The 70215-nt window shown below is 53.1% G+C and overlaps 1 protein-coding gene across 4 annotated transcripts; it reads left to right on the top strand.

Annotated features, from left to right (window-relative positions):
- The first annotated feature begins 11679 nt into the window (after nucleotides 1-11679).
- Nucleotides 11680-30855, top strand: ASB13 (ankyrin repeat and SOCS box containing 13). 4 transcript variants are annotated; one of them, XR_006819642.1, is made up of 7 exons: nucleotides 11744-11819; nucleotides 17469-17734; nucleotides 18842-18992; nucleotides 21220-21354; nucleotides 27021-27212; nucleotides 28922-30390; nucleotides 30427-30855. XR_006819642.1 is itself a non-coding variant. In XM_046012254.1 (6 exons), the coding sequence occupies exons 1-6, from the start codon at nucleotides 11777-11779 to the stop codon at nucleotides 29047-29049; spliced, it is 837 nt and encodes a 278-aa protein (XP_045868210.1). In that variant the 5' UTR covers nucleotides 11680-11776; the 3' UTR covers nucleotides 29050-30855. The 4 variants fall into 4 exon arrangements, 3 of the variants coding, with proteins under 3 accessions (XP_045868210.1, XP_045868211.1, XP_045868209.1); XM_046012254.1 differs by having other exon boundaries at nucleotides 11680-11819; nucleotides 17547-17734; nucleotides 28922-30855; XM_046012253.1 differs by having other exon boundaries at nucleotides 28922-30855.
- The last annotated feature ends 39360 nt before the right edge of the window (nucleotides 30856-70215 follow it).

Raw genomic sequence — 70215 nt, forward strand, 5'->3', positions numbered from 1 at the left:
TCCCACATCGGGTTCTCTGCTCAGCAGGGAGCCTGCTTCCCCCCGCCTCTCTCTCTCTCTCTCTCTGCCTGCCTCTCTGTCTACTTGTGATCTCTCTCTGTCAAATAAATAAAATAAAAAAAATCTTAAAAAAAAAATCATTCACTACAATTGGGTGACATTTATTCCCAGATGCAAGGTGGCTCAATATTCACAAGTCAATCAACATGCTACATCACATCAATGAGAAGGATAAGAACCACATGAATATATCAATAGATGCAAAAAACACACAATGTCCATTCATGATAAAAACCCTCAACAAGGTGCACCTGGGTGGCTCAGTGGTTTAAAACCTCTGCCTTCGGCCCAGGTCATGGTTGCAGGGTCCTGGGACAGAAACCCACATAGGGCTCTCTGCTCCACGGGGAGCCTGCTTCCCCCCTCTCTCTGCCTGCCTCTCTGCCTACTTGTGATCTCTGTCAAATAAATAAAATCTTTAAACAAAATAAAACAAAAACCCTCAACAAAGTAGGCTTAGAGGGCACATACTTCAACATTAAGCATTAAGGCCGTGTATGAAAACCCACAGCTAACATCATACTCAATGGAGAAAAACTGAGAGCTTTTCCTCTATCAGGTCAAGGATGGCCACTCTTGACACTTTTATTCCCCATAGTATTGGAGGTTCTAGTCACAGCAATCAGACCAAAAAAAAAAAAAAAAGTATAATAATTGGTAAGGAAGGAGTAAAATTTGCACTATTTGCAGATGGCAGGATACTATGCATAGGAATTTTTTAAATGATTATTTATTTATTTGACAGAGAGAGAGAGAGAGAGAGAACACAAGCAGAGGGAGTGGGAGAGGGAGAAGCAGGATTCCCCCTGAACAGAGAACCCTATGCAGGGTTTGATCCCAGGACCCTGGGATCATGACCTGAGCTTAAGGCAGCCACTTAACTGATTGAGCCACCCAGGCACCCCTATGTATAGGAAATTTTAAATACTCCACCAAAAAACTGCTACAACTGGTCAATGAATCCACTGAAGTCTCAGCATACAAAATCAACGTACAGAAATCTGTTGTATTTCTATACACAAATAATGAAGTTGCAGGAAAAAAATTAAGAAAATAATCCAATTAATTATTGCACCCCAAATAATAAAATGCCTAGAAATAAAGTTGACCCAAGAGGTGAAAGACCTGTACTCTGAAAACTATAAAACACTGATGAAAGAAATTGAAGATGACACAAAGAAATGGAAACACGTTCCATGTTCACGGGTTGGGAGAACAGATATTGTTAAAATGACCATTCTACCCAAAGAAATCTACAGATTCAATGTAATATTTATCAAAATACCAATAGCATTTCTCACAGAACTAGAACAAATAATCCAGAAATTTTTATGGAACCACAAAAGACCCTGAATAGCCAAAGCAATTTTGAAAAAGAAAAACAAAGGGAGGTATCACAATTCCAGATTTCAAGACATACTACAAAGTTGTTATAAACCAAACAGTATGGGACTGACACGAAAATAGAAACATGGATCAATAGAATAGAATAGAAGGCCCAGAAATGAGGTAAGACTGTGCAATGGGAAAAAGACAGTCTTTTCAAAAAATGGTGCGGGGAAAAGTGGAGAGCGACATGCAAAAGAATGAATATGGACCACTTTCTTACATCATATACAAACTCAAAGTGGATTAAGTACCTAAATGTGAGACCTGAAACCATAAAAACCCTAGAAGAAATCACAGGCAGTAATTTCTCTGACCTTGGCCATAACAACGTTTTTCTAGATATATCTTCCTTGGCAAGGGAAACAAAAGCAAAACTAACTATTGGGACTATGTCAAATAAAAAGCTTCTGCAGCGGGAGATTGCTAGGAAGATGGTGGAGTAGGAGTACCCTACCTCATCTCATCCCATTGATACAACCAGATAGCACTCACATCAGCTTACATAGTGCAGAAACGATCAAAGACTGCCAGAATGAACTCTACATCCAAAGCTAGAGAGGAGGCCACACAGGAGAAGGTAGGAAATGTGGAGACAGGACTGGAGACCTAAGGGACTGCGGCGGTCCACGGATGGGAGGGAGAAGGGAGAGTGGTGAAGGGCAAGAAAGAGATGATCCTACTCAGGACCATGAACAGGGAAGACAAACCCCCATAACATCTGGCTTTAAGAGCAAGAGGGGCTGAATTTCACAAGTTCTCACAACCAACAGGATTTAAAGCCTGGAATTCTTAAAATCAGTGTGCTCAGCTCTGGGAGGGCTCTGAAGGTATTAGGAAGCAGAGTCCTCACCCTTAAAGAGGGGGCAGGACAAGCAGCCCGAGCAGATACAGTGTAGAACCAGAAGTTGGAAAAACACCAGGGGCAGATGGGAGGGTGAGTCATTTACTCATCACAGAGGTGTCCCAGAGAGAGAGAGATCTCAGAAAGACCTCTCCATGAAGAAGAAAGCTGTCAAATGCCATTTCCCTCCCTTGCCCCCCAGCATAAACACAAGGCCACCTGTGGGAACTAATGCCAAGCCACACTTGCTTACATGATGCTCTCCCCCACTTTGGTAGATCCACCCTTTCCAGTCACATATGCCTCCATCCAGCACAATGGGCCCCTCCCCCAAAAGATTAAGGCAAACCTCAGCAGCACTGTGTCTCCCCACTGGCACCTTTTGCAGGCCCTCAGAAGCTGGTGATTCAGAAGCCTGAAACACACCTTGTTAAAAGTGTAGGATCCACCCACATGCCCTTTGCAGAGCTGCTTAGGCTGGCTGGTACAGCAGCTGTGGCTCCAGGTGTCAATTAGCAAGCAGATCAGATTGCACCTTGTTAAAACACCCCCCCCCCATTCCCCAGAGACCAAACACTGCTCACAAGAGGCAGAAAGAGCCACTTGAGATAACTGAACTGAAAAGAGGCAAGAACACAACAGGGCACATGCAACACACACAGGAGTCACTCGATGAAGTGCCAGTTCCTGGGGAACAAGGGACACAGCACAGCAGGGTGTTTCAGGACCTCTTCTTCATAAGGCCATTACCTGCAAGAGCAGGAGACATACTGACTTTCCTAACAGAAACAGACATAAAGAGACAAAATGAGGAGACAGAAAAATGTATCCAAAACGACAGCAAGAGACCTAAGTGAAATGGATATAAGTAATATGCCTGATAGAGAATTTAAAGTGATGATCAAAATGACTTGAGAAAAGAGTGGTGGACATCAGTGAGACCCTCAACAAAGAGATAAAAAGAACCAATCAGAGATGAAGAACTCAATAAATGAAATTAAAAATACACTTGATGGAATAAGCAGCAGGCTGAATGAAACAGAGGAATGAATTAGTGACCTAGAAGACAGAGAGTAACAGAAAGTAACCAAGCTGAACATATGAGAGGGAAAAAAATTATGCAGATTGAGAACAGTATTAGGGAACTCAGTGACTCCATCGAGCATAATAACATTTGTATTATAGGATCCCAGAAGAAGAGAGAAAAGCTGGCAGAAAATTTATTTGCAAAAGAATAGCTGAAAACTTCCCTAATCTGGGGGAAGAACAGAAATCCAGATCTAGGAGGCAGAGATTGTCCTCCACCCCCACCCAACCATCAACCCAAGGAAGTCCACATCAGGACACAGTAATTAAAATGGCAGATAAAAAGTAGTTATAAAGTTAAAAGTAGTTATAAAGTAAAAAGTAGTTATAAAGAAAACCTTAAAAGCTGCAAGAGAAAAGATGACAGTTACATACAAGGGAAACCCCCACAAGGCTATCAGTGGATTTTTCAGCAGAAACTTTGCAGGCGAGAAGAGGTGGCAAGATGTACCCAAAGTACTGAACGAGAAAAATCTACAGCCAAGAATACTTGATCCAGTGAAGCTACCATTCAGAATAGAAAGAGAGAGAGTTTTTTTTCAGAAAAACAAAAGCTAAAGGAGTTCACGACCACTAAACCAGCCCTCCAAGAAATACTAGAGGGGACTCTGGGTGGAAAGGAAAGATCATAAATGAGAGTATGAAAAATAAGTGTATCTGTGAAAAATCAGTCAAGGGAGTAACAAAATAAAAAGATGCAAAATATGACACCAAATACCTGAAACATGGGGGAGGAGGAGAGGAGTAAAGAATGGGTTCAAATTTAAGTGACCATCAACTTAATGTAGACTGCTATACAGAGAATATTTTACACAAACCTAATGGTAACTACACATTTAAAAACCAGTCATAGATAAACAAAGAATAAAAAGAATTCAAGTATATCATTAAAAAAACCTAGGGGGGTAAAAAAAACGGGAAGCCATAAAAGACAGCAAGAGAGGGATCAGGGAAAAACTACGGAAACAACCACAAAACAAGTAACAAAAAGCAATAAATACATACCCATCAATAATTACTTTGAGGGACACCTGGGTGGCTCAGTGGGTTAAGCCTCTGCCTTTGGCTTGGGTCATGATCTTGGGGTCTTGGAATCGAGGCCCACATCAGGCTACCTGTTCAGTGGGGAGCCTGCTTCCCTCTGCCTGGCTCTCTGCCTATTTGTAACCTCTCTGCCTGGCTCTCTGCCTATTTGTAACCTCTATCTGTTAAGTAAATAAATAAAATCTTAAAAAAAATAATTACTTTGAATGTAAATGGACTAAATGCTCCAAAAGATATAGGGTGACAGAGCAGATTAAAAACAAATAAACAAACAAACAATAAAACCAAGACCCAGGACATCTAGGGAGCTCAGTGCATTGAGTGTCTGGCTCTGGTTTCAACTCAGGTCATGGTCTTGGATTTGTGGGGTTGAGCCCCATATTGGGCTCTGTTCTCAGTGCAGAGTCTGCTGGAGATTGTCTCCCTCTTCCTCCGCTCCTTCCCTGCTTGTGCATGTTATCTCTCTCTAAAATAAATAAATAAAATGTTAAAAAAAAAACAACCTAAAAAAACTCCACAAGACCCATTTATATGCCATCTATAAGAAACTCATTTCAGACCTAAAGACATCTTCAGATTGAAAGTGAGGGGATAGAGATATTTATCATGCAAATGGGTATCAAAAGAAAGTCAAAATAGCAATACTTACATTGAACAAACTAGATTTCAAAACAAAGACTGTAACAAGAGACAAAGATGGACTCTATTTAATAATGAAGGGGACAATCCAATAAGAAGACATAAAACTTGTAAATATTTATGCACCCAACATAGGAGCACCCAAATACATAAAAACGGTTCCTAAGAAACATAAAATAACTAACTGATAGTAATACATTAATAGTAGGGGATTTTAATACCCCATTTACATCAATGGATAGATCATTCAAACAGAAAATCAACAGGATTGAATGACACATTGCACCAGATGGATTTAACAGATACTTTCAAGAACATTCCACCCGAAAACAGAATAAATATTCTTTTCAAGAGCACATGAAACATTGTTTAGATAAAACACATACTAGGTCACAAGTCTCCACAAATTAAAAAAGATTGAAGTCATACCATGCATCTTTTCTGACCATATGCTATAAAACTAGAAATCAACAAGAAAAAAACTGGAAAGACCACAAATACACAGAGGTTAAATAACATGCTACTAAACAACAAATGGGTCAACAAGAAAGCAAAGAATAAATGAAAAATAAAATGAAAACATAGTGATCCAAAATCTTTGGGATGCAGCAACACTGTTTCTAAGAGGAAAGTTTATAGCAATACAGGCCTACCTCACGAAGCAAGAAAATTCTCAAACAATCTAACCTTATGCCTAAAGGAGCTAGAAAAAGAGCAATGAAACCCAAAACCAGCAGAAGGAAATAATAAAGATTACAGCAGAAATAAATGAAATAAAAACTAAGGAAAAAAATAAGAGAACAGATCAATGAAACCAGGAGTTGGTTGTTTGAAAAAAAAAAGAAAAAATCAACAGGATTGATAAACCTAGCTAGACTCATTAAGAAAAAAAGAAAAAGGGCTCAAATAAACAAATCACAAATGAGAGGAGAAATAACAACCAATGTTACAGAAATACAAGGAATTATAAGAAAAAATTATGAAAAATTACATGCCAACAAATTGGACAACCTAGAAGAAATAGATAAATTCCTAAAAATATATAACCTTCCAAAACAGAAATAAGAAGAAACAGAAAATTGGAACAGACCAATTATTAGCAAGGAAATTGAATTAGTAATAAAAAAAACTCCCAACAAACAAATTCCAGGACCAGATAGCTGTACAGGGGAATGCTACTACAAGGATGCCCACTCTTGACACTTTCATTGACCATGGCACTGGAAGTCCTAGCCACAGCGATCAGACAAGAAAAAGAAATAAAAGGTATCCAAAATGATAAGGAAAAAGTAAAATGCTTAATTGACTGAGTCACCTAAGTGTCCCTCAATATACAGAAATCTGTTGCATTTCTGTACACTAAATAATGAAGCAGCAGAAAGAGAAATTAAGAAGCCAATCAATTTACAATTGTACCAAAAATAATAAAACACTGGGGCATCTGGGTGGTTTAGTCAGTTAAGCCTCTGCCTTTGGCTTGGGTTATGATTCCAGGGTCCTAGAATCGAGCCCTGCATTAGGCTTCCTGCTCAGTAGGGGTTTGCTTCTCCCTATCCCTCTGCCCCTCCTCCCTGCTAGTGTTCTCTCTCTCTCTCTCAAATCAATCAATCAATCTTTAAAATAAATAAATAATAAATAAATGCATCTTTAAAAAATAATGAAACACCTAGAAATAAACTTAACCAAACAGGTGAAAAACCTATACTCTGAAAGCTACAAATATTGATGAAGGAAATTGAAGATGACAGGAAAATATGGTAAGATATTCATGCTCGTGGATTGGGCCAACAATATTTTAACGAATATTGTTTAACTGCTACCCAAAGCAATCTACAGATTCAATGCAATCCCTATTAAAACAAACAAACAAAAAAAACCCAGCAGCGTTTTGCACAATTAGATTGTTAGAACAAACAATCACAATTGTTAGAACAAACAATTCTCAAGTTTGTATGGACCCAAAGAGATGTCAAATTGCCAAAGCAATCTTAAAAAAGAAAAAGCAAAGCTCTGAGTTATATCACAATTCCAGACTTCAAGTCATATTACAAAGCTGTAGTCCTCAAAACAGTACGATACAGTATGATACTGGCATAAAAATAAACACGTAGATCAGACGGAACAGAACAAAAAACTCAGAAATTAACTCATAACTGTGTGGTCGACTAATCTTTGACAAAGCAGAAAAGAAGAGGCAGTGGGATAAAGACAGCCTCTTCATCAAATGATGTTGGGAAAACTGGACAGTCATAAGCACAAGAATGAACTCGACTACTTTCTTACATCAGACACAAAAATGAATTCAACATAGATTAAAGACCTAAATGTGAGACATGAAACCATAAAAATCATAGAAGAGAGCACAGGCAGTAATGTCTCTGACAATGGCTGAAGCAACATTTTTCCGGATACGTCTCCCGAGGCAAGAGAACTAAAAGCAAAAATAAACTTTTGGGACCACATGAAAATAAAACGCTTTTGCACAGCTTTTCGTTCAGCAAAACTAAAAGGCAGCCTACAGAATGAGAGAAGATATTTGCAAATGACATATTTGATAAAGGGGAAGTACCCAAAAATCTATGAAGAAAGAATACAACTCAATACCCCCAAAACAATTAAAAAATGGGCAGAAGTATTAAAAAATATTTTTCTCCAAAGACTACATCCAGATGGCCAAGAGATATATGAAAAGGTGTCCAATATCACTCAGCACCAAGGAAATGCAAGTCAAAACTGCAATGAGATACCACCTATCAGAACGGCTAAAAGCAAAAACACAAGAAATAACAATGTTTGTGAGGATGTGGAGAAATAGGAACTCTCGGGCACTGTTGGTGGGAATGCAAGCCGGTGCAGCTACTGTGGAAGACAGTCTGGGGATTCCTTGAAAAGTTAAAAAGTTAAAAATAGAACTACCCGATGGTCCAGCAAACGCACTACTGGATATTTACCCAGAAAATACAAAACCACTAATTCAAAGGGATATAGGCTATGTTTACAGCAGCATTATTTAAAATAGTCAAGTTATGGATGCAGCCCAAGTGTCCATAGATAGACGAATTGATAAAGATGTGCTGTATCTGCACGATGGGATATTATTCAGCCAAAAAACAAATGAAATCTTGCCATTTGCGACAACATGGGTGGGGCTAGATAGTGCAGTGCTAAGTGATATAAGCCAGAGAAAGGCAAATATATGATTTCACTCATCTGTGGTATTTAAGAAACAAAGCAAATGAACAAAGGAAAAAAAAAGACAAATCAAGAAACAGACTCTTAACTGTAGAGAGCAGATGGTTACGTGAGAGGAGGTGGGTGGGGGGATGGGTGAAATAAGGGAAGAGGATTAAGGGTATGTTTATCTTGATGAGCACTGAGTACTGTGTAGACCTGCTGAATCACTATATTCTACACATGAAACCAGTATAACACAGTATGTTAACTATACTGGAATTGAAGAAAAAAACCTAGATGCATAAATCAATGGGACAGAATAGCATGCCCAGAAATAAGCCTGTGCATGTATGGCCAATTAATTTGCCACTAACAAGCCAAGAACATACCATGAGGAACAGATAGTCTCTCCAACAAATGGTGCTGGGGAAACTGGACAACTCTTATAAAATACACAAAAATCAACTCATAAATGGATTAAAGACTTGAACGTAAGATCTGAAACCACAAAACTGCAAGAAGAAAATATAGGCTGTAAATTCCTTGTCACTGAGCTTGGTGATTTTTTTTTTTTTTTTGATTTGACACCAAAAGCGAAGGTAACAAAAACAGAAATAAATAATTGGAACGACTCCAAAACGAAAAACTTCTGCACTGCAAGGGAAACCATCGGCAAAACAAAAAGGCAGTGTTTTGGATGAGAATAAAATATTTGTAGATCATAGATCTGATGAGGGTTAATATCCAAAATATATAAAGAACTCCTACTATTCAATAGCAAACAAACAAGTGATGAAAGCGGCTGAGGACCTGAATAATCCTTTTTCCAAAGATGGCATACAGATGGCCAATACGTGCATGGAAAGGTGCTCGACATCATTAATCATCAGAGAAATGCAAATCAAAACCACAATGAAATTGCACTTCACGCCTGTTAGAATAGCTATTATCAAAGACAAGAAGTAACAAGTGTTGGTGAGGATGTGGAAAAAGGGAATCCTTGTTCACTATTGGATCAGCTGCTCTGCAAAAGAGTAGGAAGGTTCCTCAAAGCATAAAAAACAGAACTGCTATATGATCCAACAATTCCACTTCTGGGTATTTATGTGAAGAACACGAAAACGGTAACTCAATGTGGTGTTTTCTTCCAATATAAGGCTGCTCCATCTACATGGGTAACCTGGGTAGACCCCTTGGTCTTCTTAGCTAGATCTTCTGGAGAACTCGCTGTAGCACCTGCTTGTTGCTTCCCTGGGGCACCTTTATGCTTGGGAAGTGGCTTCTTTCCTTAAACCTCTGCCGGTTTTTCTTCTGCAGCGTCCTCACCCATCAGCCTTCGTGGAACTGCAGAGTCGGGGGCATGCTCTGGAGGACATTTGGGCTTCTAGGAGTGGTGTGGCTGGTTTGCTCTTCCATTAAGATCTCTACAGTCTCATGATCAACGTAAGGCTGTTTGCTTTCTTATCATTTGTGTGTTTGCTGGACTAGCACGTTCAGTTTTCTTCAAGAACTTTGCCTCTGCATTCACACTTGGCTAATTGTTTTGTACAAGAGGCCTAGCCTTCAGTCCGTCTAGGTTTTTGTTTTTAATTTTGTTCAAGAGAGCGAGACAGCATAACCGCAAGCAGACTGGAGGGGCAGAGGGAGAGGGAGAAGAAAACTCTCTGCCAAGCAGGGAGCCAGATGTTGGGCTCGATCCCAGGACCCTGAGATAATGACCTGAGCCAAAGGCAGACCTTAACCAACTGAGTGACCCAGGCGCCCCAGCTTTTGATTTAAAGCGAGATGTGGGTGACTCTTCCTTTCACTTGTACACACAGATGCCATTGTAGGGTTATTGATTGGCCTGATTTCAACATTGTTGCATCTCAGGGAAGAGAGAGGCCTGAGGACAGGGAGAGTGATGGGAATGGCTGGTGCGTGGAGCGCTCAGAGCACACGCAATGTTTATCAAGTAAGTTTGAGGTCTTATGTGGGTAACATCGAAGACTATTGATCACAGATCACCATAAATAATGGAAAAATTTTGAAAAACTGCAAAAATTACCAAAAAGTGACACCAAGACACACAATGAGCAAATGCTGTTGGAAAAATGGCACAGGTAGACTTGCTCAACACACAAACCTTCAATTTGTTAAAAAAAAAAAAATCTGCAAAGTACAGTCAAGTGAAATGCAATAAAAGGAAATTAACGCAAAAGTAAATTACTAGTTAGTGATATTTTCAGAACAACTTTATTTCAACTTGGACAAAAATTAAGTTACATCCTATAGATTAAAACAAATTCCAGACTTAAAGACTTAACAGCAGAACAGAACAAAATGATTACATACATATTCTGGCTCTTGGTGGGGAAATACATTCTGACCGTTGGAGAAAGAAGGAACACTCTTTGAGTATATATTTCTGAATATATATGAAAAGCTAAAACTTTTCTGCAATATTGCAATCAAGCAACAGAATGGAGAAAAATTTATAAAATAAGCTAATTAGGAAATATCTGCTAATATATTTAAGAAATACATACGTGTCTATGTAGAGACATACAGTATAAATGTAGTGGTTTATAAATATATATGGTATATACAAATATACAGTCTGTACGAAGATCTAGATGATGCTTTAGTCAAGGAAGAAAAATCAAAGAAAATACGAACTATGATTCAAGGCATTGTTATAGAAAAAAATAACATCCCACAGCAACTAGATTTTAAAAATGTACATTGAATACAGAATGCAAGAAACTCACAAGAAAAATGCAGGAGCGTAATTTTGTTGAACAAGTGGCAGTGAGTGTGCAAACACTCTGCAAACAGGCTTGAAGTGTCCTTTCCAGGTCTGGGGCTGGAAAAGGGGCTTTGGTCAGACAAGCTTCAAACTCCCTTTCCATGCAAAGCCCGCGGTCTGGACGGGAGGAAAAGGTTCTAGTCGTCCAGGGGAGAGAGAACCCTTCTGCTCTCCACGGGTCTTCGTGTATTTCCGCACCGGGAACGTCCCGATATTGTTACTTTCCAGCCCAAACTAACGTCTCCGTGTAGGCTCCGTCCAGGTCGGGGGGGGGGGGGGGGGGAGAGGGATCTCGTGCCGAGGCGACAAGGAACCTGGACGAAGTCAGACCTACCGAACCGTGCAACTCGCTTTGCACAAGCAAAGCAAAGCGCACCTCACTACGCAGCCGTCCACCCGGCCTTACGCGGAAACCCGTGCTTCCGTCCCGCCGCGGCCCGGGGAAGGCGCGTCTGCTCTGTCCTCGCCCCCCGAAGGGCGCGGGTGGAAAGTGCGGGGCCGGTCTTCCCGGACCAAGCGCAGAGCCGCTCCGCAGCGCCGCCCAGCCAGCAGCGTGAGGAACCGCTGGGAGCCCCGCCGCGCGCGCTCTGCGCAGGGTTCCGCGCTCCGGGCGGAACTACAACTCCCGCTGCCCCTCGGGCGGCCGAGCCGCGCCCCCATCGGCCCGCCCAGCCCGCGGAGCTCCGCCCAGGTCGCGGGCGCCCGAGGCGCCGGGAGCGCGGGCGCGCGGCGGCGGCGGCGAGCGGGCAGGCGGCATGGAGGCCCGCGGGCCGGATGGCTGCTTCCTGGGCGACGTGGGTAGGTGCGGGCGCGGGTGCGGGGAGCGCGGGCGCGGATCGGGCCCGGAAGCAGGGGCCGCGGGGCTGCTCCGGCGCGGGACAGGTGCGTCCCAGGACGCGCGTCCGGCGGTCGTGACGCGCGCTGCCTCCGGGGCGCCGGCGGGGCGGTTTGGTGGGCCGGGGCTGGAGCGCCGCCGTTACCTTTCCCGAGCCGCCTCGGGGATCCCCGAGCATCTCCGACGCGCTCTGCGTCCCGCTCCTCGTCCCCGGCCGGCGCGTCGCAGAGCCAGTCCTGGTCGTGACGCGTCAGTCGTGGGACTTCCCGACTGCAGACCCACCGGCGCGTCGCGCAACTTGGGGAAGACGCGGGGAGGGGGTGGGCACAGTCATGGCCAAGCTCAGAGCACCCGGGAGGTACCCGGTGTGAGAAGGTCGTGGCGCCCTGTCATTAGCATCCTACAGGTACACCTAGTTGTCATAGAAGGCATCTGCCCAGGGAGGAGGAGATGCCCTTGCGACAGGTCACCCTGTGTTTAAAAAAAAAAAAAAAAAGAGAGAGAAAGAAAAGAAAAGAAAAAGAAAAAAAAACCCAACTATCTCGGTTCTTTCCCTAATCTCGCTTACCATTCGGGCTACGGAAAAATAAAATGAATTTGAGGGCAAAGGGACATTCCCTGGGGGAAGCAAACATCTTTGCCAGTGAAGTGATTCTACAGCAGATGAAATGTGCCCAGAACGCACTTTGAAAACCTGGAAGGCCCCCCCACCCCAATTGTCTAAAGTACCTTTACCTTAGTAAAAACAGCACTGCCAATAAACGTGGGAAGTCATAAGAGTCAGTTTCGGGTGTGAGGAGTTACAGTCCTAGCTAGGCAGGTGTTTGGTCTTGCAAAACAGCCACCTTCAACCAGATCAAAGGCATTTAATAAGCATCTGGTTTGACCCGGCATTCCACCCCAGGCAGGCACAAGACTTTGACCCCACCAGCGTGATCTGTGTTTGGTTCAGTTAAATAAGCAATGAACAGCTAACCAGGGCAGCCCAAACTAGCTGGCATATTTTTGTCTATGTAGAGTGCTCAATAACAGAGCATTTACTTGTGAGTGCTTTTGTTTTGATTTTGTGTAGTTTAAGAAATCTTGAAGGAAAAGCATCCTCCAGCAATGGATTTACGGCTTCCGAGGTTCATGGATAATTTTGACTGCCACTGTTTTATTTCCCCTAAAGAATACGCCCTGCCACTTTCATTCTCAACGCTAATGAGTCACAGCTGAATGGCTTGGAGCTGGGGACCTGCTCCCTCAGCAGAAGCAGAGGCCACTGTCGGAACCGGAACCCATTTTAACACTCTGATCTGAAACTCTGGACGCATAGTATACTTCCAAGCATTACATTTTCCATTTTTTAATAGAACACCTCACAGAGGTAAAGACTGTACTTATTGAGGCCATATTGTAAGGCTCTGCAGAGAATTTAGGGCAAGTCATCTCCTAAGTGAATCCAGTATTCATAACTTTGCAAACATAATATAGGATGTTATGGACCCAACGTAAGTGTCCATTTGCAAAGTGGAAAAAGTGATCCTATATTCAGGATCTATACTCAAGAGCTCTACTCGAGAGGCTGCCAGAAGACGACGAAAGGGTTCCTTAAGGATTTGGGGGCTCTAAGCCAGATGAACCAATTTTCTCAGTCAACCTTGGCTAGGAACTCCACACACAGCTCACTACTGTCTGGGGTAATCAGAAGGTCTGATGGAGAGAGAGTTTCTGGGGCCACTGCAAGAGCCCGGGTCTGCTAGGTTATGCGCCAGCATTCGTCACCTGTCCTGGGGGAGCTGCAGTCGGTCCTTATGTCTGATGATTTAAAGGTACAACTGAGTTCACACAAGGAGAAAGAAGCAAGGCTGAAGTTAAACCCAGGAGGATTTCTTCTGGGTTCCTTGTTTTATGCTCAAAGGCTCACACCCATCCCATCAAATACATTCATCTCTAATCAATTTGTAGGGTTACTTGAGTGCTTCCCTGACCCCCCCCCCTGCCACCCCCAGCAGTAAGTCTCAAGACTGGACTTAAAATACTCCATAAACCGTGTTGTAAACATACACTTTCTCACCTAGGCTTTGTCCTTCCATTTATAGAGCATGGGAAGAGTCGATTTAGCAGAATTCCTAAGGGCTTAGGATTTTTGAAATGTTCAGTGACCACTGGCTTCAACTGAAAGTCTCCAGGTTCATTAACCCCTCACAAGAGAGCCCGTCTGTCCCCTGCAGCCATGCTTTGACTTCGCCTCTCTAGCTATGAAAGTCCTAGATGGCATCTTCGTCCCGTAGCAGGCCGTTTCATCTGCATTGATAGTGTTCGCTGTAGCCACCCTGGCTCGTTGTCTTAGCTAGATCTTCTGGAACATGCCGCTTCACTTGGCATTTTTATGATTTGGAGGCGACTTCTTTCCTTTAACCTCCCAAACCAGCCTTCTAGCTTCTGTCTTCCTTTTACAGCTTCCTCGTCTCTCACCTTTCTTGGAACTGAAGAGAGGTAGGGCCTAGCCCTAGATTGGGTTTTGGCTCAAGGTGTTGGTGTGGCTGGTTTGATCTTCTGTTCAAACCACCTAAACTTTCTCCGTATCAGCAGTAAGGCTGTTTCATTGTCTTCTCATTCGTGTGTTCACTGGAGTAGCTCTTTCCATTTTCTTCAAGAACTTTTGCTTTGCATCCACAACTTGGCTGTTTGGTACAAGAGACTGAGCTTTCAGCCTGTCTCAGCCTTCCACATGCCCCCGTTCCTGAGCTTAATCATTTCTAGTTGTTTTTAAAAACGTTTTTTGGAAGATTTATTTTAGAGAGAATGCCAGCGCATGTGTGCGAGTTGGGGAGAAGGGAGGAGAGAGAATCCCAAGCGGCCTCCCTACGGGGTGCAAAGCCCAGTGTGGGCTCCGTCTCATGACCCTGAGACCATGCGTGACCTGAGCTGAAATTAAGAGTCAGGAGTTTAACTGCCTGAGCCACCCAGGGGCCCCTCATTTCTAGCTTTTGATTTAAAGTGAGAGACATGGGACCCTTCCTTTCACCTGAACACAGAGAGGCTGGCGTGGGGTTATTAGTTGGTCTTAATTTCACCGTGTGGTCTTAGGGAATAGGGAGGCCTGACAAGAGGGGGACGGGGGAACAGTTGGCTGGGGAAGTCAGGACACCCACATTTGTCGATTAAGCTCCCCGTCTCCTATGAGCATGGATTGGGGCATCCCCAGGCAGGTAAGTAACACCAAAGGTCACGGATCACAGGTCACTACAACAAAGGTGATCAAGTGTGAAATACTTCAGCATTGACCAAAGTGTGACAGGCACAAAGTGAGGTAAAAATCGTTGGAAAAATGCAACACGGGATTGCCACAGGCCTTCAATGTGTAAAAAAAATTAAAAAACAAAAAAACCGACTTACCTGCGAAGTGCAAGAAACCGAAGGCCCCCTCGCCTTCCTGAGCTGCAGCCCCGTCCTGCTGCGAGACTGGGGGCCCCACCCTGCTTTCCTCTTTGTGGGGTTGCAACCCCTCACCCTGCCCACGGGTTTGGCTTCCTCCAGACCGACTTTACGGTGGCAGCCACTTTTGACTAGCCCCCAAGACAGGCGTGCCGGTGACTGGTCATTACTACAGGGGAAGCAGACATCCTGGGGTCCCTTCTTGAGGCAGTGGAGAGAAAGTCCCACAAGCTTGGCTTGTCTATTTTGTGACTACCGAATCTTCTGAGTTTTAGCTCTCCCTTTGCCCACGCCCCGCCCCCCCCATATGATCGAGTCCCCATTTCACGGGGTCACAGGCTCTTTGGCTAGTGGGCGAGACAGGGAGACTCAGTGGGGGTGGGATATTACTAACAGACAGCATCTTCTGAGCACTTTGTGCCAGGCCACACATTACGTGCTTTTTCTTACTTTAATTCACTTAGGTTTCATGAACCACCAATGAATAAACTTATCATCAGCCCAGTTTGTAGGTGAAGAAACACTGGGGCGGGGTGGCGCGAGGTCCTGCAGAAGCTGATAACGGGCGAAGCCGAGTGTCAGGTGTAGCAGAGCCCTTAGCCCCGGTCCTGTCCTGCCCTGCCCCTCCCGCGGAGGCATGCGCCGAAGCATGGTAGTGGTGCGGCCATCTGGGTAGACCGTCGTCGACACACAGCTGATCAAGTTGTCCCTCTGCAAAGGAGAGCATCCCACCCCACTTGGGATGGTGCTCTGGGAAGGCGTGGGAACCGATGAGTTGATTAGAAGGTGTTCTAGGAAGGGGAGCCCTCTTACACTGTTGGTGGGAATGCAAGTCGGTGCAGCCGCTTTGGAGAACAGTGTGGAGATTCCTCAAGAAATTAAAACTAGAGCTTCCCTATGACGTAGCAACTGCACTACAGTGCAAAGATACAGTTGTAGTGAAAAGAAGGGCCATCTGTACCCCAATGTTCACAGCAGCAATGGCCACAGTCACCAAACTGTGGAACTGTGGAAAGAGCCAAGATGCCTTTCAACAGACGAATGGATAAGGAAGATGTGGTCCATATACACGATGGAGTATTATGCCTCCATCAGGAAGGATGAATACCCAACTTTTGTAGCAACATGGACGGGACTGGAGGTGATTAACTGAGTGAAATAAATCAAGCAGAGGAAGTCAATTATCATAAGATTTCATTTACTTGTGGAGCATAAGGAATAACACGGAGGACATGAGGAGGTGGAGAGGAGAAGGGAGTTGGGGGAAATTGGAGAGGGAGATGAACCGTGAGACTGTGGACTCTGAGAAACAAACAGGGTTTTGGAGGGCAGTGGGGTGGGGGGTTGGGAGAGTCTGGTGGTGGGTACTAAGGAGGGCACGGATTGCATGGAGCACTGGGTGTGGTGCATAAACAATGACTCTTGGAACACTGAAAAAAATAAATAAAAAAAAGCTGTTCTAGGGAATGTAGTAATAAGATGTGTGGTGTGAGGCGAGGGAACTGCCATCATGACGAGGTCCATGACGTGATCTCGTCTTTTGAAGTGGTGTGACGGTAAGGATAGGTTGGTATTAACCCAGCATGGTCATTTAGCACTTTTTTTTTAAAGCTGAATGTCTGGAAGACGCCACTGTACCCTGGGTTATGGACACTGAGGAAACACAGCTATAGTGGGTGCTTTCAGGGAGTTCACGGTCTCGGCTAGTTAGTGCTTTTTTGTCTGCACTTGGCCCAGATGGGAACCCTCATTCGCACATAGTAGGGAGCCCAGTGGGCAGCAGGGCACGAGGCTCCCCGTGACCCCGGACTCACCACGTTCAAGGCTCCGGCGCTCCGTCCCACCGCTCGTGCAGGCTCTGTGCTCAGGAGGCATCCGGATGGCTCCGGCACCACTGTGTTCGGGTCCAGGCCGCATGGAGGTGAAGAAGGGAGAGGGTCTTCTGGAAGCCCTTGGGAGAGAGGGGAGTTTTGAAGCTGTGAAACCATTGCCAGGCTCCCCCTCCCTTCCTGGGAGCTACAGTTGGGTCAGCTGTGCAGCAGGGACTCGGTTCCTGGGATTGGCTTAGATCACTCATGGGGTGAGTCAGACACTCAACTGGCAGAGCCGCCCCGGCGCCCATCCCCCGGGGAATCTGTGGGTGTTTGGACCGACTCCGTGATCACACGTGGTGTCTTGGGTCTCGCCAGGGTCTTTGGGGTTCCGTGGGGTTCTCTGGACCTGGAGGCGGCGGCACGGCCCCAGCGCTCGTGTGCTCTCCTGGGCAGGTTTCTGGGTGGAGCGCACCCCCGTGCACGAGGCGGCCCAGCGCGGCGAGACCCTCCAGCTGCAGCGACTGATCGAGAGCGGCGCGTGTGTCAACCAGGTCACGGTGGACTCCATCACGCCCCTGCACGCCGCCAGTCTGCAGGGCCAGGCGCAGTGTGTGCAACTGCTACTGGCTGCCGGGGCCCAGGTGAGGGGCCCCGTGGGACAGAGCCCCAAGATGGGAGGGACGGCACCTGCTCCCCAGAACCTAGGGAGGGAGGGGAAAGAAGTACAAGGCCCGGGATTTGCCTTGTGCTGTGCAAATGCACGGAACGGAGAGAAACCCCTGGACGGGAAGGAGGAAGCCCGCAGGGGCCTTCTCTAGGTCAGCGGCACGCTGAGGACCAGTGTGGTCATGGCTCGGCTATCAGGAGCATACCGGTGGCCAGAGAGAGGCAGTCTAGGCAGGGAGAGGCAGGGGGCAGGAGCAGGCCTGCACATCACACAGGCCCGGGAGCTGCTGCTTGGGTCCCGGAGCAAGGTTGCGGTCTCAGATGACCGAGTGGGTTGCTGCTCTCGACGGAAGGTACGGGTGGGCTGGCCCAGAACGCAAGGCTCGGGTTTCCCCCGGTGTAAACACTCCTGCCAGGCGCACCAGGAGCCCACAGCCTGTTGTGTCTGGCGGAGCATCTGGCTGTGGGGCGCTGGTAGGGGCCAGCCCGACACCCACAGCCTGCACCTGCTTGAGCCCGGGCCCCAGTGTGCGTCCTGAGCCACACCGGTCCCACCGACCCACCAGGTCCCCAGAGTCTAGCCTCGGACGGTGGCCCCCGAGGAACCGGCATGCAGTGTAGCGTGTCCCCGAATAACAGTGGAGTTCTAGACAGACCCTGCCGGCTGACAGAGTCGCCGTCTTCCATCCCGGTGGTGGTCCGGCCGGAGGGGCTGCCTGAAGCAGCTTCTGGCACCCTGAGCAGAAGTTCAGACTCACTCTCCTCCCGTGTCCCTAGCTTGCAGTCTGGGGGCCGGGGGGCAGGTGGCAGGAGGGAAGCAGAGTTGAGCCTGTCCCCAGAGAAGAGCCCCGAGGAGGACGCCTCTCACACTTGGCAGGCTGACGGGCACTCCCGACCCCCGTTCCTTTGTCCTTGAACGCCCTTGCCTGGCGCAGTACCTTAGCACACACTCGGACACTGGTGCTCCCAGCAAGGGCCTTTGCAAAGATGAATGTGCATCGGGGGGAGAGCGGGTCCCGTGGGCTTCCCCTCTGCCCTGAAGCCCGCCCTGACGCTCCCCGCTCCTTTCTCCCTCCCACCAGGTGGATGCCCGCAACATCGACGGCAGCACGCCCCTGTGCGATGCCTGCGCCTCAGGCAGCATCGAGTGTGTGAAGCTCCTGCTCGCCCACGGGGCCAAGGTCAACCCGCCCCTGTACACGGCATCCCCGCTGCACGAGGCCTGCATGAGCGGTGAGTCCACGCAAGCAAGCAGCGTAGACGGGAAGCCGCAGGCTGGCTAAGGAGCGCGCCCAGACCGCCTCTGGCTCCTGGTTGGGGTTGCCCGGCCGTCAGCACCTCCGAGTTTCCTCCTGAAGATGGTTTTCATCCCGGAGCGGGGGGCTGTGGTTTCTAGGACGGTTCTGTTTCTCAGGGGTGCCCTCCAGTGCCTTTCAGATGTTAACACTGCAAGTCCCTCCCCCTGCTCTGCCTCCTCGGTCTCCCCAGCAGCCCTGTGGCTCCCTGTTCAGATGGGGAGAGGAGACCCAACATATGCCGGGGGACAGCTGCTGGCGGGGGGAGGGGGTGCACCCTGAGGCTCGGAACAGGTGGGATTTCATCTGCTTTGCAAGAATGGATAGGTTTCAATGGAGGGTAAGAGGAAGGCCACTCCGTGCACAGAGAAGGTGACTTGTCCAGGCTTAGTGGCCCGAAGTTCCCAGTGGAGGGTCCACAGAGAAGACTGGAAATTTTAGGGCAACACGGGCGGGTGGGAAATCGTTAAAGGACAGACTGCGGAGTTTGGATTCTACTCTTCTGAGCGAAGGTTGCAAGCTCCTGGCCGGTATTTGGATTGGCAGGCACCGCGCTGGTCTTGGTTACAGGGTGTGGGGTGCGGGGCTGTGGGGGGTGGGGCCGTGGGGTGCGGGGCCGTGGGGGTGGTGCATGTTCTTCCACGGCTCCTCATGGAGCCACTGTCCTCTGCGGCCTCCCACCCCGCTTCCCAGTGAGGCCAGCTTCTGTCACCCGGACCTAGTGCCGAGACCGTGCCCCTGCCGTCCAGGTCAAAGGAACATCGGACAGTGTCCTTTATTGGACGCTTTATGAACCCTGCGACACTACGTGTGATCGTGTCGTTGGTCCAGACATTCCTCAAAGTCCTTGGGGATCCCCGTGGCCAGAGGGTGGAAGCCAGAGTCTTCAGCATGGCCTGCAAGGGGTTGGTGGCCTGGGTCTCAGGAGCTCTCCCAGCCCTGTCCCACCACTGGCCCACACCACCCCGTCCCCCTGTCCCCCCTGGAGCTGCGCAGTGCCCCCTGCCATTTCACACCTGCGTCTCTCTGCACGTGGCCTGAAATCCCCACTTTGCAGAATGACGGCTGGGACAGGAGCTGTCTCCTGCTTCGGTGTTACCTACCCACTGTCATATGCGCTCTCCAGGGCTCTCTCTGGGCTGATACGTGTCTGGATTGTCTCTGGTTGTTGTGTCCTTCCACGTGCAGGGCAATAAGGACACCTTTATAAATTTATGTCCCGCTCTTGGGCAGATGGGGGAGGGGGGAGCTGGTCTTGTATCTGCTTAATAGCCTTAAGCTCAGAATGATCCTTCTGCTAAAGTAGCGTAGTTTGGGGCGGCGCATCTGCTGCTCTTGGGTAGAGGCCTGAAGGGGTGGGGGTGTCCTCACGTGAGAGTGGAACCGGGAGTGCAAAGCCCTGGGAGCCCAAAGGGGACGGATTCACTTAGAAGGCTTGGGAGAAGGATCGGCAGGGTTTATAGTACGAGGGAGAGCAGGGCACAGGGTCAGAGCCGACTCAGGAGCGATGCCGATAATGAGACAGACCCGCCAGGCACGGGGGCTCCTAGGAGGGGAGGGAGAGGACTGTGCCACGGTCAGGACACCCCCAAGAGCATGGCCGGCAGAGGGCTGGACCTGCCAACGAAGGAAGCAGGAGTCAGTGAAGAGGGAGGATGCAGCCTGGGGCAGAATGGACCTCCACGCAAACCAAGTTGGAGATGCTGAGGAAGAGGCAGGAGGAGCCCTGGCGGGGACAAGGGCAGGGGACCTACGAGGTGGGGAGGCTTAGGGAGGTTCATCCAGGAGCCGTGGCCTCTGTCTGCCAGCCGCTTAGGAAGCTCATGCCCTGGAGGCGGCCCAGAGGTGGGGAGCTTTTTCCTAGCTGCTGTGGAGCCGAGTCCTGCGGTTCAGGGTGGTACCCCAGACCTTCCCCGAAGAGGGTCCGCTGTGCCCTCCCCCTGGTCCGATAAACCCTCGGTAAACCCTGCAGGCCCCGAAGGGACCTTCTTTGGGTCCCTGGGGCACACGGGATTGTGAATGGTGTTTGGTTGAGTCGCAGCCCTGGTGCCCGCGTCCTCCCCCTGCAGCCAGGCTCGGGGCTCACCTGTCCAGCTGCGGCTCCCTCGGGCGGATGGCAAGTGCACATTCATTCATGGTTCCCGTCCTTTCCCGTGCGTTTGAAGGAAGTTCTGAGTGCGTGAGGCTGCTTATTGACGTCGGGGCTAACCTGGAGGCGCATGACTGCCATTTCGGGACCCCTCTTCATGTGGCCTGTGCCCGGGAGCATCTGGACTGCGTCAAAATGCTGCTTAACGCAGGTAGGCTGGCCTTTCTCCCTGCGCTGCTGGGGGTGAGTGTGTCCTGATTCTCCCTGCGCTTCTCGGGGCAGGTGTGCTGGTGTTCATACCCGCATGGCTGAGTGCAGGTGTGTCCTGTTTCTCCCTGCACCGCTGGGACGGGCGTGCTGGTGTTTATACCTGCGTGACTTGATGCAGGTGTTTTGGTTACCTGCACCGTGTGCCGGCCATGAGCGGGGCAGTGGAATCAGACAGACCAGCTGGGAAAGTGGCTTTCCCACCCATACAGCTGAGACCATGGGTCTCGTGTCTGTATCTATAAAGCTGGAAAGAATAAAGCCCGTTTTGCGAGGTTGCTGGAAGGACTTGTACTCACGTTTCCGCAGGATCTGCTGCTCCATAAAGGCCAGTCGTTATTTGAGTGGGCACGGGGGCTGGGCACGGGGGCCGGGCACGGGGGCCAGCCGCGGTGCCTGCCTGATGAGTTTGCATCTAAATCAGAAAGAGGAGGGGGGCTTTGTGGGAAAGGAGCCGCAGCACATTTGGAATCTGGGTCCTTGTTCAGGCTCAGAATGGGGGTTTCTCCAGGCAAAAAAACAAACAAAATAAAGCACAGTCCGGCCCAGGGAAGGTTGGATTCAGGACCTGTTTACCGCGGGAGCTTTTAAGATGTAGCCAAAGCGGGTGCTGGCAGGGAGTTTTCGTTAGGAGCCCAATGTAAGTATTCTGTTGGAAAATTTTAGCTCAGCCATTCTGGGTGCAACTTAGGATAAAAAACAAAACTGGTCAGAAATAGAACGATGACATGCTCTCTCCGGATGACAGTCATTTGAGCGTAAGTTGTATGTGCTTTTCTGTTTGGAAGTCTGGTTCGCTTTCATGAGCCACTTTCACGTGTTTTTAGTGAAAAAGATTCACTTTGTGTCAGGTTAGCCATTGGGGTGGTTTTCCTTCTTACACAACGATAAACCGTCTGGAGGAGGAGGAGTCTGAGGCCTTCCAGCCAATCACTCTGCTTTGCGGTCATCCGAGGGTTATTAGCTGCCCTCACTGCTGAGCGGGAATGGCCATTTACCGTCAACTGCTGTCCCCAGAGCGCCCGCTGTGCATGTGCTCAGGACACCTGGTGCCCTTTCTTTAGTTCCTTTAGTGGTGGCCGGAGGGGAGAGCATCGAGTCAGGGTCCTGAACCCCAGCACCCCTCCATCAATTCGGACTTTATGGATCCAATTACTCTCGTAAGCAGCCACGCGCAGGGGGCCGAAGGGGAGTCTTGGTCCAGGAGACTGAAAGGATCAGAAGGAGGCAGGTGTCAGGGTTGGCTGCGTCCTCAGGCTGGCATGTCTCTGAATCTTGCAGGTCTGCTGTGCACTCTGCTGGCCTGATCCTATGCCTGGCGTCCCTAATGGGCTGAAAATGACAGCGTCAGGCTCGGGCTCAAATCCTCTTTTCTTCCCGAGGCTTCGGGTAGTTTTCTCATAAAACTGAGAAACAGCTTCTCCAGCTGCCTCCAACACATTTCCCCTTAAACCCCAGGAGCCCACATTGGGTCCTGGTTCTGAACCTAATCTAGTCCCTTTATCCAGGCTAGGCACATGCTGATGGGCTCAGGCCCAGGTAATCTGAACCAATTCCTGGGGGTGGGGAGAGAGGGATTAACCAATCAGGGCCCATTCTCGGATCGGGGATTGAGGCCAGGCTGTCCTCCTGCCCTAGCAGCCGCCCTCCCAGCCAGTTCCAAGGTGTGGGCTCCGTGGGGCGGGCTGGTCAGTCCGGGAAGGCAGCCGGGGGCTTTCCATACACCTGGGGCGTGGAGTGAGGGACAGAATGGAGTCGCCTGGGGAAGGCTCCCCCACACAGCAGTGATGACCGCCACCACCAGGCCGGCAGCCCTGGACTTGACTGTCGCTGTCCTGTAGATGGTCGCCTTTGACAGCTCCTCCTTCCTAGAGCAGAGGGAGCGTTTTCAGCCGCGGGAAACGTCACACCGGGAAGGAGAGAGAAGAGGGCAGCGTGTGGGCTCTGACGAAAGTAGTGATTCTTCACGTGGTGGGGTGGGTCGCAGAGCCCTTGGAAAATCCCTGGGAAGCCTCAGACCCGGGGTGGGCACGGAGACGGCGGGGTGGGCGGGGTGGGCACGGAGGCAGCAGGTCAGGTGCGGAGCGCAGAGGAGCGGGGGACGGAGGAGTGGGATGGTGCTGTGCGCGCCTTCTCTGCGGTGGTGCCCGGTGGTCCCGCTTCCCGGCGCCTGTGGCCGGCCCTGGTCTGCGCGTGCATAAGGCTCTACTCTGAGTCCGCTTTGGTCCGGTCATGCTTTGAAATCAGACTTGACCCCTTTTCCCCTGAAGATTGAGGTTGAGAATTTTTAATGCCCCGATGCCTTTAGTTGTTTTGCTTCGCTTTCTCTCCCCTCCTCCCCGCTTTCTCCGTCCCTTCCCTCCCTCCTGCACTCCCTCCCTCTCTCTCCCTCCTCCTCCCTCTCCCGTTCTCTCCTTCTATTTCCCCTGCCACCTCCATCTCTTTCTTCCTCTCCACTCCGGTCCCTCTTTCTCCCTCCACCCTAGTTTAAGGCACATCGTCATCAGTCCCCACAAAACCACCTTCCCCCCCTTCTTTGTTTCCTCTGTCCCTGTCCCCAGCCCCCATTTTAATGTGCGGCGCTTCCTTTCTCTGTGTTTTGTAAGCTACACCGGGAGGGTTGAGTCGTGCATTTGTAACTGACAGACGCGCTGTGCTCCAGACTCTGCCTTCATCGCTGTGTGTGCTGCGTGTGCCCAGCTCTGTGGTCCGCCCAGCGGCAGCGCCTGCCAGTGTCCCCTCCTGATCTCCCTTCTGTGCCACCCTCAGTCCAAAGGAGCCCAGAGCGGTAAAAACAGCCTGTTTGGTACCTTGGGATGCCACCTTATGGAAAGAATCACTGTGCCCTGGTTTTGTATCCTGAGAAGCAAGGGGGGTGTGAGTCGGAGAGCTGTTCCCATCGCTAGTTTTCTCCTTGACCGCCTGTGGCCCCGTCTTTCTGGCTAAATAGAGACAGTCTCTTTCCATCCCACTTGGCAAGATCATTGCCACAATTAATGACCTGAGACAGCTCCTGCACTTCACAGTCTGTACACTTTACAGTTTATTTTTCGTCATCAGTTTGCGTTGAGCATTCATACTCCTCTTTGCTTTATGACTGCAACTGTAGAATTCTTTATTCTTCCAGGCGGCTATTGGAAGAGCACCCCCCGGCATGTAGGGGTTTCATGGGAGGGTGGTTCTTTTTTCTTATTATTTTTTTATTAACATATATTATTAGCCCCGGGGTACAGGTGTGTGAATCGCCAGGTTTACACACTTCACAGCACTCACCATAGCACATACCTTCCCCAGGGTCCATAACCAGCCACCCTCTCCCAACCTCCCCCTCCCGGCAATCCTCAGTTTGTTTTGTGAGATTAAGAGTTTCTTATGGTGTGTCTCCCTCCCAATCCCATCTCGTTTCATTTATTCTTCTCCTATCCCCCTAACCCCCCATGTTGCATCTCCACGTCCTCATGTCAGGGAGATCATATGATAGTTGTCTTTCTCCGATTGACTTATTTCACTAAGCATGGTACGCTCTAGTTCCATCCACGTCGTCGCAAATGGCAAGATTTCATTTCTTTTGATGGTTGCATAGTATTCCATTGTGTATATATACCACATCTTCTTTATCCATTCATCTGTTGATGGACATCTAGGTTCTTTCCATAGTTTGACTATCGTGGATATTGCTGCTATAAACATTCGGGTACACGTGCCCCTTCGGATCACTATGTTTGTATCTTTAGGGTAAATACCCAGTAGTGCAATTGCTGGGTCATAGGGTAGTTCTATTTTCAACATTTTGAGGAACCTCCATGCTGTTTTCCAGAGTGGTTGCACCAGCTTGCATTCCCACCAACAGTGCAGGAGGGCTACCGGGGGATGGTTCTTCAGTGACTGCCTTTCAGCATTATTTTTGCAGTGCGCATCTCTGCATTTAAGTACGTAGCTAATGTAGCCTTCTTCCTTAGGGATTTTTTTGCCCTGACCTGACTTGGGAGTTTTGGCTTCGGGCAGGGCAGAGAACTTTTCTGGGCTTGTGTTATCTTGTTGGGGTGCTTGCTGTGTTCTTAGGATCAGGCAGTGATGGCTGTTATGGACGCAATTTTTAGGTTCTACTAGGGGATTAGAACTGTTCTAAGTCATGGGTTCCTGGGTGGCTCAGTGGGTTAAGCCGCTGCCTTCAGCTCAGGTCATGATCTCAGGATCCTGGGATCGAGTCCCACATGGGGCTCTCTGCTTAGTGGAGAGCCTGCTTCCCTTCCTCTCTCTCTGCCTGCCTCTCTTGTGATCTCTCTGTCAAATAAATAAATAAAATCTTTAAAAAAAATAAATAAATAAACCCTTTTAAGTGAGAAACCAGAATTTCCAAATATTTTTGAGCAGTGGGACAGGAAATCTAATAGTCTTATACCCCTTGTTTCTTCCAAATTTATCATCACATGGAGATATGTTGGTGATCTGATCTCCTTCCTCTAACCCCACATTGCTGATATTTTATGACTGTGGATTGGAATCTCTTTTGGGCGGGGATGACTTCACTAATGCTGGGCTATTTGCTTGGCTTCTTTAAGATACTTTTCTCCTATCCCCTTTGTCTTATAACTTCCTTATCCATTAGGAGCAGACTTTAAAGAAGTTGGTTAAAAAAACAAATCCTGAGGGTCCAGGAGATCCCCTTGCATAGAATTGGTGATGGCCATATCCTATGAATGATGTTTTACACAGATCCTATTTTTATAAAAATCTTTATTTTTTGATGCATCTAAAATATTATAATTAGCTAGTACTTGTTCGCTTCTTTCTGAATGTCTACTGTTTTTTAAAAATTTTATATATTTGAAAGAGAGAAAGAGAGAGCATAGATGGGGAAAAGGGCAGAGGCACAGGGAGAAGCAGGCTCCCCACTGAGCAAAGACCCTCAGTCCCCAGACCCCGAGATCATGACCTGAGGCAGAGGCGGACACTTAACCGTCTGAGCCCCCCGGGCGCCCCTCTGGATGTCTGCCACTATCCTGAGAGCAGATGACTGGCAGAGTTCACGAGACACCTCATCTCTCACCTGGGCTGTGGAAGGTGTTTGGGGAACATGACCTGTATTTCCTTCGAGCTTCTCTTTTGTGAAAGAATATTTACGAGGAAGTATTCCTTCCTTCCTGCAGCACAACTTTCCAGAGCCTCTGTCCTGCACCTGCCGTGCATGTGCTCACGCGAGCAGGAACAGTGTGCACGGGAGCGGGAACAGCAGGAGAGTTTCTGGAGCTTCCCCCGAGCTCTCCGAGCCTCGATCCATGGGCACAGCCTGTATGGGGTCTTAGAACTGCCGGTTAACTCACAGGGAAGTTTTCTCTTTTCTTTTTCTTCTTTCTGGTTCCATTCCCAGTTCTCTTACTTTCCTACAGCTGTTGGTCTGTAGCTCTCTTACCATAAAAAAAAAGTAATTACTGCTTTGGGATCTTGAAAAAGATCCTGGAAAGGCCGCAGGAGAATCTGTCTTGACTTTGTTTCCCGGCTGCGGCATTGCTTTTGGACACTGTACGGAGCGAGAAAGTACCCCCTGACCTTTCTGCTGGCTTCGCGGCCTCTCCTTGGTGATAATTGTTCTCCACTCTGGACCGGCAGGGGCCAATGTGAACGCAGCGAAGCTTCACGAGACCGCCCTGCACCACGCAGCCAAGGTGAAGAACGTTGACCTCATCGAGATGCTCGTTGAGTTTGGAGGCAACATCTATGCGCGGGACAACCGGGGGAAGAAGCCGTCCGACTACACGTGGAGCAGCAGCGCACCTGCCAAGTGCCTGGAATTCTACGAAAGTGAGGCCGCGCCGTCCCTGTCGTGTGAACATGGTTGGTTGGGTTAGCACGGCACGGGGTAGCCTGCAGGATGCTCCGACGGTCTGTCTAGTCACGTCCGAGCAAGCCAGCCGTCCTGGGCCCCTGTGAGCCACCCCCACCCTCCAGGAGACAACAACAAAGGATCTGGCTGAGGACCAGACGTCTTTGGGTGCAGATTTTTTTTTTAAAGATTTTATTCATTTATTTGAGAAAGAGAGAGAGTGCCTAAGGGGGGGGTGCGGGGGCGTGGCAGACAGAGAAGGGGAGCCTGAAGTGGGGCTCGATCCCAGGCCCCTGGGAACATGACCTGAGCCAAAGGCAGACGCTTAACCGACTGAGCCACCCAGGCGCCCCTGGGTACAGATTTTTTTTTTTTTTTTTTTTTAAGATTTTATTTATTCATTTGACAGAGAGATCACAAGTAGGCAGAGAGGCAGGCAGAGAGAGAGAGGAGGAAGCAGGCTCCTTGCGGAGCAGAGAGCCCGATGTGGGACTCGATCCCAGGACCCTGAGATCATGACCTGAGCCGAAGGCAACGGCTTAATCCACTGAGCCACCCAGGCGCCCCGATTTTTTTTTTTTTTAAAGATTTTATTTATTTATTTGACAGACAGAGATCACAAGTAGGCAGAGAGGCAGGCAGAGAGAGAGAGAGAGAAGCAGGCTCTCCGCTGAGCAGAGAGCCCGATGCGGGGCTCGATCCCAGGACCCTGGGATCATGACCTGAGCCGAAGGCAGAGGCTTAACCCACTGAGCCACCCAGGCGCCCTGTGGGTACAGATTTTCAAATGATTTTATACTGCTTACGTCCACAGGAGGCTTACAGACACCTCTCAGTTGGGGGAAAAAACCCCATTTACTCACATGTTTGCTGGCCCCACTCAACCAAAATCCGTCTGAACTTAGAGGCAGATGCCATACAAATGTGTCGAACACGTCCTGGAGGGTATTTCTTTTCCTGCTCCAGATAACTGGGGGGATGAAGTAACAGGGGAAATTGAATTTCTCCAGGATTTCTTTTTTTTTCTTTTTCCTCTCAAAGAATTTTTTATTTCATAAATCTTCATCAGTCGAGAATACTGTGTTTGGCGAATTTGTATTTTTCTCAAGCCTACCTTCCCTCGTTGGCCAGCCCCGGTATGCTCACCCTCCCGAGTCATGGCTACAGGCTTCTCCTTTCGTCCCAAGGTCCTGACCCTCAGCCTGCGAGCCAAGCTGTGTCTGTCAGAGCCGTTCTGGGGTGTGTGCGTGTTGTCCCGGAGTCCCTCTCTGCCCCCGACTCGGGCGGTGAGAGCAGGGCCTGTGACCTGGGACCTGCCCGGCGCTGGCCCTCACCCTGTCCCTCATCTGTCTGGAAGTTTGAGAAATGAGCCTGCTAGCCACAGAGCAGTCCTTTGCTGATGAATCTGTGTGCCAAGTTATAACATTACAGAAAAGGGGTAAAGAAAAGCCTCCCCAGAACCCCACAGAATGAAATCCCAGTGGACGCCACCCAAATTCCATTTCCTGATCTTCCTTCTGGGGTCCCTGGTGTCCCTCCTGGTAGCCTTCCCGGAAGGCTCGCAGGCCCCATCCTAGCCCAAGGGGAGGGGAAGCGTTTCCAGGTCTGCCCTGGCGTTTCCTGAGGTGGAGGACGGTGTGCTCCTTCCTTCCGCTGACCGCGCGGGATTCCTGTTCCTCTCTTCCAGAAACACCTCTGACCCTGTCGCAGCTCTGCCGGGTGAGCCTGAGGAGGGCCACTGGCGTCCGAGGACTGGAGAAGATCACCAAGTTGAACATCCCTCCCCGGCTCATCGATTACCTTTCCTACAACTGAGCCACAGGCCTGGGAGGCAGGAGCAGGCTGGCAGGGGGGGCCAGGGGTGAGGGTCCCCCAGATGCCGGCCTTGCCGAGCCTAGTGGCTGGGCCACAAGGACTGGCCTTGTCTGCAGCCGCCCGACTGCTGGAGCCGGAACAGCGTTCCCCGCGTCCTGGCCGGCTGCCCTGTTCTGTCTCCTCTGCACGCTCACGGAGGACACTTCCAAGGCCCTGGGAAGGCCCGGCCTCAGCTTCTGCAGGGAGCATGGCCCTGTGCTGGCTCGCCTGGAATCCTGCTCTCTCCTCAGTCCCAGCCATCTGGTGTCCTCCTTTCGCTGACCTTCCTCAGGGGGACTCTCAGGAAGGACTCTCCTGGGAGCACAGGAGAAGGCCACGTGGAGCTGAGGGTCCAGGGCCCTGCCGCCCCGGAGCCCGGGGCACCTTCGGCACTAGCGCGGTCCTGGGTGTCCGAAGGGAGGAAGGACCCTGTGCTGCAGGGGATCGGGTCCTGACCATGTGGCTGGGGACAGCTGCTTTGATGACATCCTGCTACTTGGACGCTTTTTTCTGGCGCCGTGGTTGGCACTCTCGAGGCCCACCTGTGCCCAGGCAGACCCGACACGCAGGGGGCTTTGCAGGGGTCTTGGTTGGGGAAGCCTTGGGCAGATGACTCCCTGCACAGTGTTCTCAGGAACTCTCCATGCCTCAGCTCTGAAGAAGTTTATGTTGGGGATACAATCTTGTATTAGAGCAGACACGGGCTGCCGCACTGAGGTTTTGTGAACGGGTCTGCAGAACCCCAGAGTGAACGAGTGTCCGCGCGTATTCCGGGAGAAGCTTCCAACGTGAAGGACCGATGGGACCCCCTCCAGGGAGGACTGCTCCTCCGTTTCCGCAGTTGCCGAATGGATTCTCTCCTTACCCTGAAGTGTGCTCACTCCCCGGAGGTCTGATATTGGTAGGACAGGGAGATTGCCGGCTCCTGGGATGACCAGCCACGGACGTGCGCCTCGTAGATACTTACGGGACGTCTGTGCCGCTGGGAACTGTCTGAGCGCTGAGCTGCGTCGGAATCAGACTCTCCCCGAGGCAGGGGAAGAAATCGTTTTCCGGTTTGTTCCCGTAGTAACAGACACAAACTCTATGCTCTCGGCAGTGAGACGAACCCTTCCGTACTACAGTCACCTGGCCCCTGTATCAGATTCTTTCTCCTGATTTAAAAACACAAAAACGAGGCAGTTCAACTAGAGGACGTTTGCATAATTCGTTCAGGTGTATTTGGTTTCTGGGGACACGGGAAGGCACCCCTGGGGAACGCGGCTGGGAGTCGTGCCCGAAGCCGCCGGTGTGAAGCCACCGGTGTCCCGGAAGCCGCCGGTGTCCCGGAAGCCGCAGGTGTCTCGAGCTGCTCCCAGGGGAGTGTGTGGGGCAGAATGAGGCTGCACTGGGGAAGCTGGTGTGGGCGCGTCTCGTCTCCTCGCGGTTCCTTGGTGGGGCCCCCGATCTGGGGAGGATTTCCCGGTGGCGGCCAGTGGGCATTTTCTGGCTTGAAGATGACATGGACGCATTGTCACGGTGGTGCCTCACTGAGTGCTGAGAATGAGTCGCTCCCCTTCTAGTGCCGTGTGAGATCCGAGTTCCGGGCGGATGGGTGTTTTGCACGTATTGACAACAACAATGACAAAATCACTGGGTTCTGCCCATCCGTCTGTGTAGCAGAAACTGGCCTCTAGCCATGAACGCTGATGTGCTTTCTCCCGTGGACTAGAGTGCAGAGTCCATCCCCACACTCACTGCTCAATAAAAATTGTTTCATAGAGTCCATCCTGACGTTCACACAGCCCTTTTATTGGAAGCAGATGCACTGATGGGGCCCTGGCCCTCTCCCAGATTCCTGTTTTCCTGCCTCTCTGTGTCCTGGTGCTGATGTCAGTGACTAAGACTTTAGGGCCTCCTGTAGCTTTTCCCCATCAGCCTTACCGAGCTGTAGCCGACGTGGATCCCACCTGCAGCCTGACTAGGGGGTGACCGTAGATGCGTTTCTCCGCTCCTCTGAGCCCGGATCTTCCCAGCCACGGTGCAGGGAGGAAAGGTCAGAATCTGATCATTTAAAGGACATTAATAATCAAGTCCTGAATTGTACGAATGAGAACATGAGGCCCTGATAGCCTGTGTTTTGTGAGTCTGAAGTTAGGTGATGAACAGAGGCCTTGAAAAGCACAAAGTGCCCCCCACACATCACAGTTAGGTGGACATGTGTGTACTGTGGCTTTATTGGGGTTCGTAGAGCTTATAGCTGTGTCGGTGATTCTCTTCTGACTTTGGGACAGTCCCACTCATTTCAGGAGAAACAGATCAGAAGACCTCTCTGTTCGCCTTTTAGAACTTGACGTGCGGCCGACAAATCAGGAGACTTGTGGCACAGACAACAACGGACTGGTCATGAAAATACAGAAAGATCTAGAAATCGTAAGAGAAAGATTAGGGCGCCTGGGTGGCTCAGTTGGTTAAGAGTCTGCCTTTGGATCAGGTCCTGAAACCAGGGTCCTGGGATCGAGTCCTGCATCGGGATCCCTGTTCAGTGGGGAGTCTGCTTCTCCCTCTGCCCCTCCCCCTGCTCTTGCTCTCTCTCTCTGACAATAAAATCTTTTTTTTTTTAAAAGATTTTATTTATTTATTTGACAGAGATCACAAGTAGATAGAGAGGCAGGCAGAGAGAGAGAGAGAGGGAAGCAGGCTCCCTGCTGAGCAGAGAGCCCGATGCGGGACTCGATCCCAGGATCCTGAGATCATGACCTGAGCCGAAGGCAGCGGCTTAATCCACTGAGCCACCCAGGCGCCCTCTGACAATAAAATCTTAAAAAAAAAAAAAAAAGAAGATTGATAACCTGACAGAAGAAAGAAAACAGGCAAAGGCTCTGGACAAGAAATTTTATAAAAGAGAAACCTCAACTGTCCCCTGATGGGAAAGAGTAGTTAGTAATGATCAGGGAAATGCAAATTAGGGACTTCAATTCAACAAAAAGATAGCAGTATGTAGTGTCATCTTGATGAAAATTGACAGGTTTGAGAGTTATGTTGTTGGGTCTTATGGGCATATAGGGCAGGGGCTGCTCATGGGGGTACAGACTGAGAGGTGTGTTTTGGAAGGCAGGAAACGATGTCTGGGGCCATTAGAAGTACATACCACATGTACCCAGAATTTCTCCTTTTATAAACTTACTTTAAAGAAACTCAGGCATATCACAAGGAGACTCCGTGTGGAGGTTAGTGCCACAGTGCTGGTAACCATGAAAGGCCCCATTAGTCGGGATAAATTGGAGAGTATAGTCACAGACAGCCTGTCCTCTAATAAGCTTAAGGTGGATTTGAGCCCTATGCTTTCACAGTAATTGATCTAAAACTTCTAATGGCAGACAGAAAAAAAAGTTGCCAGCCTTTATGTATGTATGATACAACTCCATCTGTACCGACTGGAATACAGAACAGCCTGAGTGTCTAGGGGTGCCGAGTGTATAGGAAATGCACAGAATTATGGAACCGCGGTGGTGCTCAGGTCGCCTCCGGGCCAGGAAGTGGGTGTGTGACTCCCAGGGAATCACCAAGGAAACTTCAACTCTGTGCTATTTTGTGTCCTGAAACAAAGTTACGAAGCAAATACAGAAGGCGACTATTTCAGGTTGGGCGGTCAATGGACACATGGGTCTGTGCTGTCTGTGTGTGGGAGTTTACTGTTTTCGGAGTAACAATTGAAGGCACAGAGGAGGAACAAAGGCAGAAATGTCTTTTAAAAAAAGAGGAAGGGATCCCTGAAGCTGTTATAACATGAGTCTCTTTCAGAATATCTTTCGGCCTCTCACTGGCTAGGAGCACCTGTTTGGGTGATGAGACCTTGTCTTTTGCAGCAGGACCTGACACCGTATTCCCACCATCCTTGTTTTTCGGGCTGAGGAAACAGGTCGCAGCTACTTTCTGAGGGTAGATTCTGAAAGCCCTGAGTGCGCCTTGTGGCCTCCAGGACGCCCCTGCCTCTTGTCCAAAGGGCAGTATTGGCTAAAACCCCTTTCCTGCTTAGCCTCACCTGCTCTGGGATGGCCCATCCTCTGGGTGATTGTGAACCTTCTAGATGTGGCTCTGTGCAAAGTTCCAGCCTCAAACCCTACCCTCTGGAGACATGGGAGCCTGAGGAACCAGTTCAGTAGGAAGACCGCTCGTCCGGCTCCGGGGTGCTGCCCACCCCCACAGGCCAGAGGGGAAGAAGGGGTCTCCTAGCACCCTTCACTCTCCTGCCCCTCTGGGTCCTTTCCCATCGCCAGGGAAGGAAGTGGAGTCTCCTCCTTCCCTCCTTCCCTTCCTGATGCTTGTGAGCCCAGAGATGCTCGCGTGGTACCCATCTGTACTTGGATGAGTGTGCAAAGCTGTGAAGTTGTCTGGGACCAAAAGAATGCCTTGGCACATCCGTCCCCTCCCCGGGTTGCTTTGTTAGAGCTGGTCGTGCTTTCTTTCCAGGGGGCAACCACCCTGACTTGTGAGCGGTTGAGTTCTTTATTCAAGAAAACCCGCTTCAAACCGGCTCTGCACGCAGCTCGGCCGCGGCTCTTGGGAGCGGCTGTGCTGTCTCGCACACATCAGAGGGCTCGCGAGGGTGCGAGCAGGCTGGCTGCGTGCCCGCCCTCTGGGCAGCTCTGGCTTTTACGGTTCTCCCTGTAACAGCCTGGAAAGTACTTCCAGACCCTGGAGTCTTTGCTTTTTCCTCTTCTCAGTGTTGGTACCACATGGCATTGGCAGCTGAGCCCCAGGCGTATTGGCGTGAAAGTCTTGTGATCTCTGCCACTCTGAACGAAAATATGTCTTAAGTTGTCCAATGTAAACGAGGTGCCTCCTACAAGCCCAGTGCCTCACAACCACAAGAGAAGGGAGAGAAGACTCATGATCAGTCTCCCGCCACCGCCCCCACACACTTACTTCTTTATATAAAAGTTTTTCTTTCCAGCAGCTGGTCTCCAGGTGTGCGGTTCTTGTGAAGCTTGCAACTGAACTCGGAGCCAGGAGGTACAGTTAGTTCAGGTCACTGCTTTCTGTGCGACCAATAAAGAAAACTCCCATTGCTGCTTCTTGTTACTCCAAATCCTGAGACTCGTTCTGCGGTGTTAAAGACAGAGCATTAGATGGGACAAGAGGCAGGAGCCTTTACTCAAGCCTTGGTCCACTTTCCACACCCACCCACCCACCCACCTGCCTTCCCATCCTCCCTCCATCCATCCGGTTCTTCACTCCCTCTCTCCCCTCTTCCCCCCTGCATCCAGCCATTCCTCCTTCCTTCTCCCTCCAACCATCCCTTTGTCCCTATCCATCCATCTATCCATCCATCCAGCCAGCCAGCCAGCCAGCCAGCCAACCATACTACCAACCCCCCCCTTCCATGCATCCAGCCTTCCCTTCCTCTCTCCATCCACCCTTCCCTACTTCCCCCCATGCATGTACCATCCCTCTGTCCACTCAGCCATCCCTTCCTCCTTCCCTCCACGCGTCCGTCCATCCCTCCTTCCCTCCCTCTATCCATACACTCATCCTTTTTTCTTTTATTTTTATTTGTATATTTATTTTAAAAGTTATTCTATTTTAAGTTCTCTGCTGGTCACTAAGGATTTTAAAAGAGCCATGAGAACAAACCTCAGTCCGGAAGGATTTCAAAGACCATTTCTCAGGGTACAGACTTGGGAGCAAGTGCTGAGTCTAGAAATGTAGCGGTTAGGGCATGAGCCTGAAACAGGACAGAAGAACCAGCTCTGCTCTTGGCAGGCGGGAGAAGAGAGACGCCCCCGGATGCGGGTCTCAGGTCTTGGGTTAATAAATGCAATTGCATTCCTTTTTATATTCCTGGTTCTGTGTAGCTTACAAAGCTTTATTTTTTTTTTTTTAAAGATTTTATTTGAGAGAGAGAGAGAGCATGAGTGGGGGATGGGACAGAGGGAGAGGGAGAAGCAGGCTCCCCACTGAGCAGGGAGCCTGATGTGGGGCTCGATCCCAGGACCCTAAGATCGTAACCTGAGCCGAAGGCAGAGGCTTCAACGGAGACCCCAGGTGCTACAAAGCTTTATTAAATGTCCATTATTGGCACTAGTTTTCTAGAGTGAAGGATTCATTTGGTTTGTGCCTTTTCTCCCAAGCACAGAAACCAGAGAATGAAGTTCAGTCCTGTGGAATTTTACGAGTAGAGAGTTTACAGTAATCCTTTCTTGTGTTTATGGTTTCCAAGACATGGATGAGACTTTTCTACAAGGCCAGGCACCCAGGGAGCAGGGGGACTTTGCCATGAACCTGTGGGAATGTACGCTTTGTAGAACATGTGTGGGTCATTTAAAAAAAAAACTGAAATAAACGGAGCCATGAAAGAGAACCTCACAAGCTACTTTCAATGTGTCTGATCTTTAGTTGTTGTTGTTTTTTATTTTCTCATCTTTTGGGGTGGGGGTCAGAGAGGTTCCTTTTTTCTTTTAAAAAAGTATAAAATTTTAGGGCACCTGGGTGGCTCAGTGGGTTAAGCCGCTGCCTTCGGCTCAGGTCATGATCTCAGGGTCCTGGGATCGAGTCCCGCATCGGGCTGTCTGCTCAGCAGCGAGCCTGCTTCCCTCTCTCTCTCTCTGCCTGCCTCTCTGTCTACTTGTGATTTCTCTCTGTCAAATAAATAAATAAAATCTTTAAAAAAAAAGTATAAAATTTTATTCAAGACACATAGCAAATATACGCTTCAGTCCCATCTTCTAGACAACTGGAAGTGGAATAAGCAGGGTAGCTCCGGGGGGGATGAAGACTGAGGCATGACGGAAGGGAAGGAAGAGACTGGACGAGCAGGTGGTGGGAGGCTGGGCCATGCTGGGTGATGCCAAGTTTCTCAGCGGCCCTTTGCAGCCTCATCTGAGGGGACGCCAGCCAGAGCTCCGTAGGAATGGGGGCTTCCCACTCAGGCAGGCTGACATTCAGGTACAGCTTTGGATAAAGACAGCACTGGCCAGAGCAATCCTCTCTGAACGCCTGGATGACATCAAACGCCGATGCCCACGTCTGCCTCTCCCTGCCCCGGCTCTTCCGCCAAGTGGTGACTCCTGCGACCTGGAAGCTGCACCCGAAGCTCACTGGAGGCCGTGACCTAGTCCGTGGGTGGACCCCGTCCCTGCAATGGGGCAGCAGAATGGCAAAGGCTCAATAACACCAAATGCCATCTCTGAGTACGAGGAAACCGTGACCCAAGAGGGGAGGCTTAGGTTCCTATTTTGAACACAAAGATCCCAAGTCGGCAGTATTCCTTTTCATTCTAGAAACATTTAATTGATCTAATTGCTTATGATGGTCAGGACGTTCTGTGGGACTCTGCCGGGGTCACAGAGGAATACAGCCCAGAGTACGGCAGCCAGTTGCAAGCACAGGGCTCTGCTTGGGGCTGCTCGGAAGAATCTTGGGAATGAGCAGCCACGTCCCCTTTGGGAGCGTGACGGAGTCCAGAGCGTGGATGGTCAGGAAACACGACTGGGTCTACCCAAGACGGAGCGCAACGAGATACGATTGCAGGGTGAGGTCGCTGGCTCACACCGATGTGAGAAACAGCCGGAAGAGGTGGGAGGAAGGCACTCTGGGGGACTTGGAAGGGTTCGAGAAGTTTGCACATGGGTGGTTTTCCTTGTCCTCATAGAAAGTGCACTTCCTGAACTACTGTGCATCACCGGAGAGGGCAGTTTGAGCCGACAATGGGGGAAAGAATAAGAGAGATTTAAAAAAAATAGTACGTTTCTCAAGCTATCCGGCAAAAGTCGGATGAGAAGCAACAAGGTAGGGGTTAGAGATGCTGGAAATCCGGCCCAGCAGCTGAATCACGATCTGGAGTAACATTCCAGGGGACTGGAGAGACAGGGGTTCTGCGAGGGAGGTGAGGGTTACGCTGACCAGGCCAAAGGATGCCCCGGTAGCAGGCAGAACATGATTTCTGGTGCCTCTGTGAGGAGCCTTCACAGGACACGAGCGTGTGGGTTGTGGGACCGAGTCAAGCGGGCGGCCCTCCGCAGGGCAGGCGCGGTCCCCTCCGCTGTGGGCCTGCGTGACCAGAGAGCTGGAGGGAGACAGAGGCCGCTCTGTCCACCTGAGCTAGGACATCCCTTTCCTCCTGCTCTCGGACCAGACGACCCCACAGCTCACTCCCTTCTCAGGCTCCACAGTCATGGGATTATGGAACTCTTACAACGAACCCTTCCCTCGATCTTTCTCGCTCTCCGTCCTGTGAGTTCTGTCCCCGGAGAACGCTGGCCGCCACGAGAGTGCTCTGCAGACCTCTCCGTCCGCACTCAACACGGCGAGGCCTGTCCGACGCGATCCCGAGACCAGCACTTGGCAACAGCGCGGTGAAGACCTGGCATGTAGGTAGGTCTTGCCTTTGGTAGGTTAAGTCTGTCACCTACAAAGCGTTGCTTTTTGTCCGGCGTAACGCAGGAAAGCAGCGAGGTTGGGAAGGGCTCAGCGTCCGAGGGAGCTGCCGCAGCCGATCCAGCCGCGATCTCCCAGCGAGGCTCTGGAGGCCATTATGCAGCCCGGAGCCTTCCGTTCCCGCAGCCTGCAGACCCGCAGCACGGTCAGGCCCCTGGAGGCTCCTTACGGCCACAGAGCCCTGCTTCCCCCCGAGTCCCTGCCTCGCTGCCCTGGGCTGGGGTGGGAGGAGGGAAGCCCGGGGCTGCTCTAGCTGCCAGGACGGGGAGAAGCCGGGCCTTGAGACAGCTGCCCTCCCTCCTCACTAGACTCTCACTTTAGCTTCCAGCCTCGGGGCACGGAAGCGTCCTCGGAGCCAGCACTTGAGGGAGACCCGGGGACCCTGCTCCATGCCTTCTGCGGGAGGCCCTGGGGTCCCCGGGACGTGCCCTGCGGCCTGGGCTACGAGGATGGCGCCGCCGTCTTCCTCGCCGCAGGGTGCTCACACGACCAGCTGCAGCCGAGCACATGGCGGCCACAGGCGACAGCGTGTCACCTCCGGTCAGGTGCAAACGTCCTCTTCGGCTGTTCTGGCCGCTGGAGGAAATCCCGCCACGTCAGATCCATCTCTGTCTCGGCCATGAATAAGCACTCGCCACTGGGGGAGGGCAGTTTCCCCGTGTGTTTCTTCTATTTCCAAGCCAATCAAAGCCCTTGGTAACGTTTGGCCCTCGGGCAGCTTCCCGAGGTAGAGAGGAGATGCCGCCTTCTTTCCATATGGAAACACTGCGAATAAAGATGTAGCCTGTGGGGGGCGGGGCGTCCCTGTCCAGCAGAAGGTCACCTTGAGGCAAGGCCTCTCCGTGTGTCTCCTGCTCACATTGGGAGTCGACCACTCGGCTTACCCTATTTCCGCAGGAGGCCCTTTTGCCCAGTCTGGGACATCTGGTCCCCCGGGGACATCAGAATGCTCGTCTGGGCTTGTGATGTGTTCTGAGGGGAGCACGGGGCATGGCAGGAGCCTGCGGTCAGGATTGGTTCTTACAGCGCTTAGGAAGCTGCGGCCAGAGCAGGGGCCCATCCCCGGCCCCGCGCAGCCAGGACCTCAAACACGGCTTCCGCGGCATCCCCTCTGAGGCCGGAGATGGTGGCTGTTCCCATCCTCTGTCGGTCGGTCGGTCTGTGCGTTACTTAGTAGACGTTACTGAATGCGCAGTACGTGACTCTGAGCCGGGCATCGGGAAGGGGAACGCGAAGTCTTAGCTCCTCTCTAGGACCTTCCCACTTAGGAGGGCTGAGAAGCCACAGAAGCAGAACCAACATCCATGTCCGTGGAAGCCGGAGCAGAGCGAACGCCTCCCAAGAGGGAGAAAGTGCTCGAGAGCTCTTAAAAGAAAAAGAAACAAAAAGTAGATACCTGGAGAAGCTTCACGAAGGAGGGAACTTGGAATTTTGAAAATTGGATAAAATGCAAGTAGGGAGAGGGAGCGTGAGCGAATCGAACAGGCAGACGGAGGTGGGGGACGGGAAAGCTTAGGTTTTTAGGATGATTTAGGATGTATTTGCCTGCGAGGGGACCCCCAGAATCACAGAGGAATGTGTTCTCTCAGTGATCAGGGACTTACCTGCGGGCAGGCTCCAGGATGGGTCATCAAGCCCCGCTGGAGCCCATCCCAACCTGTCTCCGGGCATAGGAGCGCTGTGAGATCCCCACAAGACAACGTCCAGAGGAAGCACTGATGTCATCTCTTTTCTGTTGTTCTCTTGCTGGGGGCGGAGGGGGGGGGATTCCTAAATCTCCACAGACGACGTCCCTTCTCTCTCTACAGCCCGACACCCTGCTCCCTGCCCCACTCAGCAGACACAGGGTAGATTCGAACTCGAGTCCCGTCCTGAGCCAATCGCTGACAAGCAGCCACTGAGACTTGTTCAGACTAATCCTGGCAGGGGGTAGTGGGAGGGTGTCGGGGGTCCACAGGGACTGGGGCACAGAGGAAAGACCACCCGCTGTGACACTGTGCACCTGACCAGCAAACAAAACGGAGAAGGCGGCCAGGCTGTGCATGCCAGGGTAAGGAGGCCAGGAGACGGGGAGTGATAGGAACAGAAACACGCATGCGTGTTCCGGAGGGCACGGGATCTGTGAGAGGTTCTTTAGGGAGCCGGCCGGGGGTGGGGTGGGAGGAAAGTGAGGAGGGTCGTGCCTGCCAATGCAGAGGACCATCTCCTGGAACGAGGGACTAACTGGATTCAGTCGGGGGTGGTAGGCCTTCTGAACCCAAGCCTGAGCTCCTGGGAACATGGGAATTGCCCTATAAAATAAAATAACATAGCGGCGCCTGGCTGGCTCAGTGGGTTAAAGCCTCTGTCTTCGGCTCATGATCCCAGAGTCCTGGGATCGAGCCCTGCATTGGGCTCTCTGCTCGGCAGGGAGCCTGCTTCCCCTGCCCTGCCTGACTCTCGGCCTGCTTGTGATCATGCTCTCTGTCAAATAATTAAATAAAATCTTAAAAAAATAGTCATATAAAGGGACGGAGGGTGGGGCTGGTTGACCAGCAGTGCCCACCTCTTCCCCGCGCCCCCCCCCCCCACTCAGGGCAGGACCCTGGTTCCCGCTCTGCAAATAGGTGCCAGTCGCCTGACCGGGGTGCTCTGAGGTCGTGCATCTGACCTTGCCGGTCAGCGCGAGGAGGCAGAGGCCGTGAAACAGCTGAGTTGAAAGTGGACAGATGACTCACAGACTTCAGGGCTGGAGGAAATGAGGGCTGGGGAGCCTGGATGCTGGCCCTGTGCTAACTGGTTCGCCCTCTCCCCAGACTGCAACACTAACAGAGCTGAGATTCCCGGGTTAAGTTTCCATTCTCCCCACGGGGGCTCCGGATGGCTTGTCCCTGCCGGCATTCAGCAGCTGGACGCGTCTTTGTTCTCTGACTACCGCCAAACTGGGGACTTGCTCTCTACTTCTATGTGACCCAAATAAGCACAGGAAGAGAGTCCTGTAAGCTTTACTTGGGGACGTCGGCCCCTGAGAGTGACCCCATGGTTTCTGCGTGTTCCTAGCAGCAAGCTCAGCCTGGGTCTTCGTTCTCTCCGGTGGAAACTTTGCTGTCCGGTCTTGTCAGCCCTGTGGCTGGGGGCGGCTCCGTGTGGAGGGAATGGGACCCTCCTCTTGAAAGCTCGAGTTCCACTTTGAACCTCCTCTGAGGCTCCATTCTTCAGTCTCTGTACGAGTCAGGAGAGCCAGCGGCTGTAACAAATAGCGCCAAATCCCAGGGGCATAACAAGGTACAGTTTCTGTTTCCCCCACGGCACGGAGGAAATGTCCACGTGGCTCCTAGTGGCCATTAGGACCCAGGGTTCACGACCACGTGGGGCCTTGGGATTCTCCTCTGAATCTCTTCGCACAGGTAAGGGAAGAAAAAGACACGTGGTGCTCCCTGCCTCAGCCTGGAGGGGACACCCATCGCGGCCACTGACAGTCTGTTGGGGAGAACAGGTTCCACCCAGTCGGAGTGATGCTGAGAAGGTAACATTGCTGCATGGGGGGAAGGTGAAGGCGCAGATACCGGGGAACAGCTAGGCTGAGCGCCACCGGCCCCGCAGACAGAAAACCATGTGTATTGAAGCATGACAAATGCAACCTCCTCCTAGAATTCCCCTCCATGGTGAGGGGCCAGAATTCAACTCATGGGCCATAGTTTGCCAACCCCTAGTGTCAAAGCTTACATAGGCCAGAGCCAAAGTTTTTACAATTTTCTTGACGTTTTCCACATGTGGAGCTGCCACAGCTCCAGCCATCATGTCCTCGTTCCAGGCAGGAAGAAGAAGGAAGGATCAGGGGCGAAGACTGTCTGCCGGCTAAGTAAGCCTTGTTTCTGGGAGGCCCCGGCCAGCAGCTTCTGTCTCACAGGCCTCCCCGCTTCTGCAGAGAAGGCTGGACAAACGGTGGTTTCTTCTCCCCGCTCAGTTCGGGCTCAGTGTCATCCCAAACAACGTACGTTTTCTGTTATTAAGGAAGAAAGGAAGAATAGGTAATGACCTATTACCACCACTATTGTCACCACTCGAAGGTTCCCTCTTCCCAAAGCATTTTAGGACCAGGCAGGAGTTCTTGAGCCTCGGGTTGTGCTCTGTTTGCCGCAAGTCCTTCCCAGCTGCAGCACAGACAACCTGCAGACTCGGGGAGACCAAGTCCTCCAGGACCCCAAGTGTCACAGTCTCTCTGTTCTCTTTGCCGTCATCCTTTTCTCCTCCCCAGAATGAGTGTTTTTTTTTTTTTTTTTTTTTTTTAGAGTCTGGGGACAAGCATAAGACGAGACGTTAGCATTAGAGCCCGGGAGAGCTGGCACAGACAAGGTGGAGACTGTCGTCCCCCCCCCCCCCCCCCCCCCCCGAGCCTGTCCACTGATGTAGGGGCGGCGCCAGAAGGTTCGCACACACTCTCTCGGACAACCTTCTTGGCCCCTTCCCTCTGGCTCTTTTCTCTCAGGCCTCCCCTCCCCTGCCTCCCATGTTCATTGACTGCATTGCTGGGCCTGACGGTGGCACAAGGAATTGCGTCCCCCCAGAGGCATCGGCGGGAGCCCCCTCTCCCATGTACGGGCGGTGGGCTGGTGGGGAGGTGGTGAGGGCGGAATGAGCTCACGGAGGCTGCGGCCCTGCCCGAGGGAAGAGCTCTGCGCAGCAGGGGAGAAGTGAGGACCAGGAACCGAGCCCTCCCCAGGAACCAGCTCTGGGACTTCCAGCCTCCAGAACCACGGGTGAAACTTGAGTGGCCTGTGGGGTAAGGCCGGGCTGTGGGCTTCTGCTCCAACAGCCGGAGCCGACAGAGACAGCGCCCGTGTAGCTGGCAGTTCTGGCGGGAGGGGACTTCTGCTGGAGATCTGCGGCTCTGGGACTGGCCTCTGTACCTGTCTCTGTCACCGGCATCGCCTCCCCGCAGACATCCCTGGGAGCACGGGGGGGCGTCCTGCTGGCTTCGGATGCCAGGAGGCGTCCTTCACCTCTCCCGGAGCCGGGAAGCCCATCGCAGGCCTAAGATCCTTTCTGTCTTTCAGGGTTTCAGCTCATTTGGGACCCTTTCAGCATCTCCATAAACCCACTCCCTTGCTGGGTTTCCACATGTGGCTTAGACCTCGCCCAAGGCACCTTTACGCCGGTGACAGTCTGATCATACGCCGTTCTAGTAATTCAGCAGCGCCCGGCCCAGGTCAGAGAAGCAGCTCTCGTGTGTGTGCTGGGGAAGACTGGGTTGTGCAGGAGTGTGAGTGTCCCGGCCCTGGCGCCCAGAGCACGCGGGTCGGAGTCCGCTTCTCCCTTCCCGTCGCTCCACTGTACGCTCGGCGCCGAGCAAAGAGCCTGACCCTCTCAGCAGCTTGTTCTCACTCCCGGGGAGGCAGAGCCGTGAGCGACGGGACTGCAGACCACGTCCCGCGGAGATGTGACGAGGTCTCAGAGCAGCCAGTGGTTCGACAAAGGGGGCTGCCTTCCAGCTGCATTTGAAGCCTGGGGTTTGGATTTTAGTCGCAGCGTGGGGTGGACGGGCGAAGAGGTCCCCGGCCTGAGCCAGTTCCCTGGACAAGGCCGTAAGCCCTCCGTGAAGATCTCCAGAACCTGCCAGAAGGAAATAGCCTTGACCAGATGCTGGTCAACACCGGCTTCGCTCCCACAGTAGCCAGAAGCTCAGTTACCCTTTGGTCTCTCTAACCTTCGAACCGTCCGGGATATCCTGGGCTCGTGACCAGTCTGCAGAACCTCGCCCTCAAGCCACGGTCAGCAAAAACTAGAGGCCGAGCAGGGTGACTCCTGTGGCAGAGATCAGTCCTGCCACGCTGGGTGGTCAGGGGTGGGCCTGCTCCAGGAGGATCACGGAGGGAGTCATCTAGCTATTTTTCTGGAACCTTCTGTGCATCTCCCCCAAGGCCAGTCCCCTTTCTCTCCAAGGAAGAGAAGTCTTCCTCCTTCCTCCCTGTACCTCCCCAGGCAGTGTGCGGACCCTGGTCTAACACCCCCCAACCCCGCCACCGTCGCAGGCACCGCCATCCCAGGCCACCACCAGAGGGCGTCTGGCCCATCTTTGAACAGCTCAGGGTTTGCTTTGAGAGGACAGTGAAGCTTTCGAATCATCAGCCTTTCCTCTATCCTTGGAACTAAAGAAAACGAGGCTCCTTTTTCTGCCACTTGGCAGCCCGGCCAATAATACGGATGGTGGTTACGTGTCTTCCCCAGCCTGGGGTGCCGTCACAAAACACCGCAGCTGGATGGCTTCAACAACAGTCATTTCGCACACTTCTGGAGGCTGGACGTCCGAGATCAAAGTGCCCGCAGATTGGATTCCCGGCGAGAGCTCTCTTTCTGGCCCACAGATGGCAGCCTTCTCTCTGAGTCCTCGTATGGCGGCGAGAGCGAGCTCTGGGCTCTTTCCTCGTCTTCCCCCCCATGACCCGATTTAACCCTCATCCTCTGTCGAAGGCCCCGCCTCCACATACGGTGGTACTGGGGGGTTAGGCTTCAACACAGGAGCCTGAGGGGACACACACATTCAGTCACTAACAATATTATTATGAAGCTTCCATTTCTTATTCTTTTAAATGTATTTATTCTTAAAATTCCAGTATAGTTAACACGCTGTGTTATGAGCTTCAGGGGTATAAAACACTGCGTCACCAATTCTAGACCTTACTCTGCTCTTCGTGGTAAGTCTGCTCTCAGTGCCCTTGACAGATCTCCCCCTCCCCGCCCCCCGCTCTGGTGACCACGGTGTGTTCTCTGTAGTAGAGAGTCTGATTTTTTTTGGTCTTTTTTCTTGGTTTTCTTTCTTAAATTCCACATGTGAGTAAAATTATATGGCATCTGTCTTTCTCGGACTGGCTTATTTCACCCATCATACGACCCTCTAGGTCCATCCATGTCGTTGCAAATAGAAAGATCTCATTCTTTTGTATGGCTGAGTAATATTCCGTTGTATGTATCTCTGTGTGTGTGTGTATGTACATATGCCATCTTTAGCAATGGACACTTGGTCTGCTTTCATAATTTGGCTATTGTAGACAGTGCTGCGATAAACAGGGAGGTATGTATCTTTTCAAAGTCAGTGTTTTCATTTTCCTTGGGCAAATACCCAGTAGTGGAGTTACTGGACCATACAGGAATTCTATTTTTAATTTTTTCAAATTAATTTTGTCTCCCACATGCCTGCACCAGTTGGCTTTCCCACCAACAGGGCACAAAGTTCCTTTTTCTTCACATTTTGGCCCACACATTTTTACCGCTGTTTCTTGTGTTTCTGAGTCTCGTCATTGGGACGGTGGTGTTGAGTTGCACTTCCGCGATGATGAGTGATGTCGAGAAAACACACATCTTCGCGTGTCTGCCGGCCATCTGGAGGTCTTCTCTGCAGACATGTGTGTTCACGTCTTTTGCTTTCTGCATTTTCTTCTTTCTGGGCTATACATCTCCCTGCCTCTCTTGTCTGCGTCATAGGACCTTCCTGGTCTGACCACGCTCCCTCGGGTGTCTGCCCCGTCTCAGAGAGAAATGAACCCGTCACCTTCTTGCTAACACATGAGAATGAGCTAATCATGTTCCTCATCTCTGGACACAGTCTTACTTTACTAAGAGCTTCCTGGAGGCGGGAGGCCTTCGGGTCCACATTGTGACTGCTGTGAGTCCTACATAATTTTCTCTCATGGTCTCCCCTGTTAGTAAAAATTTAAAAGAAATTTTTAAACCACTGTGTTGGCACAAAGGCGAATTTAACCCAGGCTGGATTCATTATTATTTTATATTCATGTTTCCTTCTCATTTTAAAAGAGCTTAATATTAACTATGGGCCTGAGGCACTGTCCCCATTGTGCCCAGAGACAAGGGACCCTGACGGTCTTCACCCCTGAGCAGGAATTTAGTCACTGGGATGGTGGCTAAGGGCAGCCCGGGGGAGGGGGCTGTTCTGGGATGCGGTCACTGCTGAAGGCAGAACCAAGGGGGACGTTCTGGAGGTGAGCTTTTTAATGTCACCAAGAATGCTCCTGTGAGCTCGGGGTCCTCCACAAGTCCTTAGCTCTCATAAATGAGCCAAGGGTTCACCCCAAAATACTGGTCAGCCACTGGCAGGGCACACATTTATAGCCTGCGTCTCCTTCTCATTTAAGACCTTCTTAGCTTCACAGGCCAGTGCCTCACAGGGGTGAGGGGTGCGGGCGGGTTAGGGCAAAGCCTACCGGCAACGTTGGTCTTCAGCCTGGCGTCAGCGTTTGGCCACAGGGGGACATCAGTGAGCCGGCCTGCAGCCGCCATTGCCCGGGCCGGGTCCCCCCCCCCCCCATCTCTGTCTCTGGAGGTCAGTCTGGCCCCAGAAGCCTGATGGGGGTTTGCCCCGCTGCCTGAGGCCTGGGCCAGAGCAGGGCCCTCTCCCTGCCACCCTCAGCAACCTCCAGGACTCTGGAGACACTGAAGGCCACTCAGTTCCGGGAAAACCCTGAGAGAAAGGGGAGCTGGATGGTGACCTCCCGTGTCATGGTTTGGCCCCGGGAAAGGGATGAAACCTCCCTGGGCCTCGGCTCCCTGTCTGAAACCCTCAGGGTGGACTGTGACCTTGGCCTTCTCCCACTTCCCTCCCAGAGGGTGGCTGAGACAGGGTGGGCTGGGGCCCCTCAGAGAAACGGGGTGGCCGCATGCAGGCCACCTGCACCTGGAAACTAGGACCTTCCACCTTCCTGCTGCAGAGGCTTGGGGGTACGGGAAATGGGAGGAGAGCTGACCCCCACTTACATATTCCAGGGCCCCACCCAGCAACACATCTTCCAGCAAGAGCTCTCTCCTAGCTCTGCTCAGAGCCCATGCCAATGAGTAATGCTGATTTTTCCCTTTTCATCAAAGGGCCCCTGCAGTGTGTGTGTGGGGGGTTTCCTGCATTCAAACATCTCCCTGTCTCTAACACCCCCACCTGCCGTGGTGCACAAGAGTCAGCGGGGCGGGGGGGTTGATTAAGAACACGGGGGTCTGCGTCTCCAAAGGCAAAGGAAACAAAAGCGAAAATGAACTTTTGGGACTTTATCAAGATCAAAAGCTTCTGCACAGCAACGGAAACAGTCAACAAAACAAAGGCAACCCACGGAATGGGAGAAGATATTTGCAAATGACAACACAGACAAAGGGCTGATCTCCAAGGTCTATAAAGAACTCCTCAAACTCAACACACACAAAACAGATAATCATGTCAAAAAATGGGCAGAAGACATGAACAGACACTTCTCCAGTGAAGACATACAAATGGCTATCAGACACATGAAAAAATGTTCATCATCACTAGCCATCAGGGAGATTCAAATTAAAACAACACTGAGATATCACCTCACACCAGTTAGAATGGCCAAAATTAGCAAGACAGGAAACAACGTGTGTTGGAGAGGATGTGGAGAAAGGGGAACCCTCTTACACTGTTGGTGGGAATGCAAGTTGGTGCAACCACTTTGGAGAACAGTGTGGAGATTCCTGAAGAAATTAAGAATAGAGCTTCCCTATGACCCTGCAATTGCACTGCAGGGTATTTACCCCAAAGATACAGATGTAGTGAAAAGAAGGGCCATCGGTACCCCAATGTTTACTGCAGCAATGGCTATGGTCGCCAAACTGTGGAAAGAACCAAGATGCCCTTCAACAGACGAATGGATAAGGAAGATGTGGTCCATATACACGATGGAGTATTATGCCTCCATCAGAAAGGACGAATACCCAACTTTTGTAGCAACATGGACGGGACTGGAGGAGATTATGCTGAGTGAAATAAGTCAAGCAGAGAGAGTCAATTATCATATGGTTTCACTTATTTGTGGAGCATAAGGAATAACATGGAGGACATTGGGAGAAGGAGAGGAGAAGGGAGTTGAGGGAAGTTGGAGAGGGGAGACGAACCACGAGAGACTGTGGACTCTGAGAAACAAACTGAGGGTTTTGGAGGGGAGGGTGTACGGGGTTGGGTGAGCCTGGCAGTGGGTACTAAGGAGGGCACCGATTGCATGGAGCACTGGGTGTGGTGCATAAACAATGATTCTTGGAACACTGAAAAAATAAAATAAAAATGTTTTAAAAAGTCATTATGGGGGGGAAAAAAAAAAAGAACACGGAGATTCAGGCCCTGCTGCTGAGAGGGACCTCACAGGGCTGGGTTGGGTCCAGAAACCACCCTTCTCTTCCCCAGCCCTCCAGGTGGAATCAGGCCACAGAAATGTCGTTGAAAGAACAATTTGCATTAGTGGGTGCCATTTTTCTTCTAGCCTTTCTTTTCTGTTTCTTTGTGTTTTAAATCGTATCTCAGTGCCTTGGAATCCTGGCAAGGAGGATGTAAAAATAGCCTTTTTCGGAGCCAGCCTTTCCCGTCGTCTCCTGTTTAGTCTGGGGCGCACGCTCGTGGCCTGTCGTGCACGCGTCCCGAGCCCCTCCAGCCCCAGCGGATCAGACCCGGAGGCCTGCGTCCTGCCCCTCCACTACCCCAGGCCCCGGGGGTCCCTCCAGAACCCAGACGCCCAGTACTCACGGGAAGGGCTCGGTCCCACTCAGCTGAACCGCCTCGCAGAGCCCTTCGGGCAGCTTTGCGGACACCGCTCTTCCGGCAGCTCCGACGCCGCACCCCTGCAGCCCGCCCCCCCCACCCCCGCCCCTGCTCCCCGGACGCCAGGCTCCAAACCAGCCCTCACAGCATCACAAACCAAGGGGAAAGGCACACAATGTATGTCGGCCACAAAGCCCAGAACGGGTTCACTCGCACAGCATCGGCGGGGGCTCAGGGCGGGCTGGGCCGGGGCAGGGGGTCTGCGAGGCCAGCGTGGGGACGCGCGCCATGGAAGGGACAGTCCCTGCGGGGCGGCCTCCCGGGGAGCGCGAGCTGCGGCGCCCCGCCTGCCGGGCCCAGCCCCTCGGCCTCCTTCGGGAACGGAGCGCCCCCCTCTGTCGCCCACCTTTCCAGCAGGCAGGGCGGCCCGCGCACGTGGAGCCCGCGTGGTCCCCGGAGTGCGGGGCAGCCAGGCTGCTGCGGCCGCGCGTTCGGAGCCTTGCGCGGTGGGACCCCGACACCGCAGGCCCCTTCCTCCCGCCGCAGCTGGACGCGCAGCAGCCAGCGGGACGGTGAGGGGTGGGGAGGTGGGGTCCGTGGCTGCCCAGGAGGACCCTTCCCACGGAAGAGCCGCAAGGGTTCACGCGCTCTCCCGCTCACGCACCCCGCATTTGAGCATTTCATGAGCACCTACTCTGTTCCAGGCCCGTGCGGAGACTGGCAGGGCCGGACGAGGGGCGGGAAAGCACGGGCTCTGCGCGCGGGTCGGGGGGCTCCGACGGAGCTCCACCTCCGCCCGGGGCGCAAGGCCGTCAGGCCACCAGATCCCCGTCAGCGGTGGCCGGCGTCGGCGTCAGGGGCCGTGCTCCCCGGAGGACGTGCGAGGGTCTCCCGCGACTGTGGAGAAGAGCAGCTGGCCCGGCTTGACGGAGCCAGCCCCGAGCCCTCTAGTTCTGCCCCCCGCCCCCAGTCCCTCGGGGAAGTCCGCCTCCAGGACGTGGCCATCCCTGTATTTTGTCTCCACCAGCGTCCCCCGCCTCTTTAAACACTACACACTTTGTAAGGCTCAGACCAGCACCTCCCTCCTCCCCGCCTCTAAGATGAGAAGGGGGGGCAGTCTCCTAAACGGAGCGTTGCCCCTTGGACGGCCCTGCCTGTCTCCACATGAACCTCCCAAGGTTCGTGTCCCCACCAGGAGCATGAGGGTAATTGTTGCTCTTACCTCCAAAATTCTCAAAATTATTCAATTTTCATTTTATTGTTGTCTTACACGAGGTATGGTTCCAAGCGCTTACTATGTGGTGAAAGCCTCAGACTATCTTTATGGGGTAGAAGTTACTGGGATTTCTAGTTTGCTAAGGAGGGAACAGAGGCCCAGAGAAGTCAAGGAATGTGCAGAGTCACACAGCTATTAGAGGTACATTTGCAAGACTGCCTGGAGGTTGGCCCACAGAGCTCAAACTTTCCATGACTCGCTGCCTTGTGGAGATATAACATTGTATCAGCAGCGCCGGGCCTGAGAACCCACATTATAACCATTGCCTGGTTCCACGACCCAGGGCGGAAAAGCCTCTGAGCCCCCCTGCTCTTAGAGCCCCTTGGCTTCACCTTCCAAGCAGATGCTGAGCCCTGCCCCAGCCTCCTCCTCCCGCCTTTGGGTGATGCTCTGGGGTCACCGTGCAGTTCTGTTGCCGAAGCGCTGCATGGTGACTGCCCCGCGGGAGGCCGAGGATCTTGCTCTCGAGCAAGGCACCCTGAACGCTTTCAGGAAATTTCCTTCTGACTTCAGCCCTGTCTTGAGATGTCAAGGGTCCTTCTTGCATTAAGGTCTCAGAGCTGCTGGGTTTCCACTGGGTCTTTTTCTTATGGCCTATATCTGAAGGCCGCTCTGTCCCCCATGAGTTGGGCGAATCTTCTGCCTCTAGTCCTGGCAGGCTCCCTGGATGCCCTGCTAAGCATTGGAGCAAAACCCAGTCTCCTTGGCATGGTGTTCAAGGTCCTGCCGTCTGCCCTGGCTTTCCTGTCCAGCCTGCCCTTTCCTGGCCACCTGCTGCCGACCTGCGTGGCAAATCCAGCACAGGGAGTCTTTCCGGCTGCCTCCCCAGCTGGCCCGGCTCATTCACGGCTGGGTCTGCACCTGCCCCGGCTCGGTAGCTCACGTACCCCCTGCCCTGGGAGTCTCCTTTGGGCGGCGACTCCCACCTGAGCATCCTCACGTTCCCGTGGGAAACTAGGGAAAGCCGACAGGAACAACTGTCTTGCAGGAGAGGATCCAAAGTCAAGACGCGAAGGGATTTTCCGTCGATCCCTAAGACAATCTCCAGGGCAATCCAGACTGCAAGCCCAGTCCCACAGCTTCCTGGGTGGAGCTGTGTAGGGAGCAGGAGAGCCTCCCTCCCTGAGTCCACAGCAGTGCACTGAGAAGGAGCGCACAGAGGGCTGATCGAGGGTCCCCATATGCCAAGTGGCCGTGCTCCCAATGGGCAGGCATCTCCTGCCAAGAAAGCCTACATTCTCCCTGTCTCCCCAGGATCCTATATCCAGATGGAGAGAGGGAATGCATAAAAATGAAGAAAGAAAGAAAGAAAGAAAGAAAGATAGATAGATGTCCCCCAAATCCCGAGACACCCTTTATTAGAGCTAGCTGAAGGGTTAAGTCACTGGGGGAGACCAGACAGTTTTCAGCCCGGGCTCACGTGCTTAGCCGCACACCTGGTCCCGAGGGGAGGAAGCCAGGCGTGAGAAGAGCGGACGGCGAGCAAATGGGAACTTGGCCGCAGCACACGGGCTGGATTCGGGGCAGAAGCCAGACAAGGAAAACCGAGAGGGTGTGAGCAGACACGGCTGCAAGGAGAAGCCTTTTCCAAGAAACCATAGAGGGATCTCCTCCTTCCAAAGGGCCTTGGGCCTCGGCAGACATGATCTCATCGCCCCTCCCCCCACGGCCTCCGGGGGGTACCTGGGGGTCTCAGCCCAGACCCACGTCCAAAGAAAACTCAAACCACCCACTTCCCCGAAGAGGCCTGGATCCGACGTTTGCTCAGCGACAGCAGGAGGACCGCAAGGATCCCCCGAGTGCTGATACAGCAGAAGTCTCCCGAAGCTTCACGAGTCTTCGAAAACACTGCAAGTCTCTCAGGACCAAAAAATGACTGGGGAAAAAGCAGTTATTTAGAGAAGAGACTTGTCTCATTCTGGGCCAAGGGGGCACAGGAGAGAGAACGGGACCCAGCGTATTGGGTGGGGTTCCCAGCGTTCTCTCCTGGTGAGCGTCAAATGAGAGTCACAGAGTGTTCAGAAGAAGGGACGTTGGGTGGCTGCGGGCGCTCCGGCAGGGCTTGGGGGGGCCGAGTCTGGGGTGTCTGTGCAGCTCTGTGTAAGGGATCTCCCTACACCTGCTTGCTCAGTCTTCGTAACGACTGTGACCGAGGGCCGGGGGAGTTGGAAGCACACCCCCTCTGCAGCCCTTAGCATGCACGGCGCCAGTGACGTAGGAAAATGTTGGCGGTTGGGAGAGAACAGTCGAGAAAGAATTCTTTGAGACGCCTTCGGTGCAAAAAGGTGGTTTTATGAAAGCACGGGGACAGGACCCGTGGGCAGCGAGAGCTGCTCTGGGGGCATGAGGAATGGCCCATTATATGCTCTCAAGCTGGGAGGGGGTTAGGGAGAGTGTAAGTCCCTAAGGATTTTGGACGCAAGGTGTCCAGGACCTTGACGGGCTAGCTGTTGTTAGGAAAAGGTCATTTGCTACTGCCTAGTAAAACCTTCGTCATGAGAACATTCAGATGTATATCGGCCGGTCATAATCTTGGAGGAGGATTGCTAACATAGATCTTGGGGGTTAGAGATAAAGAAAGTTTCCAAAGGAATTTTTATGTTTTTTTTTTTTTAAAGATTTTATTTATTTATTTGACAGAGAGAGATCACAAGTAGGCAGAGAGGCAAGCAGAGAGAGTGAGAGGGAAGCAGGCTCCCTGCCGAGCAGAGAGCCCGACGCGGGACTCGATCCCAGGACCCTGAGATCATGACCTGAGCCGAAGGCAGTGGCCTAAACCACTGAGCCACCCAGGGTCCCCGGAGCTCGGGAGAATGTCAAGCTGAGATTGCCTGTTGTGCTCAGCGAAAGATTAACACTGAGGCCGCTGAGTTCCTGGAGGAAGGTCACTCGCCTATCCCAAGGACTTGTCAGTGGGCTGTAGGTTGTAGGGAATTTAATTTTTTTTCTTTTGTCTTTGTTCTCCACATCACCTGGCAGGCCGCGAGTGGGAGGGCAGGGACACCCACATTTGGGACACTTGGGAGAAAGGCGTCCTTTCTGGTGCAGCAACACCTCGTTCGCCTTACGGCTGACCTATATAAACTCCGGGAGCCTTCCTAGCATCTGGTCAGGGCATGACGCGAAAATGCCAGTGGCGATGGTGTGTACCCCACAGAGAGAGAGACCCACAGCTCTCAGGCCTCTTTTCCCACTCCGGGGTTTATTTTGGCTCTGGGCAGCAGATCCTCCTGGGGATAGAGGAACCTCGTGGACCTGGCAGGCAGGAGGCATGAGAAAGCCACAGGGCTATAGATGAGATAGTGCAGAACAAACTAACCAGAGTACTGAGCGTAGGCTGGGTCGGGCATGGTGGATTTCAGGGCTATTTCAGGGCCGCCAAGGGTAGTGTGCGGAACCAAACACACCCAGATTCCTAGCTCCTGGCAGACGTCGGTTTCCTGAGAATTATTCCACAACGTGATCCCACAGCTTTAGCGACGTGGCCCTCGTTAGACCCCCTTCCTTCCCCCGACAACCACAAGGAGCAGCTCCAAGGCTGGTGAATCGGCCCGTGACAACAAGGCTTCCTGAAGACCAGGAGAGGTTTCCATCTGCGTCCCCAGCCCCGCTCCGGCTCTCTGGGCTTGTGAGCCCCAGCACATCATGGTCCCAGCGCAGACCAGATGTGAGCCCTTCCCCAGCATCCCTGGGGATGCCACCGAGCCTCCGACTGGCTGGAGCTGCGTGTCTGACACCTCTAACCTCCCAGAGCCTGAGCTCACCTGGAGCTCTAAGGATGGAGAAACCTGTGGCCATACCCTCTGGGACTGCTGCTTTCGACCTGTCCTTGGCGACGTTCCTCTTGTCTCCCTCCTCCTGCAGGGAGGTGGAGTAGAGAGCTGCAGGCGGCAGGCGGAGACTTGGCGGGGCCCAGCCCTGAAGAAGCACGTTCCCTTGCTTGGCTTACCAGGCCCCTTAACCACCCGTTCACATGCTTGGGCCTTGGGCCGTTTGGATCTTAATTGGGTAAAAGGTCAACAGTCACCCTCCGTCCCTTCCAAGCTGCCCCCGCATCCCCTTCCCATCAAACGAAATAAAACACACAAACCAGCAAAAGCCCTTCCAGCTGCCCAGGCCTTGCCTGCTTAGGGAAATTGTGTCTTGACGACTGGAGAGACCACCAGATCCACGGGGACTGTGAACACAGGCCTTCTCTCTGCTTCTTGATGACAAATTCATCCCGTGACATGGTTTGGCTTGTGGATGTTAATAAGGAACAGACAAAAATGCAAAAAACCCAGGCCACCTTAGTCCTGAAACTTCTCTAGAAGTTTCGGTGTCCCCTCAGTCCTTCCACGTTTCTGTGTGAGCGCGGCAGATCTTTCCAGGCTAAGCCTGGCTGCGTTTCACCATCTGCGGGAGTCTCTGGGTTCTTGGTGCGGAGAGTCGCTTCTGGGTGACCAGGGGTGTGAGGTCCGGAAAAGGCGCCCCAAACCTGATTCTAACGCAGCACAGCTGTTCACGCCGACGTCTCGCACCCAGCGCGACCTTCAGCTTTCCAGGTGAGACCCAGAGCACAGAAGACGTTCCTGCCGGAACTGCTCCCGTGCAAGACACCGTCAAGGATTCAGCTTTGCCTGTCCTGTGGCCCGGCCCCCCACGCGGCCTGGCACTGTGCTTCCTCCTGGTTGGCTTCAGTTGGTCCCCTCAGGGCAGGGGACATCTTTGAATCCTCAGGGCTTAGCACTCAAGGTCACACAGAGAAGGTTCCAGATACGTTGGGTGAGTGACGGGGAGGGACGGAAAAGTCACCTTTCAGAGGAGTGGGGCTGGGAGGATGGAACGAGTAAGTGAAGAACTCATGCTTCTCTGACTTCTGGTGCCCCCGGACTCCCCCGGATTCGCCTGTTGCTGTCTTTCCTAGACTTTCACCTAAGGTGCCAGAGAGAGAGGGGATTGGTCAGAGAGGCGGCCGCGTTCTCTTCTCAGGGGCCAGAGGCCAGACCGAGGGCTGCGGGCGGCGGTGGGGGCGGCAGCGGGTCGTGAGCCTCCCACCGCGTCCTGGCTCGCTCTGGGGACCCGGCTCCGGACCGCTCCCGCCTGGCCTGTGCGCTCTCAAGGGCTGCTGGGGCGGTGAGCAGTTCGCTCCTCACGCCACACCTGTCACTTCCCAGGATGTGGATCGGACACGCACGCAGAGACACACCATGCACACTCCCATGCGCAGACCTGGTCCACCAACAAGAGAGCGACACCCTATGCCAGGCCTGTCCCTGGCCTCTGGAGCACCCCGGTTCAGCAGGACCATGGGCGCCCAGGGGACAGGACGGGTGTCGAGGTTTGCTGAGATGCGCGAGCATTTCAGGGCGAACCTAGAGTCCTCATTCAGATAATCGATGGCCCCTTTGCTGTTAGACCCCTGGCTCTGCGCTGACCAGGGTCGTGGGCAAGGGCATCTGTGCAGAGAGATGAGGAGACAGAAGTCAGGCCCTCCATGCGAAGCGGGGTACGTCCTGTTGTCCAGCATGGTGGGTGCCACGGACCCAAGACTCAGTGTCATCTGGTCGCCAGGGGCACAGAGGACGGCCTGGCCCAGCTGCCTCCCGGGACAGCAGTGGAGGAGGTCTGGCCACGGGAAAAGCTGGACTGGGTTTCTCCTCCTGGACCTTGGTTTTGTCCTCTTTAGAAAGGACCTGGCGGCTTTGCCATGGTCCCTGCTCTAACCTGTCCACTGTAAATTACCAAGTTGAGCTGCTGCCCAGGACGAAAATGAGACCTGGACGTGACTTGGGGTCCAGGCCCGCTGGCCGCATCTGTGAGAAATGTCAACCCCGTGAGAACCTTCCGGTGCCCTCTTGCCCTCCTCCTCAGCCGTGCATTCCTGAGCAGCCGCCGGAGGCCTGGCCCTTGCCTGACGGTTGCTGCCCACGTGCCAGGCACGGGCCCAGGCCTGCCCACTGGCCCCACAGCTCTGAGGACCCCAGAGACTTGTGATGCTTGTGACTGTTGAACTTGGGTTTGCAAGTGCGTGGTAAGTGTGAATTGTGTGTTGATGGCGGGGAGGCGAGCCTCGCCCCATCTGCGTCTGCGTGCACTGTCCTGACGGTGCCCCGCTGACCAGCTGCTTGGCAGTGAGCCCCGAAGTTGCTGTCGGGGGGAGTCCCGAGTGGGCAAGCATTGCAAGGTAGGGCTGAGGTCACTCACCCATCACCCCCAGGAGAGAGGGAGCCCCTTCCCCAGCCCTGCATCCAGCCCCTGAGGCAGAAGACCCTGGGCTTGACACTCACTGGACCCCAATCTCTCCTCTGGGCTCTCATGCTCGCCTAAGAGAAGGACTTGGTGAGTCTATGTCCTCGGGGTGTCCAGACTCAGCAACCTTGGAGGTAATGGGCCAAATCACTTACTGTCCAAATCAGGCCCTCTCTGTAGTGACGGGGGGTCCGCGGTGATGATGCCGGGCATGGAGGGACCCCAGACCTCGCACAGGGACAGGAGACCCATACTGGTCTTTCTGGGCCTCAGTTTCCCCCTGTGGCCAGATGGCGTTATTCTGACGTGACCTGTTTCTGCGTCTAGTTCCTCAATACACACCAGCGACAGCACAGGACGTCTGTCTCGTTTCTGGGGAGGGGGCGCGGGTGCTTCCCGTCCTAGAAGAGCTCCTGGGAATGCCTTCCCCCTGAACTTACCTTCCAAGGAGCCGCGAGGCCAGTCTGTCCGCACGGCCGCTCCTGGGCCCTGAGACCCATCGGGGTCTTCGTGGTGAAATACAAGAAGCTCCTTCCCCACCTCCGACTCCACTTCCTCCCGCAGAAGAGCGACTTCTCACGCTCGCAGTCCCATAAATCTCCTGCGGAACCGCTGGCTCCCACGCCGCGTTGCCAAACTAAACAGCGCTCAACGAAAACAAATTGGACAAAACTGCAAATGGTCTAAGACCGAGAGACCCTCCTCGGTTCCACTCTTGCAGGCAGTGGGGTTCATTTAGCCAAACCCCCGCACCCGTCTTCCCGGCGTGCACTCCCCACCCCTTTTGCCTTCGTGAGAGCCTCACTGTGTGCCTGGAGGCTGGGTGCCCTGCTGGCCCCTCTGTCCCCTTACGCCATCAGGCCGTTGCTCCTTTTAGGTGTCCCGCACCCTCCCTCCTTCCTCTGCCTTCGGCCCATCCCCGCCGGCTGCTGTGGTCTGCTCAGCTCCGCCAGATCGAACACCTCGTCCATCATGCCGTCCCTTCTGCTCAGGAACCTGCGGTCTCGGGTGTGGGGCAAGTCGGGATGTTGGATGTGCCTTTTGGGGAGGCTCCAGGATATCCGGGCGGGGGACGCCGGTGGCAGTCTGGCGGGAAGGGAAGGGTAAGGAAACGTCTTGGATCTTCTTCCTGCAGCAAGCACCGTGGGTTTCCTTCTTCGGGATAACGATGCCTACGGATAGGAAAGGCTCCAAAAGATGGCTTTAGCAGAGTGCGTCACAGTTCAGTGAAGAGAATCTACATCCGGTGGTCCGGGGCACTTGTCGGCCACACCCCAGGAACACCCAGGTGTGGGTGAGCTTCTTTCTGGAAGCTCTTGGTCTCATCCGCTCCGCAGTGGATTGATCTGTTACTCTCCGAGCCCCGTCTCTTCCGAGGGGCAGTTTGTCCTCAGGCTGGTTCCCCCATGGTGGTGGCACGGGCTTCCTTGTTCGCCTCTCAGAGGAGGGAGAGGGGCCGCTTCTCCCGAAGGAGGGTGCAGCCCTGCATTCCTCTCTGAACACACCCGCCGAGCTTTTCGTCCACCCTGAGCTTCTGTGGCGAGAGAGATCACCGGGAGCTCGGGGCCGTGTCAGTCTGATGCAAACCGCAGACGTGGGCACCGCATGGAGGACGAGCCAGGTCAAGGGGTAGCTTGCATGGGGCAGTTGGTGGGGACTCTAATGTCTAATGACTCCCGCCTGCCTGGCCCCCAAATGCTGGGCTTCTGGGCATGACAGCACTGGTTCAAGCCAGAGGGTGCATTTGAGAAATGGGGTTGGTGGGTAGGTTCTCTCGGGAAGAACCACTTAGTCTTTGGAAAGGGGGAATGATGGTTCTGGAAGGATCTCCTCTTGGAGTTCGGCTTGAGTACAAGCCAGGTTCCCGAGGGCACGTCAGGTCTATGGGAAGAAAAGGAGGGGGGTATAGGATGCGGGTTCTCTTGTGCACCTGTCCCGGGACAGCCTGCCTTGTGATGTCCACCCGGCAGGACTGGAGTCATTACCCGACCCTGCACACACCTCGCCCTCTTTCTTGGCACTATGGCGGTTTAAAATCAGCTTTTTTGCATGACACCTGGTTCAAGGTGGCCACAGAGTCGGTGAAAACCTCCAGCGTTCCCTGGTTTCCCCAGACAAAAAGCCCAGAGGGAGAGGGTCCTCGTTTCCAGCCCTCACCTCGAGGACAAACTGGTAACGTGGTTTCCTCAGAACTCGGTATCCGTGCTTTCTGTTTCTTTTCTGGCAGAAAGTCCGGAAAGGCCCCTGCCCACCCAGTTTGTGCTGACACGTGACCTCCCCATCCTTCGCTTCCTGTAGGCAGGAAACCGCGGGCGGCATGTTGCTTTACTCCACATCCAGACGCACACCGTTTCCTCCGCTGGAAAACACATTAATCTGCATAGCAACGGGATGGTGCCTGGGCTCTGAGGGATGCTGTGTTCTGTGGGGCTCGGGAGTGGCTGTTCTCGGGGGCTCCCGCACACCCTCGCAGCCACTGCTCTGGGGGTCACCTGGTAGCCCCTGGGAGGCTCTGGGTTTGGTGTCCCTCAGGTCTCAGAGCAAGTAGATCCCTTGAGCCAGTGGCTGTGGGACCCAAGGGGACTGGCTCTTGGATGCCAGAGGACACTGTTGCCGAGGGTGGCCGAAAGCCAAAACAGGATAATCCAGGGCGAGTTGAATCGGATGCTGGTGACCCAGGAGGGACTCTCGAGGTCGCCGGATTCCCTCCTGTGAGCTGATGCAGAAGGATATTGAGGCCTGGGGAGGGGGACAGGATTTAACCCCAAGTTAAGCACTAGACAGTGATGGATTTAGAATTTGACCCTGACCCATTGCCTCCTGACGTCTACTCCTGAGCTGGTTGTTACAAATACATCATGTGCACAGACACACGTAACGTTTTAAAGAATTCATTGCTCCAACACTGGGCGCGGCTGACTCTTCGGGGACCTAAAGGCAGACATCAAGGCAGCCCGGGGAGCGTTATCATGTCACTGTCCCTGGCCTTCCCCTCGCAGCAGGACAGGTGCTCACCTGACGCAGATGCCCCTGGCCTTCACGGAGCTCACTGGCTTGGGAGTGGCTTCCCAGGCTGTCTTGGGGTCAGAGGGAGTCTTCCTTTGAGATGCTTTGAGAAAGTCTGACGGGTGTGAGAGAGCGAAGGAAGACTTTAACATGAGCCAGTGAGGTGTTCCCGGAGGCATCCTAGGTCCTCGGCACTTTCTTCGGCCACACGGTGAGCACAGAAGGAGGTGAGAAAGAGCGAGCGGGACTTTATGGGGTCTCCCTGACAAGATCCGCTCTGGCTCGCCGGCACGATTGTTGCCTGTGACGGCGGGAGCACCATCTTCCCATCGTCCTTGCTCCCTGTGCCTCCCGCAAGTCCGTGGGCTTCTTTCGCAGCAGATGATGCTTCCGGCGGGAGAGAGATGTTATGCCATAGGTTTTACGAGGAACGGGACTCCTGCGGGCTGACCTTGTTCTGGGAATTGACGTGGTCTCTTCACCCGAGTTCGGGGCGTCCGGCTGCCTGAGGCCAGTTGCTGAGAACCCACACGGGTTGGCAGTTCCCCTCAGGCCTCCTCAGAGGCCTCTCCTTCCGGGTCTTCCTTAGAAGAATCTCGTGAAAGGAGATCCTTGAAGACAAGGATCTGAGCCTCACTCTGAGGCCACCAGGGAGGGGCTTGGCCAGCAGTGCGTACCAGGTCTGTGCCCCCCATGCGGGGCTTGAACTCATGACCCTGAGATCAAGAGTAGACGCTTCGCAGACGAAGCCACCCAGGCGCCCCCAAAAGGGAGATTTTTACCTTTCACCCTAGTTGACGCAGAAAGAAATAAGGAACGGAGAGCGAGGTCAGGGTCTGCCTCCCTTTGGAGGCGTGAGTGTAGAGCATGCAGACAGGTGACCGGCGACGGCAAGTCCTGCTGTGACTTGCTGGCCGTGTACCTGGGCGTATGTCCTCCTGGGGCCACGCCGGTCCCCTGTCCTGCGGGAAACACCTCCGTGCACGCAGATGCTCCCAGGAGCGCCTTCGGGCTTCAGCAGTCCCCCAGACGGCGGGACCTGCGCGTCAGGAGCCTCGGCACGTGAGGCACCTGGAGGTGTTCTCATTGTCCGACCCCGGGCAGCGTCCTACCGTTCCCCAACCCCCTGCTTCTCCCCCAACCGGAGCTGAAGCTCCTTCTGAGCACTCTCGGTAATGAACGTGACAATTAATGACCCAGTTCGAGGCTCTGTCTCACTCTGTGGACCTCCTTCGAGGATTTGGTTCTTTGTATTAGTTTGCTAGGCTTCTGGAACAAAATCCCACACACTGGTTGGGGGGGGGGGGTCTTCAGCGAAATGATTGCCTCACAGTCCTGCCTCAGGCCCGAAGTCTGAGATCCAGGGCTGGGTGGGTTCCTCCCGAGGCTGTTCACGCCCCTCCCCTGCTCCTGGGGGCTCAGGAGCCGTCCCTGGTGTGCCATGACCTGTAGAGACATCACCCCGATCTCTGCCTTCATTGTCACACGGTGTTCCTCCGGTGAGTGCCGGGTCCAAATTCCTCCTTTTTATACGGATATTGGGTCACTGGGTTAGGACCACCATCTGCAGTGTGACCTCGTCTTAACGGATTACACCAGCAAGACGCTATATATTTTTTAAAGATTTTTATCTATGTATTTGACAGACAGAGATCACAAGTAGGCAGAGAGGCAGGCAGAGAGAGAGGGGGAAACAGGCTCCCCGCGGAGCAGAGAGCCCGATGCGGGGCTGGATCCCAGGACCCTGGGTTAACCCACTGAGCCACCCAGGCGCCCCGGTATTTGCAGTTCTAGTGCGAAGGCCTTCTGCTCTGGAACCCCCTGCTCAGGGAACGTCAGTCTTCCGCTCTATTCAGGCCTTCAACAGATTGCGAGACCCTCAAACGAACGTGTCACCATGATTAGTTAATGTTAGCAAGGGCCGTTCGATAGCACTGACACATCAAAGAATCTTTTTGACATCAGGACACAAACACAGAGATTTGCTCAAGGCCAGATCAGAGTCGACAGCTTGGCTCTGACGTTTCCACCAAGCTTCGGCGCCTTGTTTGGGAATTCAAGCTCATCGTCATGATGATGTGTTGTAAATGTTAGCCTGCCAGACCCCCCCATTCCAAGCCCCTGGGGAGGATGCTGGTGCCGGGGCCTCCTGGGTTACCTGCCGTTCCGGGCTGAGTCGTTCACGACAGCAGCTCTGCAGAAAGGAGCTCAGCAAGACATAGAATGCTTTCTGTCTTTCGGGACACGTGAAGGGCTTATGTTGTAGCTCCAGAGCTAAGAGTGCCTGGAAGGGGGATGGACATCTCTGAGCACCTCACACGTCAACCCCGCGATGTCCGGCCTGTGTTGCGGATGAGGGCACACACGAAGAGTTGAGTACTGACGTATGGACCCCTTTCCTTCAGGGGCAAGGGGTGGTTTGGGAGCTTGTTTGCTCAAGGGTGGATGGGCTGCGTGCAGAGAAATGAAGGTCAAGCCCAGTGAGATCCTTCGGGGAACACGGAAACTAGGAAGCCAAAGCAAAGGTCAAATCCGCAAAGCGCCAGCCGCCCAGCAGAAGTCAGGGAGACATGCCCGGGTGTGCTGGGTGAAGATGGATGGGGTCTGGAGCGAGGGCAGGTTAGGAGCCGAGGAGGGCTTCAGATGGTCCCGGGACGGCTCTGAGGAGCTCAGGCCCAGCTTCCTGGGTGGGTGGTGCAAGGTCAGGCTGGGGCACGGACCTGGGCCGAGGACCTGGCCCAGGAGGAGCTTTAGCTGTGGAGGATATAGTTCTGTTCCACTAGAGTTTCTGACGAGTGTGGGGAGCTCTGCCCGGACCGGCTCGCTCACCCCACGCCTGGCATCCCAGCCATCACTCACGAATGAGCTGAATTACTGAGTCTTCCAGCCAAGGGAGAGAAGGGTGCAGCGCTGACGCAGCCTGCTTCTTGTGGGAGGAGAAAACAGGGGCGCGAGAACAATATTTGTGGGGTTCATCTCGCCCCGACAACACACGCAGCAAAGAGAACCATTTCCAGTGGCCCCAGGGCTCTGGAGGGAAGGGTCTTAACCCCAGTACCCTTCTCGCCCCAAACTCCTTTCCTGGTGCCTCGAGTCTCTCCAGACTTCAGTGGGTCCTTTCTTTCCTTCCAGCTTTCTCTCTCCCTCTTTTTTCTGGTTCTTTTGGGATTGGGCACTTTATAACATTCCTCTGGGGCTCCCCCGCCGTCTTGGGAATTCCTCATTTGGGTCTGCCACGCCGAGGGACTAGGAAAGGCCGGTGCAGGTTGTTTTTCTGCATGTCATCATGACTGCTGGAGAGGAAAAGCAGGTCCCTCCCCCGCTTCCATGTTCCCTGAACTCTCATTGTCCCCCCACGCCCCAGCCACCTTCCCTCTTGCCTCAGGCTACAAGATGATAAGATTTTTAAAAAATGGAAAGAGAAAAACTAAAATTAGGCCTATGTGACCAACCATTCTGCTCTGAGCAATGGAAAAATAAACCATACCCACATTTCTGTTTTTCCCAGGATCTGAAGAACAACCTTGGCTATTTGGGTACTGGCTATTCCTGGTACATTTCAGAAATAACTCCTGTTTATTTATTATTGGGTATTTATAACCATGTTTCAGAGCAGGTTTCCAATAGCCCCACGAAGAAGCGTGGGCTCCAGCCCCGGCTGGGGTGGGGTGCGGTAGGGAGGGATGCCGACCCTGCGAGGAACCAGAACCACGACGCGCCCCGCTCAGCAGCACTTCTGCCTGCTGAGGCCACAGCTGGGGGCGGCTGGAGGCTACCCGAGCTTTGTTTCTCTTCTGAGGCTTCCCTGAAAGGACGTCAGAGCACAAATCGGATTACTCGGAACACTTGAGGGAGTACGGACACACACGTGCACACACACACACACACACACACACACGCACCCCACACTCTGGGCTCAGGCAGAGACTGGAGGTGATGTTTCTGGAGGAACAAACGGATGGTGGATTCCTGAACAGTCGGCCACAGACCTGAGCCTCCAGAAATGCTGACAGCTCCCGGGCTCTGACATCATCCCCACTCCCGGCTCTGGGAGGAACCCTCTGACCCCCAGGTCTTAGGGCAATTATTTTTAGCCAGAAAACCCATCCTGTGGCATTCCCGTGCTGCACTCAAGGGAGCCAGAATTCCCAGAGAGGGCCCTTTTGAATTTATGGAGCCCCTGTCTCTTCTTCTGCCTGCGATGTTAGAGATTGTTAAGGTTGGAACGTTGGAGTCCATTAGTCTGCTGCCTTCATTCGGTAGATGAGCCTGGAAAGGCTGAATGTCTTGTTCAAGGTCAAACAGCCGGTTGCAAATCTGCCCTCCTGTCTCTTCCACCTCACCCCTCCTCCTGCTCTTTGTTACGGCAGTTCCCAAACCATCTGTTCTCCGGAACCCATGAACTCTCAGAAGTTACTGCGGGTCCCCAAGACCTTGATTACATGTGTCGTGTCTATCGATACGGTCCCTGTTAAAAGTTAAAGCTGAGAAATTATAAAAATAGGATCTATTCATTCCTTAAAAATACGTTTTAATAAACCCATTGCATGCTAACATCAAATATTTTATGACTAATAGTTGTGTTTTCCAAAAGCAAAAGAATTTAGCAAAAAGAGGGGCATTAGTCGACATTTGGCAAATGGTTTTAACGTGTGGCTTAACAGAACAGTGAGACTGTTGTAGTTGATTCCACCTTCGGCCGGTTGCAGCATTACCTGTCCCGCTGCCTCCAGAAAACCCCACTTTTTCCCATGAGATTGAAAAAAGCACCTTCATGTCTTTGGATTATTATGAAAATGTCTTGGACACCCACAGGGGGTCCCTGTACCACACTTTGAGGACCAGCGATCTATACCATCACTGTACTTGCCTCATCCTTAACACTCCTGCTTTCCCGTGGCTCCTTCAGTCATTCAAAGAACACGCAGTGAAGAACTCACAGGTGTTAAGCTGGGAATTTCAACACAAAGGCCTCATATGTGATCGTCAAAAACTCAGTCACAAAAGAAACAGAACCAGCTTTGTCTTTCTTAACGATGTATTGTCTCATTTCATTCCCACCTCCTGCCAGGCTGCTGGGAAACAACCTCAGCCCTTCCTGGGCTTTGCCCATCCAAAACCTGTGGAATATTCCTGGGGTCTTGTTTAGTGCAAAAGCCTTGGGCGGGAATACTGTGGCCCTTGGAGCTCACCATCCCGTCCAATGACCATTTCAGCCCCGGGCTTCCGTGTCAGGAGTGAGGTAGAGGGAGTCTTGGCCGTTTCCATCTGCCTCCCTCAGAAAAGGCGAGAATGTGGGCACCGTTCCCCTATCCCCTCCCGCCCCAGAAATCACAGATCTTCTCCCTCACTCCTACGCATTCCCCCTGCTTCCTCCCTTACAGGTCAGCTGAGTTCTTTGCCAAAGGGAAATCCTCCCTGCACGTTTCTTCAAGACGTTCACCACTTCTCCCAACAAAAGCCAGAACAATGTGCAGTTTATTTCTGATTTCTCTCCCTGCCTTGGGCCTCTCCTTGGGATTAAATAAGTTAATAATAAACATGCCTGTCACACACTAAGAACCCTATAAGTGTTGCTATTAATATTCCTTGAAAATTCTTCTAGCTTCATTGGGATATAATTGACATGTAACATTGTGTAAGTTTAAGGTATACAACCTCGTGATTTGATACACGTATGTGACTATTGATAGTCTTGCTACTTTTGTTCAGAGCTAAGGAGGCACAAAGTTTGAATAGGGAAAGGGGAAAATGCAGGAAGGGAAACCCTCCCGAGTTCACATGCGCACCTGTCCCATGACAATGACACATGGTCCCCTCTTCTCTAGCTGCCTCTCGACACCAAGTGGAAGGCTGAGAAGCGCCCCCGGGCCCCCTTTCCTCCTTAGCCACTCTTTTCTCTTGGGTCAGACCGCATTTTTACCTACAGAGAAGTGTGCTCCTCCACGCCCAGGTGGTGGGGAGTCATTACCATGGAATGTGAGAATCAGTGGGGGCTTTGGAAGGTTCCGCACAGTCCATGGGTCCCCCAACACAGACCTGCTGAGCCGCCTTCAGAGATGGGCAAATCCGCAGAGAACCCCGCTCCCCCCCCATTCCTCTTCAGGACCTCTTTCCTCCAGGCAACCACCTACCAGGACTTTTCAGGGACATTAACTGTGAGGTCAGCATGTCGTGGAAAGTGCCCCCTAGCGGTCTGCTGGGAGCCGCGGGCCAGTTCAGGCCAAACTGTGGGCAGGTGGACTACGGACAGCAGGTCCGTTCTGTAGACGGTCAGTAAGGAATCACGGAATGACAGGTGCGAATGGGCAGTGCACTTCTATGTGCGGATGGACAGTGTCCTCTGTGGGCTGCGGGGGGAACGGCCACCGCCCACGTAGCGGGGCTGGAGAGACGATGCTTCTGTCTTCTCCCAGACTCATTCTAGTCCTCATTCCGGCTGCCCATCCTGATGGGGCTGCTAAGGCATGGTCACGACTAGTGGCGTGTGTGCATGTGAGATATGTGTGTCCACAGTCACGCCATGGGGAGCCTCCGTCTCTCCTCCAGGCTGCCAGCTGCAATCCCCTCCACCAGGCCTTGGAGGTGAGTTTGCAAAAATGTGGCTGGTGAACACTGGAGCCCTTTCTTAAGTGGAAAATGCCCTTCACGTTTTTCTCAGGCTGTGATGTTCCTGGCTGGGTGCGTGGCAAGCCCAGCGAGCACGGCTGCTGACGTCCCTTGGGACGTGGGGTGGTGGGGTCAAGTCCCGACGGTGCCCTGCGGGCCAGACACCCTGCTCACAGGCTGCTGGGTGGCCTTAGCCTCGTGTTCCTCGAGCGGAAACCAGAGAGGAGCGGGATCCATTCCAGGCACCGCCCCCCGCCAGGTGCTGGATTGGGGCTGAGCCCCCCGGCCACCGGCTTCCTGCACACGCGACATGGCCTGTGGGGGCCGGTCCAGGAGCCCGCGAGGTCCCAGCCTAGGAAGAGCCGGGCTGTCTGGTTCTGAGCGGACGCGCGTGAGGCGAATCTCAAGCGAGTCAAGCGCTTGCCCAGGAGGAAGTGACCCACCGGCCTGCCCGTCCTTGCGGGGCCTCCTTCGGTCCCTCACGGGAGACAACAGAGTGAGAGAGAAGACAGCCCGCAAGCTCCTGGGGGCAAACGTCCCTTTATTCTGGGACTGGGTGGGGCTGTCATGGCCGGGGAGCCTCCTGGAGGTGCTGGGGGGTCAGCCTCCCCCCACCCAGAGTCAGGCCCGGACGGTGAGGTGGGCCAGGTCCCGCCGGCAGGGGACCTCCGCTCCCCGCACTTGTCCGCGGCTGGGCTCCTGCTGTGCGGGGTTACTGCGCGGTCCCGGGGACTTCGTCGGTTGATCATCTCACTTCCGCATCACATAAAGGTCCTTCGAGTCCCAGAGAGTCAGGGACGGAGGGACCTTCAGCTCGTCTCCCCGGTAATGCGACAGCAGAGGAACCGGAGATGCCAGGTCTGGGACGTGCCCAAGGTCATGGCGCAACTTCACGGAAGCACCTCTCTGGCAGGTCCATGGGGTGTTTCGTGGTCTCCACGAGGCTCGTTAATCCCACTACACCTTTCCTACGCAGTGAGGAATAATAACCATTAACAGAATTATGCTGCTTCTGGGACGTGGGTCTCTGAGCCCCGGCGTGAGGGCAGCCGCAGCTCCTGAGGCGGGGAGCGGCAGGGGGGACTTGGCCCAAACCAGACTCCAGGTTTCTCCCTCCTCTGTTCTCAGGGAAGGCAGGACTCCCGCTCCGTACAATCTGGGGACTGTCCCGCCACCACGAGACTGTCATCATTTCATTTCACACCCCCAACGGGGAACACAAGGGGCTGTACTTGATGTGGTTCCGAGACCCGCGTCGGAGCAATAAAAATGAGTCCTTCACGAAGGTCTGCAAGAGCGCGGCGGGCCTGGCGTCTGGCTTTAATGGGAGCGGGAAATCGCTAGCAGATGACTGCAGCGTTCCCGGGCTACAGGCTCGGGCCCTCCCACTAAAACCGCTCCTGCCGGCGGCCCGTCCTCCCCACATGTGCTCCCCAGACGTGGGTTATTTGCAGGACGCCCGGAGCGAGGCAATGCTAAATGCATAGGAGCAGGGGGCTGCGTGCGTGATGGCTGAGGTCATGGTTATTCATTTCAAGCTGCAGAGACATTTGGTTTAAAAAACCCCAGCGACTCCACTGGGATCGGCTTTCAGAGAAGAAAAACAGCCCCAGACTTCTTTTCCTGTCCAAAACTGGTGGGATCGGTGCTTACATCACTGGCCCCCACTTAACCCTTTGGGGGTAGGAGAAGGTCCTGCCTCCTCTAACTTGCTCTGGGCAATTTTGCCTTTTGGAGAAAATGCTGTGAGTCACTGTGATTTACCGTGAACTTGCTAAGAATGTGTCTGATGGTCTGATGCCTCTGGTCTCAAACCAGAGGCACAAAAACTGCCAAGACATTATACGTGGGTCAGAGACCAACATCTCGGGGATCTGCAGGAGGCCTTCGGACAAGTCCATTTCTGGAACCAGGCCTCTCATCAGTGGCATAAACGTGGCCGGGGCACAGGGACCGGAGTGTTTCTCAGTCCCTCTCCGACTTGCGTTATGCAAGGCCAGGAGCACACTCGGTCACCCGCCGTACATCTGTGTTTAATCTGTGTGCTGCTTCTCCCAGGACAGGCATTTTCTGGAGGTCAGGGGCCACATCTGGGTACACACGGCCATTTTTCTATGTCTTCCTGCCCCTCTGGGTTCAGTACTCTTGAACCGAACAGGTTCAATGAGAGGTAGTAGGGATGCGTCCCCTTCCATGCAGGGTCACAGACACACAGCAGGGAAAGCCAAGGGAAGATGGGTGGGAATGTCTGTGACGGTGCGGGGGTGCGGGGGCGAGGAAATGGGAGGTAGGGGGGGAGTTGCCTTTACTTTGTGCAAAGATGTCTAGGTTCACGGTAAATCCAAGTGACGGTTGAAAAGTGACCGTCCTCCCTCCCAAGTGGTGGCTCTTCCCAGGCCTCTGGTGCCCAAAAAGAGGTCCTCACTGTCACTGGGCAGTTGAGCAAGACTGCGCTCTTGCAGAGAAAAAGGACCGGAAGGACCACGTGTTGCCGCAGGTGACAAGTACATGATTTGCATTTTCTTCTGCTTTGCTCGTTTGTCGTTTCTAAATTTTCAACCGTAGATACGGATGAATTATCTCGGGAATGAGGAAAAGATGTTGATCCCATGTAATGGGTCATTTAGGAACGATAGAGCCCGGGGTGCAGCGGCGGGGGGCAGGGTGGTTCTCAAGATGGGTTTCCTAGGGGCCCCCAGGGACAGAACTGTGCCCATGCTTCCTCCTGCGGGGATCTGGGCAGTTCTACATACTCCTCTTCCCAAACCCAGACGCCTACCTCCCGGCTTCTGGCTTTGATATCAGCGCGTCACGCAGAATGACAGGACTGCTCCGTGTGACACTCAGACCGCCCCGAGCCCGGGCCTGGGGGGAGTTCTCCCTCCTCGGGTCTCACACCTGTGGGGCTCTGCATCCTGCCTCGCCGGAGGTCAGCTTGTGTCGTCAGCTCGTCTCTCCAAATCCTCCAAAGCCATTCGAAAGGGGCGATTCCGTCCTTTTCCTCTCGAGTTCTTTCCTCTTTCTCTCATTCCCCCCGCAGTTTTATGGAGATATAATTGTCATATCATGTTGCATACATTTAAGGTGTACAAAACACAGTTATACATATATGTATCTCTGTGTAAATATTGCAAGATCGATGTCCATATTGCAAAATGACGGAGCTGAGTTAGCACTTCCCAAAATACGGAAAGCTTCTCGAGTTGTGTGTCCTCCTCACACAGGGGCCAGGCTCATCACGTCTGGATTGTTCCCATTCTAGCACTTAAGTTACCTCTCACGGCCTAGCTCGGTGTGTGTGACGAAAAGCATCCAGCGGTAAGTGCAAAAAGCATTCGCTTCGGAGCAGCCCTGAGAGGACGGTCCCGAATGCTGAGTCTATCAGACAAGGACTCAAAGACATTCCCAATGCACTTTGGCAATGCTAGGAAGAGGAAGAGCTCCGAAGGTCAGGGGTGTGACCCCGTGAGAGGCGAGATGTGCTGGGAAAGGCCACAACGCCTGTTTGTCACAGGTCACCTGTTTGCATTTGCCTCCCGGGTGGCTGAGGAGCAGCTGTTGCCTGCGGGGCCTGGAGGGGCTCCTGGAACAGACCTCAGTCCCTGGAGATCCACTTACACAACCAAGAGAACGGGAGGTCCATCCCTCGGGAACCGGGCCCTGGACAAGCACAGCCTCAGGGGCGGGTCCACCAAAGCTCCCCGTCGTGGGGCGTCAGCGTTTGGACGCTGTGGGTCCTGTACCCAAAGGCCCCAGCCTGAGTCTAGGCCACATTTCAGAGGATTTGTCTGCCACGGTGTGTGCCTGGGGGGGTTGGGGGGGTGGGGCACGGGCTGGAGCCAGCCTCCCAGTTCCTTTGTCTCCCGCAGCTGTTGGGCCAGAGGACAGCAGGTGAAAGCCGGCCGGCTCCTCGTGCCCAGGAAGCCTTGAGCTCTGCCTGCCACCCCCTCCCAGCCCGCACAGACCTCCTGCTTGCCGCGTTTCACGCTGGGAGGCCCTTTCTCCCGGCCACTGTGACCCGGAAAGGCCTCGGTCCAGACCCAGCCCTTGAAAGCTCCCAATGTCTGGGCCTCAGGGCCTCTCGGGTAGTGCGTGACATGCAGGGACAGGTGCCACTCGCCTCTGGGGAGCTCGGCCGGGGGCCCTGGTGGCTGCCGGTCAGAGAGCACATTCCTGGCCGGGTGCCTCCCCCCTTCAAGCAGGCCACTGGGGGACGGTAACTGTGTCATCATCCTCTTAAGTTATGTCTAACGGCTTAGATGGTACTTTATACGTCCGTGTCAAGCCTTGAGAAACAAAGGCAGAAGCGCCGAGTTTGATCCTCAGGCTCGCATCCTCGGAGCTGGGAGATGAGCGCTTCAAGGCCTCCGCAGTGAGGCTTGGCAGCTACAGCGGGAGGAGAGAGCCCCACCAGCAGGGGACCCTGAAGCAACCAGCAGGGGACCGTGAGGCGCAGGGGTGGGGGTGAACGGTCGGTCCCACTCCCTGCGGAGGGCCGCTTAGCCGCCGCCCCCCTTCCTTGGCTCTCCTGCCTTCAACCTTCCCCTCTTCGTCACCCCGTTGCTCTCCTCCCCTGTGCTGGGTGGTGGAGTGGGCAGTGAGCCGGAGGAGAAACAGATCTCGGGAGGGGGGAGGCTGGGACGAGGCTGTGGAGGAGGGAGGCCGCCGGATCAGAAGAATGTGTGAAATCAGAGGAAGTGAGGGCGGACGGAAGCATGGCGTCCCATCAAACCGAGACTAGCGTTCGTGACTCCTTGCAAACAGGCCTGGCACCGGCAGCTTCAAGAGCGAGTAGGCCCCTTTCTGGGGGGGGGCGTGCAGCCAGGGCTCCCCAGAGTCAGGAACGGGAGGGGCCCGCGGAGGGCGGATCCTGGGGCCGGGGTGGCCACTGGTTGAGAGAAGGCTTTCTTCTTCCATCCCCGAGGGTTTTCTCCTTTTCTCCGTGGTCTCTGCCGTCCAGATGGCAGTCCCCGGGCCCAGTCGTCTGCACAGAGAGAGGGCAGCGAGACAGGGCGATTCGCCCCCAAGACGTGCGCCCGCTGTGTCTGAAGTCCCGGCA

The sequence above is a fragment of the Meles meles genome, chromosome 7, assembly GCF_922984935.1.
Source record: "Meles meles chromosome 7, mMelMel3.1 paternal haplotype, whole genome shotgun sequence".
In the NCBI taxonomy this organism is placed as follows: Eukaryota; Metazoa; Chordata; class Mammalia; order Carnivora; family Mustelidae; genus Meles; species Meles meles.

What these genes read in the sequence shown, in the direction of transcription:
- ASB13 (XM_046012253.1), top strand. Translation starts at nt 11,777, where the DNA reads ATGGAGGCCCGCGGGCCGGATGGCTGCTTCCTGGGCGACGTGG. An exon ending in CTGCTTCCTGGGCGACGTGG is followed by an intron (nt 11,820 to 17,468) that starts GTAGGTGCGGGC and finishes GGGTCTCGCCAG; the next exon opens with GGTCTTTGGGGTTCCGTGGG. An exon ending in GCACGAGGCCTGCATGAGCG is followed by an intron (nt 18,993 to 21,219) that starts GTGAGTCCACGC and finishes GTGCGTTTGAAG; the next exon opens with GAAGTTCTGAGTGCGTGAGG.